This window comes from Salmo salar, chromosome 17 (assembly GCF_965601325.2).
Source record: "Salmo salar chromosome 17, fSalSal1, whole genome shotgun sequence".
Lineage (NCBI taxonomy): Eukaryota > Metazoa > Chordata > Actinopteri > Salmoniformes > Salmonidae > Salmo > Salmo salar.
In genome coordinates, this window is record NC_138307.1 from 85281634 (window position 1) to 85342581 (window position 60948).

The 60948-nt window shown below is 45.6% G+C and overlaps 3 protein-coding genes and 1 non-coding gene across 6 annotated transcripts; 2 read left to right on the forward strand and 2 right to left on the reverse strand.

Annotated features, from left to right (window-relative positions):
* Positions 1-507: 507 nt before the first annotated feature.
* LOC106594646 (interleukin-17 receptor A) lies at positions 508-15324 on the forward strand. Its single transcript, XM_082964297.1, has 14 exons — positions 508-892; positions 1608-1632; positions 2613-2759; positions 3661-3782; positions 3872-3998; positions 4183-4230; positions 4836-4990; positions 8223-8297; positions 8440-8506; positions 8579-8713; positions 9464-9705; positions 10374-10703; positions 13166-13796; positions 13916-15324. The coding sequence occupies exons 1-14, from the start codon at positions 794-796 to the stop codon at positions 14650-14652; spliced, it is 2940 nt and encodes a 979-aa protein (XP_082820423.1). The 5' UTR covers positions 508-793; the 3' UTR covers positions 14653-15324.
* Positions 15325-20447: 5123 nt separating this feature from the next.
* Positions 20448-23066, reverse strand: LOC106576660 (transmembrane protein 121B-like). Its single transcript, XM_014153905.3, has one exon. The coding sequence runs from the start codon at positions 22899-22901 to the stop codon at positions 21672-21674; it is 1230 nt and encodes a 409-aa protein (XP_014009380.1). The 5' UTR covers positions 22902-23066; the 3' UTR covers positions 20448-21671.
* Positions 23067-27150: 4084 nt separating this feature from the next.
* Positions 27151-59420, reverse strand: LOC106593627 (makorin, ring finger protein, 1). Of its 3 annotated transcripts, XR_014381253.1 has the most exons (9): positions 59283-59420; positions 58226-58360; positions 43360-43583; positions 39931-40160; positions 34059-34273; positions 31677-31787; positions 28146-28290; positions 27505-27926; positions 27151-27285 (listed from the first exon to the last, which is right to left on the reverse strand). XR_014381253.1 is itself a non-coding variant. In XM_082964298.1 (8 exons), the coding sequence occupies exons 1-8, from the start codon at positions 59348-59350 to the stop codon at positions 27711-27713; spliced, it is 1344 nt and encodes a 447-aa protein (XP_082820424.1). In that variant the 5' UTR covers positions 59351-59420; the 3' UTR covers positions 27356-27710. The 3 variants fall into 3 exon arrangements, 2 of the variants coding, with proteins under 2 accessions (XP_082820424.1, XP_082820425.1); XM_082964298.1 differs by lacking the exon at positions 27151-27285 and having other exon boundaries at positions 27356-27926; XM_082964299.1 differs by lacking the exons at positions 27151-27285; positions 27505-27926; positions 28146-28290; positions 31677-31787 and having other exon boundaries at positions 34055-34273.
* On the forward strand, positions 41981-42056 carry trnag-ucc (transfer RNA glycine (anticodon UCC)). The gene has a single exon. It is a non-coding gene; the product is annotated as a tRNA-Gly (tRNA).
* Positions 59421-60948: the final 1528 nt, after the last annotated feature.

Here is a 60948-nt window from a genome sequence, read left to right on the forward strand (position 1 = left end):
GAAATATAAATATGATAACTTGGAGTGAAGCATGCCAACTGGAAATATAAATATGATAACTTGGAGTGAAACATGCCGAACTGGAAATATAAATATGATAACTTGGAGTGAAACATGTCTAACTGGAAATATAAATATGATAACTTGGAGTGAAACATGCCTTACTGGAAATATAAATATGATAACTTGGAGTGAAGCATGCCAACTGGAAATATAAATATGATAACTTGGAGTGAAACATGCCTTACTGGAAATACAAATATGCAATGACTATAATAATAGTGTACTCTATGTAATCTTCCCAAATGGCACCCTATTCCCTACATAGTGCACTACTTCTGGCCCGATCCCTATTGGACCTGGCTAAAAGTAGTGCACTACACAGGAAATAGGGTGCCATTTGGGAGAGTCCCTATATACCCACGCACCTGACACACAAAGAGGAAGGAGAAAAAACAATATTTCCAGTAGATCAGGTGTTCTTCACATTTGCATAACCACCAGGAAGTTACAGTAAGTTAGGCATTTAGACGTTGTACCGACCTTCCTTCACGGGGAATTCTGAGTATTTACCTTCATGAGACATTTCGTGGACTCCCCATGTGAACGGCATCTTATTTACTGTCTGTCTAGTATAGCTACTGTATTGTACAGTAAATGCGCGTTTACAGATTAGAGAGAGTTTTTCTTTGTTTCTATCGTGACGGGTGCGCTACATTTATGATTCCAATGACAATTAGAAATGTGAAAATGATTTGCGGGAGGAAAGCTACTCGCTTTTGACTAAACGAAAATGAAGTTACTTCTCCCGGTGGGATTGTTGTTGGCGTTTGTCTCTACTTCATCAAGTCTATGGATTTTGACATGGCCCACACTAAACTGTACTCAGGAGGTAAATGACGACTGACTTTTAAAAATGTATTCGGGTAAACAGTCAAACTCTCTCAGTGCATCAGTACATCCGGCAGGGATCGGGAGTCCCATAGTGCGGCGCACAGTTGGCCCTCCGTGGCCCGGGTTTGGCCGGGGTAGGGCGTTATTGGAAATGAGAATTTATTATTAACTGACTTGTCTAGTTAAATAAAAGTTACATTAAAAATATATATCTATAATCTGTCCATCAGGCTGACTTTCATTATGCCAAGGCTACTAATTTACTTTATCATAATAAGATAAATATCTTATCAAAAAAGATGACTACTCATTCTATCGTTCTTTGAAATTGTGATATTATCAAAAACACCACTAATCTCAGCAAGTACATTTATTTGTAATGCATTCAAAATAATTAAAGGACAAATACAGGTGTTTTTTTTCCCTTCTCATTTACAGTTTGTGATGTCACTATGACCAACATTTCCAGTGGTCTTTTCAAACAGCTTTTTACACTACAAGGGCATTATCATAATTTTCACAATTTCACAGTATTATTCCAACCTCATAGTGTGTAAATATATCTAAAACAGAGGAAAGTCCGTTTTTTTTTGGCAGTGCTAGACTTAACAGAAATACATGATTAGTTCATCATACATTCTCAGTTGTTGTTGTTTCTTGTTCTATGGTTTTCATTTGCTCATGTGCCTGTGTACGTTCCTGTTTTTGTGCAGGGTTTGAGATGTGAAGCCAACATCAGTGAGTAGTATCTCTGACGTTCCATAGACTCTTACTATTGGTCCACACAGTGTTTTACAGTGTGGGGTTGTTTTGTTCAAACAAACGGTTGCATTGACGTGATAGTTCATCACTTCCTTCATCAACAAGTGCTCCCCTCCCCCTCCCCCCTCTGCTCCCCCTCCCCTCCGCTCTGCTCCCCTCCCCCCCTCTGCTCCCCCTCCCCTCCCCCCTCTGCTCCCCTCCCCCCCTCTGCTCCCCTCCCCCTCCCCCCTCTGCTCCCCCTCCCCTCCGCTCTGCTCCCCTCCCCCCCTCTGCTCCCCCTCCCCTCCCCCCTCTGCTCCCCTCTGCTCCCCCCTCCCCTCCCCCCTCTGCTCCCCTCCCCTCCCCCCCTCTGCTCCCCCTCCGCTCTGCTCCCCTCCTCTCCTCACCTCTCCTCCCCTCCCATCTCCTCTCCTCTCCTCTCCTCTCCTCCTCTCCTCTGCTCCCCTCCCATCTCCTCCCCTCCCATCTCCTCCCCTCCCATCTCCTCTCCTCCCCTCCCATCTCATCTCCTCCCCTCCCCTCCCATCTCCTCTCCTCTCCTCCCCATCCCCTCCCATCTCCTCTCCCCTCCTCCCCTCCCATCTCCTCTCCTCTCCTCTCCTCCCCATCCCCTCCCATCTCCTCTCCTCCCCTCTCCTCCCCTCCCATCTCCTCTCCTCCCCTCCCATCTCCTCTCCTCCCATCTCCTCCCCTCCCATCTCCTCTCCTCCCCACCCCCTCCCATCTCCTCTCCTCCCCTCCCATCTCCTCTCCCCTCCTCCCCTCCCATCTCCTCTCCTCCCCTCCACTCCCATCTCCTCTCCTCTCCTCTGCTCCCTCCTCCCATCTCCTCTCCTCCCCTCCCATCTCCTCTCCCCTCCTCCCCTCCCATCTCCTCTCCTCCCCTCCTCCCCTCCCATCTCCTCTCCTCCCCATCCCCTCCCATCTCCTCTCCTCTCCTTCCCTCCCCTCCATAGATAACTGCCTGGATAAAGGGTGGTTGAGGCCTCGGCTCTACACTCCTAACAGCCCAGTGAACCTAGAGGTGGAGCTGGACACTAGAGAAGATGAGGAGGGACACCTGGTGCCTGTTTTAGTGGCCCGATGGAAAGCTCAGGATGAAGGTGGGTTGACTGGCCACTATCACAGTGTGACATGACCTTGCCTCCCTATTAAAGCGCACTAAGCCACAGGGTGCTATTTGTTAGATGTGGAATAAGTGGAGAGTAGCACTAAGCCACAGGTTGCTATTTGTTAGATGTGGAATAAGTGGAGAGTAGCACTAAGCCACAGGGTGCTATTTGTTAGATGTGTAATAAGTGGAGAGTAGCACTAAGCCACAGGGTGATATTTGTTAGATGTGGAATAAGTGGAGAGTAGCACTAAGCCACAGGTTGCTATTTGTTAGATGTGGAATAAGTGGAGAGTAGCACTAAGCCACAGGGTGCTATTTCTTAGATGTGTAATAAGTGGAGAGTAGCACTAAGCCACAGGGTGATATTTGTTAGATGTGGAATAAGTGGAGAGTAGCACTAAGCCACAGGTTGCTATTTGTTAGATGTGGAATAAGTGGAGAGTAGCACTAAGCCACAGGTTGCTATTTGTTAGATGTGGAATAAGTGGAGAGTAGCACTAAGCCACAGGGTGCTATTTGTTAGATGTGGAATAAGTGGAGAGTAGCACTAAGCCACAGGGTGCTATTTGTTAGATGTGGAATAAGTGGAGAGTAGCACTAAGCCACAGGTTGCTATTTGTTAGATGTGGAATAAGTGGAGAGTAGCACTAAGCCACAGGGTGATATTTGTTAGATGTGGAATAAGTGGAGAGTAGCACTAAGCCACAGGGTGCTATTTGTTAGATGTGGAATAAGTGGAGAGTAGCACTAGAAGTATATTAGCAGTTTGTGACTTTTACATGTCTTCTTCTTCTTCTTCACCTTCTTCTTCTTCACCTTCTTCTTCTTCACCTTCTTCTTCTTCACCTTATTCGTCTTCTTCTTCACCTTCTTCTTCTTCTTCTCATCAGGAAGTATTCGTTTCCTGAAAGGAACAGAGCTTCATATTCTGAAGGAAGCCACAAACCAGAATCTGTGTGTTCGATATGAATTCTTCGATAAGATACCCATGCTTAATCCAGCATATGAAAAGGTAGGGCGCATTACAAGTGATCAATTTAACGGTAAATATCCATTCTTACGTGACACACCGTAGTAAACAGACAATGTATTTTCTCTCAGTGGTCTTTCTCCCTGGATCGAGTGGTGGTTGAACCCGGCCTGTCATACGTTGTCTCCGTCTCCAACCTCCCCAAACCAAACCTGAAACACTCTGGTTATAACATCTATAAACATATCACTGTCCCAGGTGAGATGAGTAAAACACAGTGTAGAGACTTTGTACACTAGTCTACTGTCTATTCCTACTGCACATTGGATTGGCATCAACAGCTTTCCAGGTATTCAACATTCAATACCTGAAACATACTTGTTATAACGTTTAGTTCAAAATTCAATTCAATCGTGAGGTAATAGATGTCATTTAACCGTAGATTGTAAAGATCCCAAGATTCAGAGGAGCAAGGTGTGTCTGGAGACCGGTGAGTGACCAATCACATTACTGTTATATTATATGAAGTGGTGAGTGACCAATCACATTACTGTTATATTATATGAAGTGGTGAGTGACCAATCACATTACTGTTATATTATATGAAGTGGTGAGTGACCAATCACATTACTGTTATATTATATGAAGTGGTGAGTGACCAATCATATTACTGTTATATTGAAGTGGTGAGTGACCAATCACATTACTGTTATATTATATGAAGTGGTGAGTGACCAATCACATTACTGTTATATTGAAGTGGTGAGTGACCAATCACATTACTGTTATATTATATGAAGTGGTGAGTGGTTGTAATTAACATCTAGTTAAATAAATATCTTAAAATAAGTCATACAGGTATAATGTTCATAGTGTATTGTGACCAGTTCTTGACTTGGACTGAAATAGGTGCCAGTACTCATTTTGGGTGCCGGTACTGTTTATAGAAACTCCTCAATACTTTTATATAAATAAAATAAATAAATAAATAAATAATAAAATCTAATTCTATAAGAGGTGCATAAACACAAGTAGTAGAACATTCCAGGATGCTGCTACTCAGTTCTGACAGTGTTCCTTTGTTGCTGTGTGAAGGGAGTCTGTGGAGACCTAATACTACGCTGGAGCGGTCTACTGGACCACAAGGCAGAACCACGCTCACTGTCGGGTTTGGTACAGACCAGCACTCACACAACTACAGAGTCTCACTACTGTGCTCCAACAACAGACAATGGCAGGACACAGATATGGTATGGTTATTCATGTTATGAATGGCTTATGAATGCCTTATGAACGGCTTATGAATGGCTTATGAATGGCTTAAGAATGCCTTATGAATTTTTAAATTTCATTTCAGTCATTTAGCAGACGCTCTTATCCAGAGCGACTTACAGTAGTGAATGCATACATTTCATTTCACGCATTTTGAGTGATGAATGGATGGCTTATGAATGGCTTATGAATGCCTTATGAATGGCTTATGAATGCCTTATGAATCATTTATGAATGCCTTATAAATGATTTATGAATGGCTTATGAATGATTTATGAATGCCTTATAAATGATTTATGAATGCCTTATGAATGATTTATTAATGGCTTATGAATGCCTTATAAATTATTTATGAATGGCTTATGAATGCCTTATGAATGATTTATGAATGGCTTATAAATGACTTATGAATGTCTTATGAATGGCTTATGAATGCCTTATGAATGGCTTATGAAGTCAATAGACATATGTAGGTTCCCTTTAACAAATTAGGCTCCCGAGTGGTGCAGCGGTCTAAGGCATTGCATCTCAGTGCTAGAGGCGTCACTACAGACCATGGTTCGATCCCGGGCTGTATCACAATTGATCGTTGATCGAGAGTCCCATAGGGTGGCGCACAATTGGTCCAGTGTCGTCTGGGTTAGGGGTTAGGGTAGGCCGTCATTGTAAAATAACAATTTGTTCTTAACTGACATGCATAGTTAAATAAAAAAATACATAAATAACTAAGGGTGTGTCCCAAATGACACCCTACTTCCTATCAAGTAAACTACTTATAGGGTTCTGGTCAAAAGTAGTGCACTATATAGGGTGCTCTATTCTAAGTGATAAGGTAATCAAATGGCTACCCGGAGTATTTGCATTGTATACCCCCCCCAAACCCTCTTTTACGCTGCTGCTACTCTCTGTTTATCATATATGCATTGTCACTTTAACTATACATTCATGTACATACTACCTCAATTGTCCCGCCCAACCAGTGCCCCCGAACATTGGCTAACCGGGCTATCTGCATTGTGTCCCGCCACCCGCCAACCCCTCTTTTTACGCTGCTGCTACTCTCTGTTCATCATATATGCATAGTCACTTTAACCATGTCTACATGTACATACTACCTCAATCAGCCTGACTAACCGGTGTCTGTATGTAGCCTCGCTACTTTTATAGCCTCACTACTTTTATAGTCTCTCTACTGTATATAGCCTGTCTGTTTACTGTTGTTTTATTTCTTTACTTACCTATTGTTCACCTAATACCTTTTTTGCACTATGGGTTAGAGCCTGTAAGTAAGCATTTCACTGTAAGGTCTACACCTGTTGTACTCAGCGCATGTGGAAAATAAACTTTGATTTGAAGTGTTACCGTTTTTTTACATCCTTCTCATTGTGTAAAGAACTACATCATCAGCAGAATTGTGTCTGTAGCTCGCTACATGACGTTACAGACATCGGTACAGAAGACGTGTTGTTTTCCCTTCCAATGGTTTGACCTAGAACATTTAGGTTTGCAAAGCGAGACACTGCACATCCTGTGTCACACTTCATCGATGTGGTTCTGCCTCAGATTCTAATCTTCTTCACACATACAGAGCATTCAGAAAGGATTCAGACCCCTTGACTTTTTCCACATTATGTTATGTTACAGCCTTATTCTAAAATGGATTAAATTGTTTTTTTACTCATCAATCTACACACAATACCCCATAATGACATCACAATACCCCATAATGACATCACAATACCCCATAATGACAAAGCAAAAACAGTTTTTTAGAAATTGTTGCAAATGTATAAAAAAAAGCCAGGAAATATCACATTTACGTAAGTATTCAGGCCCTTTACTCAGTATTTTGTTGAAGCATCTTTGCTAGCGATTACAGCAGTGATTCTTCTTGGGTATGACACTACAAGCTTGGCACACCTGTATTTGGGGAGTTTCTCCCATTCTTCTCTGCAGATCCTCTCAAGCTCTGTCAGGATGGATGAGGAGCGTCACTGCACAGCTATTTTCAGGTCTCTCCAGAGATGTTCGATCGGGTTCAAGTCTAGGCTCTGGCTGGGCCACTCAAGGACATTCAGAGACTTGTCCCAAAGCCACTCCTGTGTTGTCTTGGCTGTGTGCTTAGGGTCGTTGTCCTGTTGGAAGGTAAACCTTCGCCCCAGTCTGAGATCCTGAGCGCTCTGGAGCAGGTTTTCATCAAGGATCTCTCTGTACTTTGCTCCGTTCATCTTTCCCTCGATCCTGACTAGTCTCCCACTCCCTGCCGCTGAAAAACATCCCCACAGCATAATGCTGCCACCACCATGCTTCACCATAGGGATGGTGTCAGGTTTCATCAGACCGGAGAATCTTGATTCTGATGGTCTGAGAGTCAGTTAGACCAAGCGGTCTGTCATGTGCCTTTTACTGAGGAGTGGCTTCCGTCTGGCTACTCTACCATAAAGGCCTGATTGGTGGAGTGCTGCAGAGATGATTGTCCTTCTGGAAGGTTCTCCCATCTCCACAGAGGAACTCTGAAGCTCTGTCAGAGTGACCATCGGGTTCTTGTTCATCTCCCTGACCAATGCCCTTCTCCCCCGATTGCTCAGTTTGGCTGGGCGGCCAGCTCTAGGAAGAGTCTTGGTGGTTCCAAACTTCTTCCATTTAAGAATGATGGAGGCCACTGTCTTCTTGGGACCTTCAATGCTGCAGAAATGTTTTGGTACCCTTCCCCAGATCTGTGCCTCGACACAATCCTGTCTCGGAGGTCTACGGACAATTCCTTCTACCTCATGGCCTGGTTTTTGCTCTGACATGCACTGTCAACTGTGGGACCTTATATAGACAAGTGTGTGCCTTTTCAAATCATGTCCAATCAAGTTGTAGAAATATCTGAAGGATGATCAATGGAAACAGGATGTACCTGAGCTCAATTTACAGTCTCATAGCAAAGGGTCTGAATACTTATATAAATAAAGTATTTCTGTTTTTTATTTGTAATACATTTGCCAAAACTTCTAAAACTCTGTTTTCACTTTGTCATTATGGTATTGTGTGTAGATTGATGAGGATTTCTTTTTAATGTCATCCATTTTAGAATAAGGCTGTAACATAACAAAATGTGGAAATGGGGAAGGGGTCTGAATACTTTCCCAAGGCACCGTACCTACGTCTATGATGTAGAGATCAAGCAGAAAGATAAACGAGTTCATATCTTATGTTTTTCTTTAGACCAACCAAACACTGCTGAATGTAGCGTTTGACCTGGAGAAGTGGCCCCGGACCTGTTGCCATTTTGATGTGGAGGTAAGTCCTCCTTAGAAGTTTACAACTTAGTTGTTTCCGTCAAATTGCCGGCAGTGTTCAGCAAGCTAGAGGTTTATGTTGTAGACCTGTTGTGTACCTGATAGTGGCCTAGTAAAGCACAGCTTCATTTTCCTCCTACTAGATCCAGCCGTTTTTTAGCCGTTGCAACAACGACTGTGTGCGAAGACGGAGAACGTTTAACATATGCGGTAGGTTCATCAACAAGTCTATTTATTACCTATTTTATGTTCTCCACTAACAGAATATTGGTGTGATTTCAGGGACCCCTCCAACTGTGTTACCTGGAGATTCTTCATCTCCTAAAATCTACACCGCCGTAGCAGCCGTGGTGCTGCTACTGGTCAGCGGACTGGTCTGTTGTCTTGTCTATCAACTACGGAGACGGAGAAAGAAAGGTTGGTTGAGGAGAGATGCCGTTATCGCTCACTTAATATCTCTCACTTAATCACTCAAAATGTATTGGAAATGGGTTATTCAGTGCTCCTTAGTGACAAACAAGTTATTTTGACAAGTCTCTATTTGACTTACTTTGGCTGTTCTGAAATACAGGCATGTATATGATATGCTTCGTTACTGCACGGCCATGTAGCCATAACTAAATGCATGACATTAATTAAGACATTAGCAGAATATGATGGTTAAGAAATGAGGATGGATTTTGGGAGTCAATGGTCCGTGAAATAGAGGAGCATCAATCTGACTTCCTGTTTCATAGTTTCATCTTTCTAGTTGGTACTTTTATTGCTATCTTCTTGTTCTCTTTTTTTTCATTTTCTCATTATTCTCTTTATCACTCTTCCTCCTCTCACTCCCCTCCCTTCCTCCCTTCCTCTTTCTCCCTCCCTCCCTCCCTCCCTCCCTCCCTCCCTCCCTGTCTCCCTCCCTCCCTCCCTCCCTCTCTGTCTCCCTCCCTCCCTCCCTCTCTGTCTCCCTCCCTCTCTGTCTCTCTCTCGGTCTCTCCCTCCCTTCCCTCTCTCTCTCCCTCCCTACCTCCATCTCTCTCTTTCCCTCCCCTCCTTCCCTCTGTCTCTCTCTGTCTCTCCCTCTCTCTCTCTGCTCTGTCTCTCCCTCCCTTCCCTCCCTCTTTCTCCCTACCTCCATCTCTCTCTTTCCCTCCCCTCCTTCCCTCTCTGTCTCTCCTTCAGTCCTACCAGGCCCCTATCCCCCAGCTGTAGAGCTAGAGGCCCAGATTCCTCATCTCCCCAGGGTTCCTCCCAGGGTGTTGGTGATCTACTCTCAGGACCATCCTCTCTACAGGAAGATAGTCCTGAAGCTCTGTGCCTTCCTCCAGGCCAAGTGTGGAACTGAGGTGGTGTTGGACCTTCTAGACACAGCCTGGCTGGGCACTGTGGGGAGACTACCCTGGCTGGAGTGGCAGAGACAACAGGTGGGTAGACACCAGGAGTGCTGATCTAGGATCAAGTGTCCCTTGTTCATGTAATATCCTTCAATATAATCTAAAAGGCTAGACTGCTCCTAGATCAGCAGTCCTGCTCTGAAACGCTTTATACATACAGGCCCGGTAGAGAAGAGGACTAGACGGTTAGGATGTAAAAGTGGGAATCTGAAGGTTGTTGTTTTCAGACCCTGTACCGTTGTTCCCTTTAGCAAGGCACTTGAACAAAACAGAAAAAAATTATGTTTCCACAGATGGACAGATTGACAAATCTGTCTCTCTCCCCCTCTCTCCTCGATCTCCTCTCATCTTCTCTTGTCCTCTCTTCTCTCCTCTTCTCTCCCCCTCTCTCCTCTCCTCTTCGCTTCTCGTCTCTCCCCCTCTCTCCTCTCCTCTTTTCTCCCCCTCTCTCCTCTCCGCTTCTCTCCCCCTCTCTCTTCTTCCTCTCTTTTCTCCTCTTCTGTCCCCCCTCTCTTCTCTCCTCTCCTCCTCTTTTCTCCGCTTCTCTCCCCCTCTCTCCTCTTCCTCTCTTTTCTCCTCTCCTCTCCTCCTCTTGTCTTCTCCTCTCCTGCCTCTTCTCTCCTCTTCTCTCCTCTTTTCTTTCCTTGTCAACTCCTCTCTTCTCCTCTCCTCCCCCTCTCTCCGCTTCTCTCCTACAGGTCAACAAATCATCAGACAAGATCCTGGTCCTCTGTTCTCGTGGCGTCCAGGCCAAGTGGAGGGCGATGTGTGGCCAGAGTCGTGTGACGTTAAGAGAGGACCTCCGGTCGCCCATCGACGACATGCTGACCCCGGCCCTCAACCTCTTCCTGCCCGACATGCAGCAGGCCGCCGCGCTGGGGAAGTACATGGTGGCCTACTTTGACGATGTCGGCAGCGAGCGTGACGTGCCGTCTGTCTTCGACATCGCTGTGAAGTACAAGCTAATGAAGCACTTTGAGGAGCTCTGCTTCAGGATCCTGGACCAGGAGAAGTACGCACCAGGACAGGTCAGTTTGTTGATGGGATCTCCCTATGCTTCCTGCCTGGTCTGTTGTTCTGTACCCTAGTGTATGGGACAGGGACGGCCAGTCTGGTCCTAGCTTTCTCAAGGTAATAGTTAGGGATGCACTATATATCGGTGAACACATCAGAATCTGTTGTGGAAAATACCAGAGCTTGTGAATTCAATTAGACTTTATCACAGAGAGCAACAAAGCCGAGTTAGTTCAGGAAACAACTGAATCTCCATTCTTAGTGCTTGGTTTTTATACAGTCTTACCTTTACATAACGTCATCACCCCATTTTCCCAATCTTGTTGTCTTACTTAGTTTCCATCCTCTTATTGGCTCAGACATTGGGGCATAGATTCTATTGGTGGCCTGACATGCCTTAGCTAATGTTCCTGTGCAAAGGTCTTCACAAGTTCAGACTGACGTTGTCTTATGTATGATTAACCCATGTGCGTGTCCCAGTATCCTTCACAAGATTAGATATGGCCCAGACCAGTCACGTCTTGTTAGTTTACCTTGCTTCGCCTCATCGACACAGATTCTGCTTACGTTCTGTTTTTTTACATGTCCAATGGTCAATTCGATGTTGGTCCAGCTTTGTACACTCACATGGGCTTAGCGTTCATTCTGCTTACACACGTCTAATATTTAAGCTTATATTAATTATTGTTTCTACTTCAAAGAGAACAGTATAGGTACTGAGAATCATCAGATGACTGGAAAATCTCCAACAAATCGGACGATATTAGCTAAAAATGGCAACATCGGTATCGGCCCGATGTCTAGTTTAACGCCGATGTTTAAAACCGATGTCAAAGCTGACGTGCATACCTATATAACGTAGGTACATGACGTAATGACGCCACGTAAAATCTTGCGCTACACGTGTAACACAGAATTCCTAACCTAGCCCACAATGTCTGCTGTGTGGATCGAGCAGTCGTCAAGTCGAGCAGTAATTTGAAAGAGAAAGAAAATTTCAGCGAGAGACAACTCAAAGTTGAAATCCATTAAAGCCAAGATAATGGAATTCATTGCCCTTGACAATCAACCGTTCTCTGTCGTGGGTGATGTTGGCTTCACGACTGGTCGAGCACCGGTACACACTAACGTTACCAAGTGCGCTATTGTTCAGATGTTGCCTTACCGGAGTTACACAGTAATAGCATCAGTGCTATTAGCTTCACGACATACTATGGAACGCCGTTTGGGTCTTTACATGTCAAAAAAGATACACGTCAAATAACACTATTTGACACGTTAAATAAGCTTTTATTTTGACACGTCGTATAACACAGTTGTATTATAGAATGCTGTGTGTTCTGAATTTGCACGTCCAAGCCAAGCGCCGCCAACACTATCAGTAGCACTGTCAAAGCTGTACAAAACAGTCTGCAAACAAGCAAACACCGTCCACGAACTATGTGTTTTCAATACCGCGTTGGTAGTAAAGCATAATTTGTTCACCGCAACTTCTGGGGTAGCTAGCTTTAGCTTGGTACCTAGCTAGCACCAATACAACCAGCCTGAAAACAATGACCAGTAGAAACTGCAGCCATTTTCATTTTTCTTAGCAATGATTTAGGAATCCTTGTGAGTAAGTATTAGCTAGGAAGCCACTTGTTGTTCGCCAATTGAAATTGAACTTCAGTTCATGAAAATAAATAGCTAGCCAGCTACTTAACCCTTTTGCCCAAAGCTAACGTTATAAGCAGCCAGCTAACTTAATCTGGCTAGTGATGCTCGAACCGGACTGGGTTATGTGTTGTGAAGCTAGCCACAATAAGGATTAGCCACAACAGTGGACTTTGCGGTTGGCCTTCAAAATAAAAGTATGTAATTAACAGTGATGCAAATGAATACAAATAGTAGAATTATGCCATACTTTTATTTTTAAGGCTAACCGCAAAGTCCACTATTGTGGCTAATCCTTATTGTGGCTAGCTTCACATAGATGGGTCCAACCAACATTAATCAAATAAGAACTGTCTTATAAATTAGGGTTATTTTAGATGATGACACCTAGCTATATAGTTAGCTGGCTAACGATAGCTACTGAAACAGATGATGTCGTTTTGCTACGTTTTTGGGGAAGAACATTGTCCGCATCCATGAGCTAGCTAGCTTTTTTTATGACCAGCACTGTAGGTGCGCTAGACAACTTTACCCGCATCATAGCAGACGTATCGATGAATCGTTGTGACATATGAAATACGAGTGGTAGTGTAATCAATGTGTAATAACATACGTAAAAAAATGAATGAATGCATTAAATTATTACTGCGCCCCTGGCCCAGTCATGTGAAATCCATAGATTAGGGCCTAATGAATTTATTTCAATTGACTGATTTCCTTATATGAACTGTAACTCAGTAAAATTTTCAAAGTTGTTGCGTTTATATTTTTGTTCAGTATATTTTGAACGTGTCAAATAAAATGAATTAATTAATTCAATCAGGTCAGCCACATCGAGGGGATCGGAGTGGAAGAGTACTTCAAATGTCCATCGGGGAGGGATCTGCGTGACGCCATCGAAGCCTTCCAGGTGTTCCAGCTAGAAAACCCAGACTGGTTTGAACAGGAGTGTGTTGACATCAACGCAGAGGAGGAAGTGGTCGCAGTAACAGAGTATGATGCTCTACTGGAAAATCCGGTCGCGCCTGTTCTAGAGTTTGTTCCAGAGTACAGGGAGGGGCCACCTGTTCTAGAGTTTGTTCCAGAATACAGGGAGGGGCCACCTGTTCTAGAGTTTGTTCCAGAATACAGGGAGGGGCCACCTGTTCTAGAGTTTGTTCCAGAATACAGGGAGGGGCCTCCTGTTCTAGAGTTTGTTCCAGAATACAGGAAGGGGTCTCCTGTTCTACAGTGTGTTCCAGAATACAGGAAGGGGCCTCCTGTTCTGGAGATTGTTCCAGAATACAGGAAGGGGCCTCCTGTTCTACAGTGTGTTCCAGAATACAGGAAGGGGCCTCCTGTTCTACAGTGTGTTCCAGAATACAGAAAGGGGCCTCCAATCTCCAGCTATGATGTAGAGATCGATGAAAACAGCCAGGGAGTCCAGGTCTTGACTCCTGAAGTGAGACTGGAAGGTAAGCTTATCAGAGGGGAGTGGAATGATAGCACAAACTGACTGGTGCCCAGGCTAGGGGTTTGGTACAACAGAACAAATGTCTGTCTAGTATGGATTAATAAAGTCTTCTTCTTCCAGGTAATGGGACGTCTGTGCTGGAGCTTCTTCCAAGGGTCAGCTCTGACAGCCACCAGGTGTACCCATCATACCCAGTCGTTGAGGCCCCACCTGGGGTACTTATCTCTGATCTGCACCCCCATGCCCTGGAGAGTCAACCCTGTGGGTTGTCAGATCTTCTCCTGAGTGAGCCACCTTTGGCCAGAGAGAACTGTCTCCACCTACAGGAGAGGTGGGGAACAGCAGACCGCTGCCCTCTAGAGAACGAGGAAGAGGAGGAGGCATACAGTCCTTCTTGTCAACCCTCTGTTGACACCCTGGAACAACTAATGTCTCTCCAGCTGTCACTCTGTGGTCTCAGTGCTATCCCAGAAATCACCTCTGTGTCCACAGAGAATGGCTACTTATCACAACAGCATGGAGAGATGGACCTATCACTTCCTGTCAAGATGAGCCAATCACAACTGTCCTTCAGCTCCATCCAGGTTACCCCACCTGTACCAATGGCTAGTCAGATTCAGTACCTCCCTCCCCTGCCAGAGATAACCCACTCCCAGCCGGTAGAGATGGAGGAAGGTGGGGAGGTGATGAAGCCTGCTGCCCAGGAGAAGAGACCCGTCAGTGGGTCAGACCTGGGCTATATCTCCAGGAGCTCCTTCCAGCAGGACTCTTCTGTACACTACCCTGTAGGAGAGGCCAGCGACAATCCACTGGTGGCGCTGGCCAGGTTACAACAGGCTCTCTACCTAAACAATTAAATACTCTGGCTTCTGCAATAAGATGCAGAGGGAACGTTGTTAATCATATATTCTGGATCATAAACACTTTAGTTGTTCAGCATTGTCTTTCATATTGTTATAACACTTTTGTCTATAAAGTTTTTCTGATTTCCTGTTTGAAATGATACACAACCTGGGGAGTCAATGAATCAGCCAATGGGTTTGTACAGCATAATCCATACATTTAGTTCTGACATCACTTCCTTATATCTGGTTGTACAGGTTCTACAGGACAATAAAACTGATCATGTCCATATTTCAGATATACACAATACACAACATTCTACATGTAGAATTTGCTTTCTGTAAACAATAACCAGTTTCTGTTTTCCTGTACACTATTTGGGAATCAAGATTTTTGTCCCAAATGGCACACCAATTCCCTATATAGCGCACTACTTTTGACCAGAGCCCTGTGGACACAGCCCCAAATATAAATCCCATTTCAACAAGTTGTTCAACAAGACATAGAAAACATGCATGCTGGGAACAGAACCGTAGTATCTGTTAAATATAAATCAAATGTAGTCAGTCAGAGTTAGTCTTGGACTCTGTAAACCAGTATTCTAGATCCAAGAATGAAAGCCCTTGGTGGTTCAGTGCTTCTTCTATTGGCCTATTACTGTACAGTAAACATATTTTTTGTCAGTACATACATTGTTACAACCTGTCTTATCTAGCCTGGGTACCTGTCTGATTGTGCTGTTATGACAACTCATGACAATGAGCAATGGAGTTGGTGAGAGCACAAACAGATCCGGGGGCCAGGCTCTCTCGTATCATCTCTAAACAGATCCGGGGGCCAGGCTATCTTGTATCATCTCTAAACCCCAAGTACAATTGCGCAAACCTTTTCAATATCTCAATATGCAGCAGTGTCATTGGCACGTAAATAATATCTAAAGAGTATAAAAACATTGTAAATACTTTGGCTTGATTGAGTAGGAACAAACAGAAGCAAGAAAGAGCCATTCCATTTTTATTTGAGTTCAATCAGCCAACGTAAGGCTAGGTAGAAGGACACCTCAGTTCAATCAGCCAACAGAAAGGTAGGTAGAAGGACACCTCAGTTCAATCAGCCAACAGAAAGGTAGGTAGAAGGACACCTCAGTTCAATCAGCCAACGTAAGGCTAGGTAGAAGGACACCTCAGTTCAATCAGCCAACGTAAGGCTAGGTAGAAGGACACCTCAGTTCAATCAGCCAACAGAAAGGTAGGTAGAAGGACACCTCAGTTCAATCAGCCAACAGAAAGGTAGGTAGAAGGACACCTCAGTTCAATCAGCCAACGTAAGGCTAGGTAGAAGGACACCTCAGTTCAATCAGCCAACGTAAGGCTAGGTAGAAGGACACCTCAGTTCAATCAGCCAACAGAAAGGTAGGTAGAAGGACACCTCAGTTCAATCAGCCAACAGAAAGGTAGGTAGAAGGACACCTCAGTTCAATCAGCCAACAGAAAGGCTAGGTAGAAGGACACCTCAGTTCAATCAGCCAACAGAAAGGCTAGGTAGAAGGACACCTCAGTTCAATCAGCCAACGTAAGGCTAGGTAGAAGGACACCTCAGTTCAATCAGCCAACATAAAGGTAGGTAGAAGGACACCTCAGTTCAATCAGCCAACGTAAGGCTAGGTAGAAGGACACCTCAGTTCAATCAGCCAACAGAAAGGCTAGGTAGAAGGACACCTCAGTTCAATCAGCCAACGTAAGGCTAGGTAGAAGGACACCTCAGTTCAATCAGCCAACGTAAGGCTAGGTAGAAGGACACCTCAGTTCAATCAGCCAACAGAAAGGTAGGTAGAAGGACACCTCAGTTCAATCAGCCAACAGAAAGGTAGGTAGAAGGACACCTCAGTTCAATCAGCCAACAGAAAGGTAGGTAGAAGGACACCTCAGTTCAATCAGCCAACAGAAAGGCTAGGTAGAAGGACACCTCAGTTCAATCAGCCAACGTAAGGCTAGGTAGAAGGACACCTCAGTTCAATCAGCCAACATAAAGGTAGGTAGAAGGACACCTCAGTTCAATCAGCCAACGTAAGGCTAGGTAGAAGGACACCTCAGTTCAATCAGCCAACAGAAAGGCTAGGTAGAAGGACACCTCAGTTCAATCAGCCAACGTAAGGCTAGGTAAAAGGACACCTCAGTTCAATCAGCCAACAGAAAGGCTAGGTAGAAGGACACCTCAGTTCAATCAGCCAACAGAAATGTAGGTAGAAGGACACCTCAGTTCAATCAGCCAACAGAAAGGCTAGGTAGAAGGACACCTCAGTTCAATCAGCCAACAGAAAGGTAGGTAGAAGGACACCTCAGTTCAATCAGCCAACAGAAAGGCTAGGTAGAAGGACACCTCAGTTCAATCAGCCAACAGAAAGGCTAGGTAGAAGGACACCTCAGTTCAATCAGCCAACAGAAAGGCTAGGTAGAAGGACACCTCAGTTCAATCAGCCAACAGAAATGTAGGTAGAAGGACACCTCAGTTCAATCAGCCAACAGAAAGGTAGGTAGAAGGACACCTCAGTTCAATCAGCCAACAGAAAGGTAGGTAGAAGGACACCTCAGTTCAATCAGCCAACAGAAAGGTAGGTAGAAGGACACCTCAGTTCAATCAGCCAACAGAAAGGCTAGGTAGAAGGACACCTCAGTTCAATCAGCCAACAGAAAGGCTAGGTAGAAGGACACCTCAGTTCAATCAGCCAACAGAAAGGCTAGGTAGAAGGACACCTCAGTTCAATCAGCCAACAGAAAGGCTAGGTAGAAGGACACCTCAGTTCAATCAGCCAACAGAAAGGTAGGTAGAAGGACACCTCAGTTCAATCAGCCAACAGAAAGGTAGGTAGAAGGACACCTCAGTTCAATCAGCCAACAGAAAGGTAGGTAGAAGGACACCTCAGTTCAATCAGCCAACAGAAAGGTAGGTAGAAGGACACCTCAGTTCAATCAGCCAACAGAAAGGTAGGTAGAAGGACACCTCAGTTCAATCAGCCAACATAAAGGTAGGTAGAAGGACACCTCAGTTCAATCAGCCAACAGAAAGGTAGGTAGAAGGACACCTCATTTCAATCAGCCAACGTAAGGCTAGGTAGAAGGACACCTCAGTTCAATCAGCCAACAGAAAGGTAGGTAGAAGGACACCTCAGTTCAATCAGCCAACAGAAAGGTAGGTAGAAGGACACCTCAGTTCAATCAGCCAACAGAAAGGCTAGGTAGAAGGACACCTCAGTTCAATCAGCCAACAGAAAGGTAGGTAGAAGGACACCTCAGTTTAATCAGCCAACATAAAGGTAGGTAGAAGGACACCTCAGTTCAATCAGCCAACAGAAATGTAGGTAGAAGGACACCTCATTTCAATCAGCCAACGTAAGGCTAGGTAGAAGGACACCTCAGTTCAATCAGCCAACAGAAAGGCTAGGTAGAAGGACACCTCAGTTCAATCAGCCAACAGAAAGGCTAGGTAGAAGGACACCTCAGTTCAATCAGCCAACGTAAGGCTAGGTAGAAGGACACCTCAGTTCAATCAGCCAACAGAAAGGCTAGGTAGAAGGACACCTCAGTTCAATCAGCCAACAGAAAGGTAGGTAGAAGGACACCTCAGTTCAATCAGCCAACAGAAAGGTAGGTAGAAGGACACCTCAGTTCAATCAGCCAACGTAAGGCTAGGTAGAAAGACACCTCAGTTCAATCAGCCAATGGAAAGGTAGGTAGAAGGACACCTCAGTTCAATCAGCCAACAGAAAGGTAGGTAGAAGGACACCTCATTTCAATCAGCCAACAGAAAGGTAGGTAGAAGGACACCTCAGTTCAATCAGCCAACAGAAAGGTAGGTAGAAGGACACCTCATTTCAATCAGCCAACAGAAAGGTAGGTAGAAGGACACCTCAGTTCAATCAGCCAACAGAAAGGCTAGGTAGAAGGACACCTCAGTTCAATCAGCCAACAGAAAGGTAGGTAGAAGGACACCTCAGTTCAATCAGCCAACAGAAAGGCTAGGTAGAAGGACACCTCAGTTCAATCAGCCAACGTAAGGCTAGGTAGAAGGACACCTCAGTTCAATCAGCCAACAGAAAGGCTAGGTAGAAGGACACCTCAGTTCAATCAGCCAACAGAAAGGTAGGTAGAAGGACACCTCAGTTCAATCAGCCAACAGAAAGGCTAGGTAGAAGGACACCTCAGTTCAATCAGCCAACAGAAAGGCTAGGTAGAAGGACACCTCAGTTCAATCAGCCAACATAGAAATGCCCTAATTTGATTTTATATTATAAAATATAATTTCCTTTTATTGCACAACTCGTGTTCACAACACTTCATGAAGAAACCCATCAACAATCCTCCACTGTTCACTTCACACTGCACTCAAAAAGGCACATTTCTTTTCTCAGTATTTTTTCATTACTATTCATCACCTAACTGCATATTCATCATAGCCTGGTCTCAGATCAGTTGGTGTTCTAGCCAACTCCATACAAGACATACAGTTTGGCATGCACTGAGGCTGAGTAACAAGAAGCTGGCATGACGGCACATACAGACTGGCACTCGGGATGTATTCAGCTCACTCTTTTCCCATCAGAAAAAAGTCAAGGACAAACAGGAACAGGAAATGACACATATCACCATAAGGTTGAATGAATTATATTACATCCAAGATCTATTTTAATAACCAGAGGCCGAGGCACTGGAAACTAAATGGACTACTTTTTGTAACACAGTAAATACAAGATGTCGGCTGATGTTATATACTGTACAATAGTGTCTGCTCTGCAGACTACGGTCATTACCAATATGGATTTGGCATTTTTTTTTATCAAACATAATTTTGGTGTTTTTCACTGTATGAGAAGATCAATAGGAGAAACAGAGACCTACATTTTGGGATGACGTGTGTACGACCGTGATTTATTCTCCAATCTGTCTGTAACCCTACATTCTCTCAACCCTGTTCTATTGGTTGCACAGTGACCTATTTCTCTCATATAAGGGCCTTCTGTTAGGTAATAGCAGTGGGGTTATTGTTATTTTTATCCAGAGTTTATCCAGCAATAGGATGTGAAACACCTCGCATACCAACGCCACACCCATCTGATTCCACAGCTCCACATTCCTTCATAGCACCTTGGAGCAGATGGTCTCATCATGTTTGTATCCAAATTATATCACACCCACTATTCATTTTTGAAGGTCCGTTCATTTCTTGTGAGAAATTGACAAGGCTGACACTGGATAAATTCCATCAGTCAAGACTGTCAGTACACATGTTGACAGACAGACAGACAGACAGACCAGATGATATTGACTGGATACAAAGAGGTAGTAGGCCTTGTCTTGAGGAGAGAGAGAGACAGAGAGTGAGAGAGAGACAGACAGACAGACAGACAGACAGACAGACAGACAGACAGACAGACAGACAGACAGACAGACAGCGAGAGACAGTCAGAGAGAGAGACAGACAGAGAGAGAAACAGACAGACAGACAGAGAGCGAGCGAGAGACAGAGAGAGAGACAGACAGAGAGACACAGACAGAGCGAGAGAGGGAGAGACAGAGCGAGAGAGAGAGATAGAGCGAGAGAGAGACAGAGCGAGAGAGAGAGAGTGAGAGAGTCAGAGAGAGACACAGACAGAGAGCGAGAGAGAGATAGAGCGAGAGAGAGAGATAGAGCGAGAGAGACAGAGAGCGAGAGAGACAGAGAGCAAGAGAGACAGAGAGAGACAGACAGACAAAGAGAGACAGACAGACAAAGAGACAGAGAGCGAGAGAGAGAGAGAGAGACGAGAGAGAGAGAGAGAGAGAGAGAGAGACAGAGAGCAAGAGAGACAGAGAGAGACAGAGAGCAAGAGAGACAGAGAGAGACAGACAGACAAAGAGAGACAGACAGACAAAGAGACAGAGAGAGAGAGCGAGAGAGAGAGAGAGAGACAGACAGACAGAGAGAGAGACAGAGTAATAGTAGAGGTCGCTCTATAGCTGTCTGCTCCGTGTCTCATCATCATGACATATTGTTGTGGTACTTCATATCATACAGTAAAATACACATAGTGATGTCAAATCCTTAAGAAATACCAACTGATTTATATTGATAACATGAAATATTCCCCCCAAATAGTTTAGGAAATGAGAGGACATGATTAAACATTGGAATCATTAAGTATATATCACAATTCCACAGTAATTAGGCATCTAAATGAGCACAAGGTTTCCATCTATTCATTGATCAGGAAACGCTATCTGGAAGGTTCACAGATTGGGAGACAAGAATTGACCAATGTAAAACATGACTTTACATCCACACCATATCCAAGATTCAGTTTCAAAACGACAATCTTTCTTGCACTTTTGTCAAACTCGTTCAAACAAATCAAATCAACGAGACGATTCTCACTCTTCTAAAAGTCCCCCCAACAATACAAGCACAAGTCAATGATTTCAATTCACAAACCCCCACTAATCAACCACCACTACTACTTCACAACCATACCCCCGACAACGCATTAGAGGAATCTGTCTGGCCAGTGCCCTGGTCGGCCAGGTCTGCCAGGTTGTCAGGTCTGCCAGGTCTTCCAGGTTGCCAGGTCTGCCAGGTTGTCAGGTCTACCAGGTTGGCCAGGTCTTCCAGGTTGCCAGGTCTGCCAGGTCGGCCAGGTCTTAAGCAGGTGTAGTTGATGCATAATGATTCTGTAGCACCTGTTGTAATCAAATGTTCTTCTGACATCTGAATAAATGACAAAATCGTCAATAAGGCTGTCGTTGATTGACACCTGTGGGGGTGCATCCTCATTGGCACCCTATTCCCTATATAGTGCACTCCTTTTGATCAGAACCCTATGAGCACTGGTCAAAAGTAGTGCACTATATAGGGCATAGGGTGCCGTTTTAGGGCGTATCCCTGTCCTGGCCCTCAAAATTCTTCAATCACTCATGTGCCTTCCACCCTCCAGGGGGATAAAATAAAATCCAGGCCGTTTTAGGTCTAGGTAGTGACGGCCAGGGTGAGATCCAAGCCGGGCCTATGACTGCGTGGTAACGGCCAGGGTGTTAACATATCCATGGGGACACATATCGTTCTCCGAGACACAGTGAGAGAACTGCGCCGGGTTACTTCCCTCACCGAACCTCCTGACTCCCCGCACTGTGAAGCACTGTTCCATCAGCTCTAGACACTTACAGACCAGGAAGAACATATTCTTCAACATGAACACTGGGACGGGCATCTTGTGAACATACACCTGGAAGCACCGGACCACCAGAAGAGGAGCGTTGACCAGCACACCGACCAGGAACCTAGCCCAGACCCAGCGACACCGCATCTCAGAGGCTGTCAACTCGTATAACCACACCACCGGGACGCCCAGGGCGATGAAATACACCGAGATGACCGTGTATTTTAAATAGACCGTCGGTATTTCGTTCCTCAGAAACAACTCCACCAGGGTAAAGCTGTCTACGAGGTCCAGACAGGTGGTCATGAAGCAGCTCTGGGACCGGTGGCGCGTAGCTCCGTTCTGGTCCTCGGTGATAGAATTGATGAGACAGTAGAGTAACGGGACCGAGAGCAACATGATAATCTTAAATCCAGTTACACCGAATGGAACTTTGAGCGCGATGAGATCTAATATCGAAGTCTCTAGAATGAGGACCATTTTAGGGGTGCAGGCGATCACGTAGATTAACCAGGCCAGGTAGGCGTAGGTAAACTCGCCGAGGTTACAGCCGAATATAGAGCTCTTTTGGTGGAACCCACACGCCCGCTCTCTCTTGCTCCTGGCGTTCTTCATGAAGAAGATCCCCCAGCCAGAAATCACCACCAGGTCGGTGGCGATCCACGAGCACCAGTACAGATCAGTGAAGATAATGAGGTAGAAATCTAGAATGCCTCCTTGGAATATCAGAATGAGAAAACACAGGATCTTGTAGAGAACGTTTCTCTTGGACCTCTGGCCGAACAGGGGAGCGGTCTGCATGAATTCCTCAGAGGTCATGATATAGGTGTCTGTAATAGCGGAGGATACTCCGGATACCAGCTGCTTGATGGAGCTCTCGTCTGGGTTGATACTCCCCGCGGACGTCTGTGTGTCCCTCCTGGACGAGGCGCTACGTATGAACAGCTGTCCGACGCCGTAGTCCGGGGCGGATGAAACCGGTGAGTCCGGGCAGATCACAGCTGCTTGGGGATGGGGATAGTTGGAGCTGGCCTTGGGATTGTCGGCGGCACCAATTTCTGCTATCATTGTATGCATGTATTTGCGCGTTCGCTTCCCTTTCTCTCCTCTCTTCTTTTTCTTCCCTGGTTCCGTAGTGTTAGATGCTTTTAGCACAGAGTTTCTAAACCCAGAGGCGCAACATCGCGATACTTCCGGGAACAGACCAGTGTTGAGAAGTCAATGAGAGACGTGAAGAATTCTTCCTTAGTTAACTTTCTCAAAATCTAAAAGGTACAACCTATATTCGAGCCAATGTCTTAAGTAGTTGAACGTGTTGTCACTCCAACTTCGTGAAAGTGACAAACTGTCCCGTTTTAATTTTCGTAATAAATGACTTTATATTGAAGAAGTGCCTTTGCTTTGCGTGTTTTTGCGCATGCGCCAACCTGCCAACATCGCCATGATATCGCCTACAAGCGTGATGGGGGATTTCTATTGGAGAAGCAGTTTCTACCTGTCTTCACACTGTACTGTCTTTGCTTTAGGTTGGAGAGCGATAGGGGCGCGGCGTAAACCAAGGCGTGGATTTTCTCTCCCACTGGAATGAAATGCGGTGGATGGAATTATTGCTGTGTGCAGATGTGTAGCCACAATCGTTCTGTTCATTTGAGCTTTCCAGGATTTAAAAAATTGAGAATCCTTTACCGATATTCGGCAACATTGGACATGAATCATACTGTTGATATAACGGTTGATCTATCCCTAGGATTTGTTAAGCAAAATAACTTGATATTATTGGAGTGTCTGGTAAATGATAGGCAAGGATATTTATAAAGTGAGTAGCCAGGAATAGAGTAGTTATAACGCCAAGGGCCCTTACGCCCCCTCTTCAGAGGTGTCATACAGGAAATAGAGGGTCTGCTATGTCTAGAGATGTCATACAGGAAATAGAAGCTCCATGTCTAGAGGTGACAGGAAATAGAAGCTCCATGTCTAGAGGTGGCAGGAAATAGAGGCTCCATGTCTAGAGGTGGCAGGAAATAGAGGCTCCATGTCTAGAGGTGGCAGGAAATAGAGGCTCCATGTCTAGAGGTGACAGGAAATAGAAGCTCCATGTCTAGAGGTGACAGGAAATAGAAGCTCCATGTCTAGAGGTGACAGGAAATAGAAGCTCCATGTCTAGAGGTGGCAGGAAATAGAAGCTCCATGTCTAGAGGTGGCAGGAAATAGAGGCTCCATGTCTAGAGGTGGCAGGAAATAGAAGCTCCATGTCTAGAGGTGGCAGGAAATAGAGGCTCCATGTCTAGAGGTGGCAGGAAATAGAAGCTCCATGTCTAGAGGTGGCAGGAAATAGAGGGTCTGCTATGTCTAGAGGTGGCAGGAAATAGAGGCTCCATGTCTAGAGGTGGCAGGAAATAGAGGCTGCATGTCTAGAGGTGGCAGGAAATAGAGGCTCCATGTCTAGAGATGTCATACAGGAAATAGAGGCTCCATGTCCAGAGACGTCATACAGGAAGTAGAGGCTCTGCCATGTCTAGAGATGTCATACAGGAAATAGAGGCGCCATGTCCAGAGACGTCATACAGGAAGTAGAGGCTCTGCCATGTCTAGCTCTATACCTCTGGTGCAGGGTGTCGTTGTGCTCTCACCATCCATCACTATCTATAGTGAGCGAGCAGCCTGGAGACACCCTGGACCAGAGCTAGTCTAGCCCTCTGGTCTGAAGCATTTCTAGCTGAATCCTCCAGCAGAGTTAAATGGACTACCAGTGTCTCCACGTATCCGGGCTTCATCCCACCCTGTTAAATGGACTACCAGTGTCTCCACGTATCCGGGCTTCATCCCACCCTGTTAAATGGACTACCAGTGTCTCCACGTATCCGGGCTTCATCCCACCCTGTTAAATGGACTACCAGTGTCTCCACGTATCCGGGCTTCATCCCACCCTGTTAAATGGACTACCAGTGTCTCCACGTATCCGGGCTTCATCCCACCCTGTTAAATGGACTACCAGTGTCTCCACGTATCCGGGCTTCATCCCACCCTGTTAAATGGACTACCAGTGTCTCCACGTATCCGGGCTTCATCCCACCCTGTTAAATGGACTACCAGTGTCTCCACGTATCCGGGCTTCATCCCACCCTGTTAAATGGACTACCAGTGTCTCCACGTATCCGGGCTTCATCCCACCCTGTTAAATGGACTACCAGTGTCTCCACGTATCCGGGCTTCATCCCACCCTGTTAAATGGACTACCAGTGTCTCCACGTATCCGGGCTTCATCCCACCCTGTTAAATGGACTACCAGTGTCTCCACGTATCCGGGCTTCATCCCACCCTGTTAAATGGACTACCAGTGTCTCCACGTATCCGGGCTTCATCCCACCCTGTTAAATGGACTACCAGTGTCTCCACGTATCCAGGCTTCATCCCACCCTGTTAAATGGACTACCAGTGTCTCCACGTATCCGGGCTTCATCCCACCCTGTTAAATGGACTACCAGTGTCTCCACGTATCCGGGCTTCATCCCACCCTGTTAAATGGACTACCAGTGTCTCCACGTATCCGGGCTTCATCCCACCCTGTTAAATGGACTACCAGTGTCTCCACGTATCCGGGCTTCATCCCACCCTGTTAAATGGACTACCAGTGTCTCCACGTATCCGGGCTTCATCCCACCCTGTTAAATGGACTACCAGTGTCTCCACGTATCCGGGCTTCATCCCACCCTGTTAAATGGACTACCAGTGTCTCCACGTATCCGGGCTTCATCCCACCCTGTTAAATGGACTACCAGTGTCTCCACGTATCCGGGCTTCATCCCACCCTGTTAAATGGACTACCAGTGTCTCCACGTATCCGGGCTTCATCCCACCCTGTTAAATGGACTACCAGTGTCTCCACGTATCCGGGCTTCATCCCACCCTGTTAAATGGACTACCAGTGTCTCCACGTATCCGGGCTTCATCCCACCCTGTTCCCTGTAGTGAACTAGGCTACTTTTGACCCAGGTAATAGATCGTTCACTATATGGAATAGGGGTGGATTCTGGGACATTAAGTCATTCAGATTGACAGCAGAGAGAAGACAGTAATATGGACCAACGTCCCCCGATGTCACATCAATTCCCCACAGGACACAGACACGTCATTAAATATGCCGAGGTTGACTGGCTGGGACGGCAACAGACCTTCAGAGTGAGGACAAAGCACGGCAGAGAACCACTGTTTTTCCTAGTAGGGACTTGAGTTAGTGGGGGTAACAAAATAATGCATTCTGGATGGAATAACAGATCACAGAACCACCACGTCAGAGCCCCACTTAAAATGTAGAAATGTGAAATTCTAAAATGTGTAGACTCACGTGTAGTACAATCCATAATATAATATAAATATATATATAAAATCAGAGCACAACTTAATGACACAGATCAATAATGAATTCCACTCAGTAAAACCCCTGGTAACTTTGATAATAAACTTTAATTTCAAGTCATGATGGATGGTTGTGGACCATAGAGAAACATCATATATATAGTGCATTCTAATGGGAGTTCAAAGAGAAGTAGTGACCAGACAGGTCTGTGTTCCAAATGGCACCCTATCTAGACCACTGGTAGTTCACTAGAGCCCTATGGTATAAGGCTCAGACCTGGTAGAGTCCACAACCCTGAAGAAATGAGGCTGTTCTGAGGGGGGGGGGGGGGGGAGGGGGTATTTGTAATGTTTTGTACACTCAGTCTATAGTCAATATGGTGCCATTAGGGACACAGTGTCATTGAGTGTCACTTTCAGCTTGGTTCTGAGGAAGGACTTGTCATGAGGTACCACAGGCGTTCCTGAATAATACCTGCGACTGGGACGGGGACGGGGGGGGTAAAAGTGGTCTTGGGGCCCATTTCAAAAAACAACTTTAGATAGTGTAAGTTGTTCCCCGAAGTTCACCCCCCCTCCTTGACAGAGAGGGAGTCGTCACCCCCCCCCCCCCTCCTTGACAGAGAGGGAGTCGTCACCCCCCCCCCCCTCCTTGACAGAGGGGAAGTTCCCCCCCCTCCTTGACAGAGGGGAAGTTCCCCCCCCTCCTTGACAGAGGGGAAGTTCCCCCCCCCTCCTTGACAGAGGGGAAGTTCCCCCCCCCTCCTTGACAGAGGGGAAGTTCCCCCCCCCTCCTTGACAGAGGGGAAGTTCCCCCCCCCTCCTTGACAGAGGGGAAGTTCCCCCCCCCTCCTTGACAGAGGGGAAGTTCCCCCCCCTCCTTGACAGAGGGGAAGTTCCCCCCCCTCCTTGACAGAGGGGAAGTTCCCACCACCCTCAGGAGAGGGAGGAGGGAAAGAGTGAATATAGGAAGTCGACAGGACTGCTGTCTCCCTCCACCCAATAACTCAGTGCATGACCAGAGGACTACGATACCCATGACCACCACAGACATGACATCATCACCAGGAAGTGTAGTTGTGGAGAGTTGGTTTGGTGCATCATCCTCAAAAAACAAACAAAAAAAAAACAAGTCTTAAAAACATCACCTGGGTAAAAATGGTCAAACCCACGTCCACAAATAAACACTGTTTATTAGCGATATTTTCAAAAATGTTTGTAATTCTTTTCCTTTTTTTAGTTTTGTTGTTATTTTTACATGAACCTGACACGGATAGATAAATTCACAAGGACAGGACGTTTCTAGAAAATGTTTTACACCCACCTGTTCTCATTTACATGTATTTTTTTTCCTCATGTGTTTTGTTTTTCTTCATGTAGTTGATTTCTGAATGAAAGGCCCAAAGGCACTGCCACAACAGAGGAAAGAAGCTACTGTCCAAACACACAAGACAGTCCATTCTACAGCGCAGTAAAGGTGAAGAGGGTAGTCAAAGGATAGGGGTTTTAACGTTAACGTTAGGAGTAGTGCTATAGGTAAATCTCGTAGATATCGTCCAGCTCTTCGTGAAACAAGTCCCATTCGTCCTCCGAGTCCGTGACGTCGTCGTCGGTTCCCGCGGCGAGGAGCATGAGGAGCATCTCGCTCAGTTCAAAGGTCACCATCTCCTCGTCCTCGTTGTCCAAAGAGTCGCTGCTGTTCTCCCGCTCTTCAAACAGGTCCCACAGGGGCGTCCTCCTCGAGTTCTGGAGGGGAGAACAGGAATATTAAAAACAGGAATTCCTTTCAGGTATTATGAAAGCAGAACAGGAAGCGTTACAATAAGGGCTGAGAACTTCTGGACCGTGAGACAAATTGTCCAAATGCCACATCATTGTCTGTTAACGTCCGAACCCCATAGGAAAACCGAAAATCGTCTCGATCCATCTCTGACGGAAAGGACATTTGTCAGAGCAGCGTCTCACCCTGTTCCTGCCGTTGGACCCTGCTTGTCTTCTCTGAGGCTGAGGCTCCTCCAGCCGTCCGTCAGGGAAGGCGTGTTTGTAGAAGCAGTTGGAGCCAAACGGGCAGGTGCCACGACCCTGGTCGAAGTATCGACAGGCTTTAGTCCTGAGGAACAGAGACAGACAGGACAGTCATGATAAGACCGGTCAACTTTTCTCTCTGCTAGCGCACGGCAAGCGGTACCGGGGCGCCAAGTCTAGGTCCTGTTTATTATCTATACATAGTAACTTTATCCCTACCTACATGTACATATTACCTCAACTAACCAGGACCCCCGCATTTGACCGGTACCCCTGTATATAGCCTCATTATTGTCATTTTATTGTGTTATTTTTTACTTTAGTTTATTTGGTAAATATTTTCTTAAAACTGCATTGTTGGTTAAAGGCTTGTAAGTAATTATTTCACTGTATGTTCTACACCTGTGGTACTCAGCGCATGTGACAAAATTTGATTTGAATTCATCACATGCCATGAAGCAGGCATGACACACATTAACTAGAGCCCTATGGTATATGTCGAACTGCTTTGCTTTATCTTGGCCAGATCGCAATTGTAAATGAGAACTTGTTCTCAACTTGCCTACCTGGTTAAATAAAGGACTTGTTCTCAACTTGCCTACCTGGTTAAATAAAGGACTTGTTCTCAACTTGCCTACCTGGTTAAATAAAGGACTTGTTCTCAACTTGCCTACCTGGTTAAATAAAGGACTTGTTCTCAACTTGCCTACCTGGTTAAATAAAGGACTTGTTCTCAACTTGCCTACCTGGTTAAATAAAGGACTTGTTCTCAACTTGCCTACCTGGTTAAATAAAGGACTTGTTCTCAACTAGCCTACCTGGTTAAATAAAGGACTTGTTCTCAACTTGCCTACCTGGTTAAATAAAGGTGAAATAAAAAAACAATTAAAAAAAACACTAAACCTCAAGACCAAACAAGGACAATACTGTGGAAGCTATGGGCCAAACAGTGATTGATACAATACTGTGGAATCTATGGGCCAAACAGTGATTGATACAATACTGTGGAAGCTATGGGCCAAACAGTGATTGATACAATACTGTGGAAGCTATGGGCCAAACAGTGATTGATACAATACTGTGGAAGCTATGGGCCAAACAGTGATTGATACAATACTGTGGAAGCTATGGGCCAAACAGTGATTGATACAATACTGTGGAAGCTATGGGCCAAACAGTGATTAATACAATACTGTGGAAGCTATGGGCCAAACAGTGATTAATACAATACTGTGGAATCTATGGGCCAAACAGTGATTGATACAATACTGTGGAAGCTATGGGCCAAACAGTGATTGATACAATACTGTGGAATCTATGGGCCAAACAGTGATTGATACAATACTGTGGAATCTATGGGCCAAACAGTGATTGATACAATACTGTGGAATCTATGGGCCAAACAGTGATTGATACAATACTGTGGAATCTATGGGCCAAACAGTGATTGATACAATACTGTGGAAGCTATGGGCCAAACAGTGATTGATACAATACTGTGGAAGCTATGGGCCAAACAGTGATTGATACAATACTGTGGAAGCTATGGGCCAAACAGTGATTGATACAATACTGTGGAAGCTATGGGCCAAACAGTGATTAATACAATACTGTGGAATCTATGGGCCAAACAGTGATTAATACAATAATGTGGAATCTATGGGCCAAACAGTGATTAATACAATACTGTGGAAGCTATGGGCCAAACAGTGATTAATACAATACTGTGGAAGCTATGGGCCAAACAGTGATTGATACAATACTGTGGAATCTATGGGCCAAACAGTGATTGATACAATACTGTGGAATCTATGGGCCAAACAGTGATTGATACAATACTGTGGAATCTATGGGCCAAACAGTGATTGATACAATACTGTGGAAGCTATGGGCCAAACAGTGATTGATACAATACTGTGGAATCTATGGGCCAAACAGTGATTGATACAATACTGTGGAATCTATGGGCCAAACAGTGATTGATAAAATACTGTGGAATCTATGGGCCAAACAGTGATTGATACAATACTGTTGATACAATACCTATTGATACAATACCTATCCTCAGTACATAGCTCACCCCCCCCCCCTCCTCCTATCCTCAGTACATAGCTCACCCCCCCCCCCTCCTCCTATCCTCAGTACATAGCTCACCCCCCCCCCCCTCCTCCTATCCTCAGTACATAGCTCACCCCCCCCCCTCCTCCTATCCTCAGTACATAGCTCACCCCCCCCCCTCCTCCTATCCTCAGTACATAGCTCACCCCCCCCCCCTCCTCCTATCCTCAGTACATAGCTCACCCCCCCTCCTCCTATCCTCAGTACATAGCTCACCCCCCCTCCTCCTATCCTCAGTACATAGCTCACCCCCCCTCCTCCTATCCTCAGTACATAGCTCACCCCCCCTCCTCCTATCCTCAGTACATAGCTCACCCCCCCTCCTCCTATCCTCAGTACATAGCTCACCCCCCCTCCTCCTATCCTCAGTACATAGCTCACCCCCCCTCCTCCTATCCTCAGTACATAGCTCACCCCCCCTCCTCCTATCCTCAGTACATAGCTCACCCCCCCTCCTCCTATCCTCAGTACATAGCTCACCCCCCCTCCTCCTATCCTCAGTACATAGCTCACCCCCCCTCCTCCTATCCTCAGTACATAGCTCACCCCCCCTCCTCCTATCCTCAGTACATAGCTCACCCCCCCTCCTCCTATCCTCAGTACATAGCTCACCCCCCCTCCTCCTATCCTCAGTACATAGCTCACCCCCCCTCCTCCTATCCTCAGTACATAGCTCACCCCCCCTCCTCCTATCCTCAGTACATAGCTCACCCCCCCTCCTCCTATCCTCAGTACATAGCTCACCCCCCCTCCTCCTATCCTCAGTACATAGCTCACCCCCCCTCCTCCTATCCTCAGTACATAGCTCACCCCCCCTCCTCCTATCCTCAGTACATAGCTCACCCCCCCTCCTATCCTCAGTACATAGCTCACCCCCCCTCCTCAGTACATAGCTCACCCCCCCTCCTCCTATCCTCAGTACATAGCTCACCCCCCCTCCTCCTATCCTCAGTACATAGCTCACCCCCCCTCCTCCTATCCTCAGTACATAGCTCACCCCCCCTCCTCCTATCCTCAGTACATAGCTCACCCCCCCTCCTCCTATCCTCAGTACATAGCTCACCCCCCCTCCTCCTATCCTCAGTACATAGCTCACCCCCCCTCCTCCTATCCTCAGTACATAGCTCACCCCCCCTCCTCCTATCCTCAGTACATAGCTCACCCCCCCTCCTATCCTCAGTACATAGCTCACCCCCCCCTTCCAATCCTCAGTACATAGCTCACCCCCCCTCCTCCTATCCTCAGTACATAGCTCACCCCCCCTCCTCCTATCCTCAGTACATAGCTCACCCCCCCTCCTCCTATCCTCAGTACATAGCTCACCCCCCCTCCTATCCTCAGTACATAGCTCACCCCATGCCATCCTTGTATTTCTGTATCAGTTTCTGCTTGTCTTCCTTGTCCTCCACCCAGTACTCACTGGGGATGACGAAGTTGGACGTGATCCGACACTCTGGACAGGACCTGGGAAGAGAGAGAAGTTTAGTTGGAATAGGGTTCTATTTCAGACAGTCTATTACTGTCCACTTCACATTCATCACAACATGCTCTGGAGTTCAAAGGGAACAGCTCTGATGAAGCCACCAGAGGAGAGGAAGTGCCGAGGTGATGTGTTCTACCAGAGGAGAGGAAGTGCCGAGGTGATGTGTTCTACCAGAGAGGAAGTCCCGAGGTGATGCGTTCCACCAGAGAGGAAGTGCCGAGGTGATGTGTTCCACCAGAGGAGAGGAAGTGCCGAGGTGATGTGTTCTACCAGAGAGGAAGTCCCGAGGTGATGTGTTCCACCAGAGAGGAAGTCCCGAGGTGATGTGTTCTACCAGAGAGGAAGTCCCGAGGTGATGTGTTCCACCAGAGAGGAAGTCCCGAGGTGATGTGTTCCACCAGAGAGGAAGTCCCGAGGTGATGTGTTCTACCAGAGAGGAAGTCCCGAGGTGATGTGTTCTACCAGAGAGGAAGTCCTGAGGTGATGTGTTCTACCAGAGAGGAAGTCCTGAGGTGATGCGTTCTACCAGAGAGGAAGTCCTGAGGTGATGCGTTCTACCAGAGGAAGTCCTGAGGTGATGTGTTCTACCAGAGAGGAAGTCCTGAGGTGATGTGTTCCACCAGAGGAAGTCCTGAGGTGATGTGTTCTCTACTTCAAAAGAAACCCACCCAGTGGAGGAGCAGCAACACCGCCCCTCCTTCCCTCCCCCCACTGGTCAGTCCAGCTTCATGTGTCTAGTTCCTTACTAAATCTAAATATCCAGTCCATCCACACTAAATTGGTCACCTCTACAGTGCTAATTTAATGTAAGCGGTCCCCGAAGCTGAAAAACCATAGCTCGTCTGTCTCTGCCACACCAGGGACCATAGCTCGTCTGTCTCTGCCACACGAGGGACCATAGCTCGTCTGTCTCTGCCACACGAGGGACCATAGCTCGTCTGTCTCTGTCCCAGGATTCAAAAAGGTTGAGAAACACAGCCTTACTTGAGCTTGCTCTCAAACTACTTGGCGCTCCTCCACATGCAGAAACAACCAAGAGCGCCCCCCCCCCCCCCTAAACTGTCTGTCTTAACAGACCCCTCACCTGTATCAGAGTCATACGTAAGGCTCTCTCCATTCTGAGGGACTCCCAGCATCCCTCATTTGAAGAATTTGTTGCTTCCCTCAAGGAGCCGGTATCTGCGCTCTAAGTTTCAAACTGGCAGGTGTAAACTCTACCTCAATAAGCTCTAGTCGTCTCGTCTACCTCAATAAGCTCTAGTCGTCTCGTCTACCTCAATAAGCTCTAGTCGTCTCGTCTACCTCAATAAGCTCTAGTCGTCTCGTCTACCTCAATAAGCTCTAGTCGTCTCGTCTACCTCAATAAGCTCTAGTCGTCTCGTCTACCTCAATAAGCTCTAGTCGTCTCGTCTACCTCAATAAGCTCTAGTCGTCTCGTCTACCTCAATAAGCTCTAGTCGTCTCGTCTACCTCAATAAGCTCTAGTCGTCTCGTCTACCTCAATAAGCTCTAGTCGTCTCGTCTACCTCAATAAGCTCTAGTCGTCTCGTCTACCTCAATAAGCTCTAGTCGTCTCGTCTACCTCAATAAGCTCTAGTCGTCTCGTCTACCTCAATAAGCTCTAGTCGTCTCGTCTACCTCAATAAGCTCTAGTCGTCTCGTCTACCTCAATAAGGTGTAGTAGTCTCGTCTACCTCAATAAGGTGTAGTAGTCTCGTCTACCTCAATAAGGTGTAGTAGTCTAGTCTACCTCAATAAGGTGTAGTAGTCTAGTCTACCTCAATAAGCTGTAGTAGTCTAGTCTACCTCAATAAGCTGTAGTAGTATTGTCTTCATATTGCAGCATACACTGCTTTGGTTTTAGGTCTACATTTGTCACGTGTTCATTGTATTTTTTACTACGTGCTGCAAAATGAATTGTCCCTCGGGATAATAAACACTACTTCCTTACTTGATGATCCTGTCCCTCGGGATAATAAACACTCCTTCCTTACTTGATGATCCTGTCCCTCGGGATAATAAAGGCTACTTCCTTACTTGATGATCCTGTCCCTCGGGATAATAAAGGCTACTTCCTTACTTGATGATCCTGTCCCTCGGGATAATAAACACTACTTCCTTACTTGATGATCCTGTCCCTCGGGATAATAAACACTACTTCCTTACTTGATGATCCTGTCCCTCGGGATAATAAAGGCTACTTCCTTACTTGATGATCCTGTCCCTCGGGATAATAAACACTACTTCCTTACTTGATGATCTTGCTCTCGAACGTCTTGGCGCTCCTCCACTTGCGGATGCACTTCAGGCAGTAACAGTGGCAGCAGTTGGACAGGATGCCGAAGCGTCTCTCACTGGGGTTGGGCTTGTCGAACACCACCTCCATACACACGCCACACTGCATGTCCTTACTGCGCTGGATGGCAAACGACAGCTCCATGTCCTTCTCATGGGCCTCAATGCAAGCCTGAAGGGAAAAATAAAGGTATAGCTAACCACTATAACGCATTATGAAGCCTGAAGGGAAAAATAAAGGTATAGCTAACCACTATAATGCATCATGAAGCCTGAAGGGGAAAAATAAAGGTATGGCTAACCACTATAACGCATTATGAAGCCTGAAGGGAAAAATAAAGGTATAGCTAACCACTATAACGCATTATGAAGCCTGAAGAGGAATAATAAAGGTCTAGCTAACCACTATAATGCATTATGAAGCCTGGGGGGGAATAATAAAGGTCTAGCTAACCACTATAACGCATTATGAAGCCTGAAGGGGAATAATAAAGGTATAGCTAACCACTATAACGCATTATGAAGCCTAAAGGGGAATAATAAAGGAATAGCTGACCGCTATAATGCATTATGAAGCCTGAAGAGGAATACTAAAGGTATATCTAACCACTATAATGCATTATGAAGCCTGAAGAGGAATACTAAAGGTATGGCTAACCACTATAACGCATTATGAAGCCTGAAGGGGAAAAATAAAGGTATAGCTAACCACTATAATGCATTATGAAGCCTGAAGGGGAATAATACACGTATAGCTAACCACTATAATGCATTATGAAGCCTGAAGAGGAATACTAAAGGTATATCTAACCACTATAATGCATTATGAAGCCTGAAGAGGAATAATAAAGGTCTAGCTAACCACTATAACGCATTATGAAGCCTGAAGGGGAATAATAAAGGTCTAGCTAACCACTATAACGCATTATGAAGCATAAAGGGGAATAATAAAGGAATAGCTGACCGCTATAATGCATTATGAAGCCTGAAGAGGAATACTAAAGGTATATCTAACCACTATAATGCATTATGAAGCCTGAAGAGGAATACTAAAAGTATATCTAACAAATATAATGCATTATGAAGCCTGAAGGGGAATAACAAAAGGTATGGCTAACCACTATAATGCATTATGAAGCCTGAAGAGGAATAATAAAGGTATAGCTAACCACTATAATGCATTATGAAGCCTAAAGGGGAATAATAAAGGTATAGCTGACCGCTACAATGCATTATGAAGCCTGGGGGGGAATAATAAAGGTATAGCTAACCGCTATAACGCATTATGAAGCCTGAAGGGGAAAAATAAAGGTATAGCTAACCACTATAATGCATTATGAAGCCTGAAGGGGAATAATACAGGTATATCTAACCACTATAATGCATTATGAAGCCTGAAGAGGAATACTAAAGGTATAGCTAACCACTATAATGCATTATGAAGCCTGGGGGGGGGGAGAGATACTAAAGGTATAGCTAACCACTATAATGCATTATGAAGCCTGGGGGGGAGAGAGATACTAAAGGTATAGCTAACCACTATAATGCATTATGAAGCCTGGGGGGGAGAGAGATACTAAAGGTATAGCTAACCACTATAATGCATTATGAAGCCTGGGGGGGAGAGAGATACTAAAGGTATAGCTAACCACTATAATGCATTATGAAGCCTGGGGGGGAGAGAGATACTAAAGGTATAGCTAACCACTATAATGCATTATGAAGCCTGGAGGGAGAGAGATACTAAAGGTATAGCTAACCACTATAATGCATTATGAAGCCTGGGGGGGGAAACCAAAACAAGTTAACCACCAGAAACCATCACAGGGCAGTTAACAAAACAATGATGAAGTCATTGGTAATGGTTAAGTGTCTCCATTCTAGACACGACTGATACGTTCTGCAGTCGGGACCGTAGTAATAAATACAGTATCTGACAGTAAAACAAGGAGACCGTAGTATATAAATACAGTATCTGACAGTAAAACAAGGAGACCGTAGTATATAAATACAGTATCTGACAGTAAAACAAGGCGCGAGACACGCTGCAGTCGGGACCGGTATAAATACAGTATCTGACAGTAAAACAAGGAGACCGTAGCTACAGTACGACAGTACGGGACCGTAGTCTCGACGCAGTAAAACAAGACGACTAAGTACCACAGAGCCGGGACCGTTACCTTGGGGTGTGTTGACGGGGCCGTTACCTTGGGGTGTGTTGACGGGACCGTTACCTTGGGGTGTGTTGACGGGACCGTTACCTTGGTGTGTTGACGGGACCGTTACCTTGGTGTGTTGACGGGACCGTTACCTTGGTGTGTTGACGGGACCGTTACCTTGGGGTGTGTTGACGGGACCGTTACCTTGGGGTGTGTTGACGGGACCGTTACCTTGGGGTGTGTTGACGGGACCGTTACCTTGGTGTGTTGACGGGACCGTTACCTTGGTGTGTTGACGGGACCGTTACCTTGGTGTGTTGACGGGACCGTTACCTTGGTGTGTGTTGACGGGACCGTTACCTTGGTGTGTTGACGGGACCGTTACCTTGGTGTGTGGACGGGACCGTTACCTTGGTGTGTGGACGGGACCGTTACCTTGGTGTGTGTTGACGGGGCCGTTACCTTGGTGTGTTGACGGGACCGTTACCTTGGTGTGTTGACGGGACCGTTACCTTGGTGTGTTGACGGGACCGTTACCTTGGTGTGTGTTGAAGGGACCGTTACCTTGGTGTGTTGACGGGACCGTTACCTTGGTGTGTGTTGACGGGACCGTTACCTTGGTGTGTGTTGACGGGACCGTTACCTTGGTGTGTGTTGACGGGACCGTTACCTTGGTGTGTGTTGACGGGACCGTTACCTTGGTGTGTGTTGACGGGACCGTTACCTTGGTGTGTGTTGACGGGACCGTTACCTTGGTGTGTGTTGACGGGACCGTTACCTTGGTGTGTTGACGGGACCGTTACCTTGGTGTGTTGACGGGACCGTTACCTTGGTGTGTTGACGGGACCGTTACCTTGGTGTGTTGACGGGACCGTTACCTTGGTGTGTGTTGACGGGACCGTTACCTTGGTGTGTGTTGACGGGACCGTTACCTTGGTGTGTGTTGACGGGACCGTTACCTTGGTGTGTGTTGACGGGACCGTTACCTTGGTGTGTGTTGACGGGGCCGTTACCTTGGTGTGTGTTGACGGGGCCGTTACCTTGGTGTGTGTTGACGGGGCCGTTACCTTGGTGTGTGTTGACGGGGCCGTTACCTTGGTGTGTGTTGACGGGGCCGTTACCTTGGTGTGTGTTGACGGGACCGTTACCTTGGGGTGTGTTGACGGGACCGTTACCTTGGTGTGTTGACGGGACCGTTACCTTGGTGTGTTGACGGGACCGTTACCTTGGGGTGTGTTGACGGGGCCGTTACCTTGGGGTGTGTTGACGGGGCCGTTACCTTGGTGTGTGTTGACGGGACCGTTACCTTGGTGTGTTGACGGGACCGTTACCTTGGTGTGTTGACGGGACCGTTACCTTGGTGTGTTGACGGGGCCGTTACCTTGGTGTGTTGACGGGGCCGTTACCTTGGGGTGTGTTGACGGGACCGTTACCTTGGCGTGTGTTGACGGGACCGTTACCTTGGCGTGTGTTGACGGGACCGTTACCTTGGCGTGTGTTGACGGGACCGTTACCTTGGCGTGTGTTGACGGGACCGTTACCTTGGCGTGTGTTGACGGGACCGTTACCTTGGCGTGTGTTGACGGGACCGTTACCTTGGCGTGTGTTGACGGGACCGTTACCTTGGCGTGTGTTGACGGGACCGTTACCTTGGCGTGTGTTGACGGGACCGTTACCTTGGCGTGTGTTGACGGGACCGTTACCTTGGCGTGTGTTGACGGGACCGTTACCTTGGCGTGTGTTGACGGGACCGTTACCTTGGCGTGTGTTGACGGGACCGTTACCTTGGCGTGTGTTGACGGGACCGTTACCTTGGCGTGTGTTGACGGGACCGTTACCTTGGCGTGTGTTGACGGGACCGTTACCTTGGCGTGTGTTGACGGGACCGTTACCTTGGCGTGTGTTGACGGGACCGTTACCTTGGCGTGTGTTGACGGGACCGTTACCTTGGCGTGTGTTGACGGGACCGTTACCTTGGCGTGTGTTGACGGGACCGTTACCTTGGCGTGTGTTGACGGGACCGTTACCTTGGCGTGTGTTGACGGGACCGTTACCTTGGCGTGTGTTGACGGGACCGTTACCTTGGCGTGTGTTGACGGGACCGTTACCTTGGCGTGTGTTGACGGGACCGTTACCTTGGCGTGTGTTGACGGGACCGTTACCTTGGCGTGTGTTGACGGGACCGTTACCTTGGCGTGTGTTGACGGGACCGTTACCTTGGCGTGTGTTGACGGGACCGTTACCTTGGCGTGTGTTGACGGGACCGTTACCTTGGCGTGTGTTGACGGGACCGTTACCTTGGCGTGTGTTGACGGGACCGTTACCTTGGCGTGTGTTGACGGGACCGTTACCTTGGCGTGTGTTGACGGGACCGTTACCTTGGTGTGTTGACGGGACCGTTACCTTGGTGTGTTGACGGGACCGTTACCTTGGTGTGTTGACGGGACCGTTACCTTGGTGTGTTGACGGGACCGTTACCTTGGTGTGTTGACGGGACCGTTACCTTGGTGTGTTGACGGGACCGTTACCTTGGTGTGTTGACGGGACCGTTACCTTGGTGTGTTGACGGGACCGTTACCTTGGTGTGTTGACGGGACCGTTACCTTGGTGTGTTGACGGGACCGTTACCTTGGCGTGTGTTGACGGGACCGTTACCTTGGCGTGTGTTGACGGGGCCGTTACCTTGGTGTGTTGACGGGGCCGTTACCTTGGTGTGTTGACGGGACCGTTACCTTGGCGTGTGTTGACGGGACCGTTACCTTGGTGTGTTGACGGGACCGTTACCTTGGTGTGTTGACGGGACCGTTACCTTGGCGTGTGTTGACGGGACCGTTACCTTGGCGTGTGTTGACGGGACCGTTACCTTGGTGTGTTGACGGGACCGTTACCTTGGTGTGTTGACGGGACCGTTACCTTGGTGTGTTGACGGGACCGTTACCTTGGTGTGTTGACGGGACCGTTACCTTGGTGTGTTGACGGGACCGTTACCTTGGCGTGTGTTGACGGGACCGTTACCTTGGCGTGTGTTGACGGGGCCGTTACCTTGGTGTGTTGACGGGACCGTTACCTTGGTGTGTGTTGACGGGACCGTTACCTTGGTGTGTTGACGGGACCGTTACCTTGGTGTGTGTTGACGGGACCGTTACCTTGGTGTGTGTTGACGGGACCGTTACCTTGGTGTGTTGACGGGACCGTTACCTTGGTGTGTTGACGGGACCGTTACCTTGGCGTGTTGACGGGACCGTTACCTTGGCGTGTTGACGGGACCGTTACCTTGGCGTGTGTTGACGGGACCGTTACCTTGGTGTGTGTTGACGGGACCGTTACCTTGGTGTGTGTTGACGGGGCCGTTACCTTGGTGTGTGTTGACGGGGCCGTTACCTTGGTGTGTGTTGACGGGACCGTTACCTTGGTGTGTGTTGACGGGACCGTTACCTTGGTGTGTGTTGACGGGACCGTTACCTTGGTGTGTGTTGACGGGACCGTTACCTTGGTGTGTGTTGACGGGACCGTTACCTTGGCGTGTTGACGGGACCGTTACCTTGGTGTGTTGACGGGACCGTTACCTTGGTGTGTTGACAGGACCGTTACCTTGGTGTGTGTTGACGGGACCGTTACCTTGGTGTGTGTTGACGGGACCGTTACCTTGGTGTGTTGACAGGACCGTTACCTTGGTGTGTTCCGATCGCTGGGCGTCGTTGGAGGGATGGAGCACCTGCAGTCCGCACATGTCACACACGTCGCCATGGAGATAGGCACAGTTAAGTCCGTAGCGACACTCCCCCATGGCGGCGTAGGGACACAGAGTCTTCCTCAACTCCTTATTGTCTACCGCAGGGTCTTTCTCTTGCTCCATCAGAGGACCCATCCTCATCCCCGACCCTTCAGACTTCACTGGGTCTAATGGGGGAGGGGAACGAGAAGAGAATGAAAAGGAGAGATAAGAGGTGAGAGAGCCAGACACACAAAGATACACCCTTATTAGGCGACATGGAAACATTCATTGACTTGGCTCCAACAAAATGTCATCATTTATTTACCTCTTGGGTCTGGTGGTCTATAAACCAACTTGTAAATAAAAGATGCTAAAATGTCCCAAAAGGAAACACTCTCCATCAATAAACCATCCTACAGGGAGAGAGGAGGGACAGACTGAACGTGTCTTATTGAGTCACTGACAATACATCATGTCCCCCCCTACAGGGAGAGAGGAGGGACAAACTGAACGTGTCTTATTGAGTCACTGACAATACATCATGTCCATCCTACAGGGAGACAGGAGGGACAAACTGAACGTGTCTTATTGAGTCACTGACAATACATCATGTCCCCCCCTACAGGGAGACAGGAGGGACAAACTGAACGTGTCTTATTGAGTCACTGACAATACATCATGTCCCCCCCTACAGGGAGACAGGAGGGACAAACTGAAAGTGTCTTATTGAGTCACTGACAATACATCATGTCCATCCTACAGGGAGAGAGGAGGGACAGACTGAACGTGTCTTATTGAGTCACTGACAATACATCATGTCCCCCCCTACAGGGAGAGAGGAGGGACAAACTGAACGTGTCTTATTGAGTCACTGACAATACATCATGTCCATCCTACAGGGAGACAGGAGGGACAAACTGAAAGATCGCTACATTCAAATCATCCATAAAGGCTTTTCTTTCACACCGTGTCCGGCCACATGGCAGAAGTTGGCAGCAACGGGCACTGTTGGCATATCAGTGGCTCTGGACACACACCCTTACAGCAAGCTAAGGACATCCTGGCAGACTGGTACAAACTAACCCTGTCAACAAGCTAAGGACATCCTGGCAGACTGGCACAAACTAACCCTGTCAACAAGCTAAGGACATCCTGGCAGACTGGCACAAACTCACCCTGTCAACAAGCTAAGGACATCCTGGCAGACTGGTACAAACTAACCCTGTCAACAAGCTAAGGACATCCTGGCAGACTGGTACAAACTAACCCTGTCAACAAGCTAAGGACATCCTGGCAGACTGGCACAAACTCACCCTGTCAACAAGCTAAGGACATCCTGGCAGACTGGCACAAACTAACCCTGTCAACAAGCTAAGGACATCCTGGCAGACTGGTACAAACTCACCCTGTCAGCAAGCTAAGGACATCCTGGCAGACTGGCACAAACTCACCCTGTCAACAAGCTAAGGACATCCTGGCAGACTGGCACAAACTAACCCTGTCAGCAAGCTAAGGACATCCTGGCAGACTGGCACAAACTAACCCTGTCAGCAAGCTAAGGACATACTGGCAGACTGGCACAAACTCACCCTGTCAACAAGCTAAGGATACATCTGGGTCCCAAATGGCACCCTATTCCCTACACACACTGAGTGTACAAAACATTAGGAACACCTGATCTTTCCATAACAGACCGACAAGGTGAATCCAGGATGAAAGCTATGATCCCTTATTGATGTCACTTGTTAAATCCACTTCAATCAGTGTAGATGAATGGGAGGAATCAGATTAAATAAGGATCTTTAAGCCTTGAGACAACTGAGACATGGATTGTGTCTGTGTGCCATTCAGAGGGTGAACGGGCAAGACAAAATATTTATGTGCCTTTGAACGAGGTATGGTAGTAGGCGCCAGGCGCACCAGTTTGTGTCAAGAACTGCAACGCTGCTGGGTTTTTCACACTCAACAGTTTCCCGTGTGTATCAAGAATGGTTCACCACCCAAAGGTCCCGTGTGGCTCAGTTGGTAGAGCATGGTGTTTCCAACGCCAGGGTTGTGGGTTCGATTCCCACGGGGGACCAGTACGGAGAAGGAAAAAAAATGTATGAAATGTATGCATTCACTACTGTAATTCGCTCTGGATAAGAGCGTCTGCTAAATGACTAAAATGTAAATGTAAAATGCAAAGGACATCCAGCCATCTTGACAACTGACTGTGGGAAGCATTGGAGTCAACATGGGCCAGCATCCCTGTGGAACGCTTTCAACACCTTGTAGAACCCAGTAGGGCCCCAGTAGGGTGCCTCGTTGGTACCTGGGTTACTCCAGGAACAGGGTCGTCTACCCCTGGTGTGGTACCTGGGGCACTCCAGGTACAGGGTTGTGTGGTACCTGGGGTACTCCAGGAACAGGGTCGTCTACCCCTGGTGTGGTGCCTGGGGTACTCCAGGAACAGGGTCGTCTACCCCTGGTGTGGTGCCTGGGTTACTCCAGGAACAGGGTCGTCTACCCCTGATGTGGTGCCTGGGTTACTCCAGGAACAGGGTCGTCTACCCCTGGTGTGGTACCTGGGGTACTCCAGGAACAGGGTCGTCTACCCCTGGTGTGGTGCCTGGGTTACTCCAGGAACAGGGTCGTCTACCCCTGGTGTGGTACCTGGGTTACTCCAGGAACAGGGTCGTCTACCGCTACACTAGCTGAACAACTGAGCCCTACATTAGTATGACAGTACACTTTATTGATAAGGAGTTTCAACTGAAAAGGTTGGTGCTCGCAAACCTCAGACTTCCCCAGAAATCACAGGGAGACAACATGGCTCTGGGGTTGAGAGAAGCTTTAGTCACCTGGGGCCTGAATGAGGACCAACCAGTGTGACAGGGTTGAGAAAAGATTTAGTCACCTGGGTCCTGAATGAGGACCAACCAGTGTGACAGGGTTGAGAGAAGCTTTAGTCACTTGGGGCCTGAATGAGGAGCAACCAGTGTGACAGGGTTGAGAGAAGCTTTAGTCACCTGGGTCCTGAATGAGGACCAACCAGTGTGACAGGGTTGAGAGAAGATTTAGTCACCTGGGTCCTGAATGAGGACCAACCAGTGTGACAGGGTTGAGAGAAGCTTTAGTCACCTGGGTCCTGAATGAGGAGCAACCAGTGTGACAGGGTTGAGAGAAGCTTTAGTCACCTGGGGCCTGAATGAGGACCAACCAGTGTGATAACAATCCCGATGTGGTAAAGACTACCTCGTTGAATGACTGGACCAGACAGGCTGCACCTTGCTATCGGGACGCGTTACACATGTTTTTAAGGCACTTTAACTTACAATTATAATAATCATTGTGTAATTATGTACAAGGAGGCTCAATCACAAGCTTCCTAGACACACTCACCCCTTCCACAATAGTACGGCTGGCCTGGTACAAACTCTGCCGCCATAACCCAGTCCCCTGCCCCTGATCCATGAGGGTTCTCTGGGCCGTCTGCCGACTCACCACCCGCTGATCCACTGGGAACGGGGGCTGGGGCGCTGGCGGTGAGGGACGTAGGAGGGAGAAGGGCGCAGGCGGAGGGCGGCAGCGACGGCTTGGGCACGTCTTCTTTAGAGTGTTCAAACCTGGAGGGAGAGAGAGGAAGGGAGAAGGGGGTGGGGGGGGTCAGAGAAAGACAAGAGAAAGAATCATTTAAACGATTCAATGGTAAGGTTTATCTAGGCCATCAACATAATGTCATCCAGGGAACTGAACTCATCTTACAACCTACTTTTTTATTCAAGACAAAGCTTCAAACCCACAACCCTGGCGTTGCAAGCACTATGCTTTACCAACTGAGTTACACGGGACCTCCTCCTCCTCCTCCTACGTTGGGATCCTATATAGATGTGTGTAGACTAGCACTCAGTTGGGATTCTACACACAGGTGTATAGACTACTACTGAGCAGCAGCAGCAGCAGCAGTCTACACAGGTATACAGAATCCCAACGTAGTAGTAGTTATAACATTGGAGTCCCACAAGGGTCAATATTAGGCCACCTTCTGTTGACCATCTATATAAAATGATCTCCCACTTGCTTGCCCACAAGTTAACATGCTGATGATACAGTTCTGTATGTACACTCAAAAACAAAACTAGTTGTTAACAAGTTAACTAAAGCTATGGTACATGTTTCTAAAAACTAATTCTTAACCGCCATTTTAATAAAATCGACAAGATTGTACTTCTCTAAGAAATCCATTGATTGTTCCCAACCAGCTGTTCTTGTTAAAACGGGGGAGAATCTGAAAGTTGTGGTTAACTTCTCTCTGCATCATTTTGGACTCCAACTTGACATGTAAGGATCATGTGAAGAAGGTGGTGGTGGTGGTGGTCAACACGGTTAAGTTTGGATTAACCAACTTTAGGTTTTTATATAAAAAAGGCCTTTCCTTCCTCTGGAGGTCTGCTGTGATCTTCTCACATCTGAGATAATGCCTCACATGCTGGTCACAAGCAGGAACTACTATTCTGAAACCAACTGAAATCACTCCACAATAAACAAACACTTCAGATTGTTGATAACAAACCAAACAGTTTCCCTCATGTCATATAACTTACAAACATAATTGATTTAAGTCTGGATAACTTCAAGCAGTATGTAGATGAATGCCTTGTCTTTAAGATCCTGCATGGTCTTGCCCCTCCACCCCTATGGCGGCATATCATGCTCAAGGAAAGCACCTTCAGGATAACAAGGGCAGTAACTAGAAGGGATTGCATTGTCCCTTTTCGACACAGTATTAAAAAAAAATGAAAAATTCAAATAAATTAATACAAATATTTAAAAATTAATAAAAATATTTTTACAATTTAAAATTTTTAAAAAATTTAATAATTTAAAAAAATAAACAATTAAAACATTCGTTATTCTCCGTTAGAGCTACAATATACTGGAATGCAATGCCCATGGACTTGAGAAGCTGCATTGATTATTGTATTTTGTTTTAGTTATATTGAAAACATAGCTCAAATCTATCCAAACCTGTACACACGAGTACTGTGGTTCCTCATACGTAAGATGACTGTTGTTGTTGATGTCGTTAGAATGATATATTATTGGATGTAATGATATGTTGTATTGTTTTAGTCAGTATGTGTTTAGTGGCTGTATAAAGGCCCTTACCTGCCCAGGGACTACGGCTGCTAATTAGCTTTTGGCTAATCCCGGTAAATTCACATAGCTGTTATATTGATTTATGTACATTGTCCCCTATAAATATAGTAACAGTCCACACAGATGTATATAGAATCCCAGCTGAGTAGTGTAGTACTAGTCTACACACTATATTACTCAGTTGGGATTCTATATACACATCTGTGTAGACTACAAATAACATTTACATAACAGGTTTCTTCTCAGCTGTCACCATTAAAACAGAGTGTACAGACCACTGCTATGAAGGAAGTGTCAAGCTGGCAACATGAACAGCAAAGAATAATTCATTTAACAGATTTAAGGCATTTCTGTAGGCTGAATTTTACAGACGTCTTATCGAGTAATGAACTCTGACCTCTGGGGACTGGGTCTAGGTTTAGACTACAGATGAATCCCTCTGGGGACTGGGTCTAGGTTTAGACTACAGATGAATCCCTCTGGGGACTGGGTCTAGGTTTAGACTACAGCTGAATCCCTCTGGGGACTGGGTCTAGGTTTAGACTCCTCTGGGGACTGGGTCTAGGTTTAGACTACAGCTGAATCCCTCTGGGGACTGGGTCTAGGTTTAGACTACAGCTGAATCCCTCTGGGGACTGGGTCTAGGTTTAGACTACAGCTGAATCCCTCTGGGGACTGGGTCTAGGTTTAGACTACAGCTGAATACCTCTGGGGACTGGGTCTAGGTTTCTACTAGTCTACTTAGAGAACCAGACAGAACGTTTGCATTGGGCAAACAAGAGGTGCTGATGGGGGGGGAGAAAGGACCGGGGGGGGACGGCTGGAGAGACAGGTGGGGATGAAGAACACATTAATAAAATGACTGAAGAGCCGTGGAATCACACCAACCAACAAGGGAGGTGGGCAGTCAAAGAGAACAGCGAAGAGAGACACTTATGCAATTGCCATGCAGGCCGCAGTTCTCTACATCCTGCCCTGGGGCTGCAGAAAGACCGACTGCATCCCAATTGGCACCCTATTCCCTTTATAGAGCAGTACTTTTGATCAGACCTATAGGCCTAGTAGTGCACTATATAGGGAATAGGGCTCTGGTCTAAAGTAGTGCACTATATAGGGAATAGGGTGCCATTTGGGACCCAGAGAGAGAACGCCACAATAGCTCCAGGACCCGGTAGTTCATCTACAATAAAGAGCCCACAGAAGAGCCCTTTCTCTGGCTGCCCCTTCTCCTGTCTAACCCCCTCGCTCCTCCTCTCCACCTCCTTCCTCCACCCTTCTCCTGTCTAACCCCCTCGCTCCTCCTCTCCACCTCCCCTCCTTCCTCCACCCTTCTCCTGTCTAACCCCCTCGCTCCTCCTCCTGTCTAACCCCCTCGCTCCTCCTCTCCACCTCCCCTCCTTCCTCCACCCTTCTCCTGTCTAACCCCCTCGCTCCTCCTCTCCACCTCCCCTCCTTCCTCCACCCTTCTCCTGTCTAACCCCCTCGCTCCTCCTCTCCACCTCCCCTCCTTCCTCCACCCTTCTCCTGTCTAACCCCCTCGCTCCTCCTCTCCACCTCCCCTCCTTCCTCCACCCTTCTCCTGTCTAACCCCCTCGCTCCTCCTCTCCACCTCCCCTCCTTCCTCCACCCTTCTCCTGTCTAACCCCCTCGCTCCTCCTCTCCACCTCCCCTCCTTCCTCCACCCTTCTTCTTCTTCCTCCCTCCTCCACCTTCTTCCACCTCCCCCCTCTTCTTCCACCCTTCTTCCTCCCTCCTCTACCTCATCCTACTCCTCTAGCCCCCCTATGGAATAATGAGGGCTGATACATCATCATATGGACTGACCGGAGGAATGTCCCTTTACATACCAGCAGCAGCAGCACAACGCTACACATGTTCAAGTCCTCTCAGTGGGCAGGCTAGTAGTCAAATAAATACTCTGTATGGGAAAAGTACAAGTTATTACCATATCCATCCAGACAGCTAAACAAAACACATTCCCTTTAAGTCTAGTTACATAACAACAACAGCTCAATGCTACACCGGTTCAGGTCTAAGCCATCTCAGTGGGTAGGCTAGAAGGCAAATGCTCACAGAGTCAGCAGCCTATGGATGGACTATGTAAATCCTTGTTATTACCATACATCTAGGCTAGACAGCTAACAAAAGCAAATCGTGTGCCATCCCAAATAGCACCCCTTATTCCCGATATAGTGCACTACATTTGATCAGGGCCCTGGTCAAATGTAGTGCACTAAATAGGGAAAAGGGTGCCTTTTGGGACTAAACAGACAGTTGACCTGGGGGTATGCTAGCAGCGGTAACTATGGGATGGTAACTATGGGGATGCTGCTAAAAGCAGATAAATAGGGGAGACGCTGTCTGAACGAACTGGTTGAACTCATGTCTGGTTTAAAACTCAATGAGAAGTCCACAAACAACTGTGGTGAGAATGAGTTCAGTGAGATTTCTTAGGATGTGATGTAGGCTAGGACTCCCACGCTGACGGCATAGCCTGCACTGTGCTTCCTGGGTCTCATTGATTTAGCCTATTGTTTAAAAAAAAACGCAAATAGTAGTCCATTTAAAAATGTTCACTAGTACCCGTTAGCCCATACAACTCTCACTTCACATAACAATACATACGATTACTCAAGTGAGTATCTCAACTCGGCACAATTAAAATGTTCTCTCAGTGTGCCATTTCAGGGCGACCCGCATTTTTCCTTCTCACAACAAAGTCTCACATTTCAGTCTCAATCCCATTTCCCAGCCTGTCATTTTCTTTTTAAAAACGGATAACACCATGAAAGGCCTTGCTTGGGCAAACTTTCCTAGGAGTAACAACATCACAGCATAGAAATGCAACCCAAGATTATTTACACAGTAAGAGACATTGTAGGGAAGTTTGACTTTCTCAGAACACAATGTAAATATGGGTGTTTGATTTGATGGAGTGTTTGAGTTGTTGGGTAATTGTCATGTTGACCTAATCTAGCCTAGGTCAGTTTGGGTACTCTTACCCACTCCTAACGGTCATTGTAACGCCAAACCATAGGAGTTGGCAAGACCACACAAACATCTGGGACCAGGCTAATGTTTTACCTTTTAGTCATTTAGCAGAAGCTCTTATCTAGAGAGAGACTTACAGTTAAGAGCATTCATCTCCAGATAGCTAGGTGGGACAACCACATATCATAGTCAGGACATTCATCTCCAGATAGCTAGGTGGGACAACCACATATCAGTCAGTACATTCATTAGAGGTCCACCGATTATGATTTTTCAACGCCGATACCGATTATTGTAGAGAGAGAGAGAGAAAAGGCGATAACGATTCAATCGGCCGATTTATTTATTTATATATAATGACAATTACAACAACACTGAATTAACACTTATTTTAACTTAATATAATACATAAATAAAATCTATTCAGTCTCAAATAATGAAACATGGTCAATTGGTTTAAATAATGCAAAAACACAGTGTTGGAGAAGACAGTAAAAGTGCAATATGTGCCATGTAAAAAAGCTAAACGTTTAAGTTCCTTGCTCAGAACATATGAAAGCTGGTGGTTCAATATTCCCAGTTAAGACGTTTTAGGTTGTAGTTATTATAGGAATTATGACGCGTCGACTATTTCCCTCTATACCGTTTGTATTTCATATACCTTTGACTATTGGACGTTCTAATAGGCACTTTAGTATTGCCAGCCTAATCTCAGGAGTTGATAGGCTTGAAGTCATAAACAGCACTGTGATTCAAGCATTGCTAAGAGCTGCTGGCAAACGCAGTAAAGTTTAAATGAATGCTTACGAGTCTGCTGCTGCCTTCCACCACTCAGACTGCTCTATCAAATCATAGACTTCATTATAATATAACAAAAAACGAAATACGAGCCTTTGGTCATTAATATGGTCAGAACCGGAAACCATCATTTCGAAAACAAAACGTTTATTCTTTCAGTGAAATACGGAACCGTTTCGTATTTTATCGAACGGGTAACAACCCTAAGTCTAAATATTGCTGTTACATTGCACAACCTTCAATGCTATGTCATAATTACGTAAAATTCGGGCAAATTAGTTCGCAACGAGCCAGGCGGCCCAAACTGTTGCATAAACCCTGACTCTGCGTGCAATGAACGCAAGAGAAGTGACAATTTTTCCCCTAGTTAATATTGCCTGCTAACATGAATTTCGTTTAACTAAATATGCAGGTTTAAAAAATAAATACTTCTGTGTATTGATTTTAAGAAAGGCATTGATGTTTATGGTTAGGTTCATTCGTGCAACGATTGTGCTTTTTTCACAAAAGCGCTTTTGTTAAATCCTCACCCATTTGGCGAAGTAGGCTGTGATTCGATGATAAATTAACTGGCACCGCATTGATTATATGCAACGCAGGACAAGCTAGTAAACCTAGTAATATCAACCATGTGTAGTTAACTAGTGATTATGTTAAAGATTGATTATTTTTTATAAGATAAGTTTAATGCTAGCTAGCAACTTACCTTGGCTCCTTGCTGCACTCGTGTAACAGGTAGTCAGTGTGGTGGCTAATTTCCGCATTACCAAATGAGGAGTTACAAACGCACCAGTCCGAGTTAAACTACATCTTTAATACTTAAGATACTTTTGCAAAAGTTCTTGACCCCACTAATGCATTCTCTCGAATGAACCAGGAAGGTGATTACAGAATGGCTACAGGGATCTTTTATAGCAACGATACCCCCTTCAACGTACATTGACAAACCACAGATACTTAGTAACAGTTCACAAAGGTTAAGTTTTGTATGACAGATATCAATAAAACACATCAGACAGTAACTGCTATGTCAACAGGATTAATGGTATAGCCCAGTATCTGGTCTCCTTAGAACCGTCCCTCCCTGGTACGGTATTGAACAGAACTATTTCATCCAGTGGCATATATCAATTGTCAACTCTAGATACTCCCATCTCAAGCAAACCCCCTCTTGACCCTACTCCTGGACAGGCTCACTGGAGGGAGTGAGCATCTAGGCCATATATTATCACAGGATAAGTGTGAGATCTAAGAGAGAACATACAAGGGTCCATTTACTGCCATAATCCTCCCCACAATAAAGAAAAGGAGGGAGTGACTTGCTCACAGACATTGTGGAGACAAGTCATTGGTTCCCCAGTAATCACGCCATCCCTTCACATGGTTTAAGAAATAGGTAAAGACACATTCCCATGACGACAAGTCTGACCTCTCCCCTCTCTGGGCCCCAAGTGTCTGAGACCCAGCTAAGGTAGACGTGCAACTGACAAGACACCAGAGTCCAATGGACAATTTCTAATGATAAGTACCTCAAATAAGCATATTATACTAATAAAACATCTTAATTATCTATGTTACCCAACTAATTCTGATTCGTCCACGACGTCAGCCTGCCACGCAGTCTCCTCGTGAATTGCAATGTAATCGGCCATAATCGGTATCCAAAAATGCTGATTACCGATTGTTATGAAAACTTGATACTTGATACACTTCTAAAAGCCTGCATCACACCATAGCCTGCTGAATTCACAAGAACTTTCCTTTAATTTTGGGCACAAATGAAAAACGTGGCACTGACTCACCCATGGATTGATGTTTCAGCATCGTTTGGCGTTCGACGAGCCACATGGACGTGCAGTTACAAGCCTGCTGGAGAGTTAGTGGCAGGTGGACGAGCAATGTCCACCGTCATAGTACGGATGAAGCCTGACCTGGAATGTGAAGCTAACTGAAGCTGGTAAGGTTTTCTAAGCAGATCTATATTGCTTCATGGGATACAGGCTGATATGATATCCCATTGCTAGGGCCCTTAATGACCTCTAGCCTGGTTGATCCCGGTATAGGCGCGTGCGTGCAAGCAAATTGAACATGTTGATATTAGGAAACCGCTGTGGCGTTCTTAAGTGTCAGAAGATTCCCCGGAAGAGAATTCCACTATACAGCCTGCTAACTGTTTTCAGAAGCAAAGCTGACTTACCAGTCACTGACTGCACTAAACATACTGTATCCTACTGCCGTCTCCGTCAATACTAAACATACCGTATCCTACTGCCGTCTCCGTCAATACTAAACATACCGTATCCTACTGCCGTCTCCGTCAATACTAAACATACCGTATCCTACTGCCGTCAATACTAAACATACCGTATCCTACTGCCGTCTCCGTCAATACTAAACATACCGTATCCTACTGCCGTCAATACTAAACATACCGTATCCTACTGCCGTCAATACTAAACATACCGTATCCTACTGCCGTCTCCGTCAATACTAAACATACCGTATCCTACTGCCGTCTCCGTCAATACTAAACATACCGTATCCTACTGCCGTCTCCGTCAATACTAAACATACCGTATCCTACTGCCGTCTCCGTCAATACTAAACATACCGTATCCTACTGCCGTCTCCGTCAATACTAAACATACCGTATCCTACTGCCGTCTCCGTCAATACTAAACATACCGTATCCTACTGCCGTCTCCGTCAATACTAAACATACCGTATCCTACTGCCGTCTCCGTCAATACTAAACATACCGTATCCTACTGCCGTCTCCGTCAATACTAAACATACCGTATCCTACTGCCGTCTCCGTCAATACTAAACATACTGTATCCTACTGCCGTCTCCGTCAATACTAAACATACTGTATCCTACTGCCGTCTCCGTCAATACTAAACATACCGTATCCTACTGCCGTCTCCGTCAATACTAAACATACTGTATCCTACTGCTGTCTCCGTCAATACTAAACAAACTGTATCCTACTGCTGTCTCCGTCAATACTAAACATACTGTATCCTACTGCCGTCTCCGTCAATACTAAACATACTGTATCCTACTGCCGTCTCCGTCAATACTAAACATACTGTATCCTACTGCTGTCTCCGTCAATACTAAACATACTGTATCCTGCTGCCAATGGCCTGCATCTAAGATGTAAACACAGCCTTTTGATCGGCTGTCAGCGTGTTAACTAAAGTTAGCTCCCAAAGACTGAAATAAGATATCTGTTTTTAGTGCACTTGAAATATGCAGAATGCAATACGAATGGTCTATATCATTCTTGGCATCTGACCGCAAGGCGCTACAGAGGGTAGTGCGTACGGCCCAGTACATCACTGGGGCCGAGCTCCCTGCCATCCAGGACCTCGATACCAGGCGGTGTCAGAGGAAGGCCCTAAAAGACTCAGCCACCCAAAGCATTACTGATGCAGGATCCTGAACAGCTTCTCCCCCTCAAGCCATAAGACTGATAAATAGTTAGTTTAAGATGCACTATGCAGACATCGCTCAGTCATTTCCTGGTTACAAAAAATTCCAATAGTTCACTTAATTTCAGTTTGACACAAAACAAGCAAGCATAGTGTAGAGAATCATTGTTCCATCTAAACTACTGAAATATATTTTCCATTATCAAAAATATATCTTTCTTTTTTCAGCTATTTCGAAGCTAGTGTACAAAACCGAAAGGAAAAAAAACTTAAAATTTAACAGGAAGCATAGAAATAGCACACATAGAACAGCTCTACCACTTTAGACTTGCTTTCAATGAGCATTACAGAGCTATAACACACATTTCTATGTGAATTTGGGTTGGGTCGCCTAAAGTGACACATTGCAGCTTTAAATATTTAACCAAATAGCTGGACGATCTGCACTGACCCTGTTCACACAAATTTTGTGTATATAGTCAAGTTGCTATTACCCATTGACTCTACTGTTACCCCCCCCCAATGTGTATATAGTCAAGTTATCATTTCCTATATTATTTTATGAGTTATACTTTTGGCTATTTTTCTTTCTCTCTACATTGTTGGGAAGGAACCGTAAGCAAGCATTTCACTTAGTCTACACCTGTTTGTATTTATTATGGATCCAGACTTCCCGGGGACCAGCTAAATGAAGGCAGTTAGACTGTTTTCTTTTAGTTTGTTTTTTTAACATTACATTCACAGATTTCACTACACACTGACAAAGCATGAAGCATGTGACGAATAAAAATGTGATTTATATGAAGAGGTAACTCCGTTTATCATTTAGAACTAATGCATTGAACGCCGTTTACAGTTGACAAGCTTGGTCAACGTGACCGGCTCGGGATGCTAGCGTTTCATTAGCTAGCTCTGTCAGTGAATTCAATGTTTTAAAAAGCTTTGGTACGACTGTCTGCATTCCAGTAACTAGCAGCAGGCTTGAAAGAAACATTCAAATCATATCATTTGAAACCCAAATAAAACAACGTAGATTAGAAAGATGGGTATCATGTAGGCTACAAATGGGAGGTTTAAAGACAGGTGCATATGCATATTAGCCAATACATACGCCATAGCCTACACATACAGCATACCATGCAATACAATCTCCTCTAAAAGAAAAACAGCTGTACAATGTGCTCTGAAATAAGATGACCAGAGATTGATTTCTAAAACCAGATGAGTTCTCCAATAGCAGCTGCCCAATACCATGGTGGTCATGTATAATGCTGGATGTATTGGACTATAAGGTATAGAGAATGATAAACCAATACCATAGTGGTGATGTATAATGTATTGGACTATAAGGTATAGAGAATGATGAACCAATACCATAGTGGTCAGGTATAATGCTGAATGTATTGGACTATAAGGTATAGAGAATGATAAACCAATACCATAGTGGTCAGGTATAATGCTGGATGTATTGGACTATAAGGTATAGAGAATGATAAACCAATACCATGGTGGTCAGGTATAATGCTGGATGTATTGGACTATAAGGTATAGAGAATGATGAACCAATACCATAGTGGTCATGTATAATGTATTGGACTATAAGGTATAGAGAATGATGAACCAATACCATAGTGGTCATGTATAATGTATTGGACTATAAGGTATAGAGAATGATAAACCAATACCATGGTGGTGATGTATAATGTATTGGACTATATAGAGAATGATGAACCAATACCAAAGTGGTGATGTATAATGTATTGGACTATAAGGTATAGAGAATGATAAACCAATACCATGGTGGTGATGTATAATGTATTGGACTATAAGGTATAGAGAATGATGAACCAATACCATGGTGGTGATGTATAATGTATTGGACTATAAGGTATAGAGAATGATGAACCAATACCATAGTGGTCATGTATAATGTATTGGACTATAAGGTATAGAGAATGATGAACCAATACCATAGTGGTGATGTATAATGTATTGGACTATAAGGTATAGAGAATGATGAACCAATACCATAGTGGTCATGTATAATGTATTGGACTATAAGGTATAGAGAATGATAAACCAATACCATGGTGGTGATGTATAATGTATTGGACTATAAGGTATAGAGAATGATGAACCAATACCATAGTGGTGATGTATAATGTATTGGACTATAAGGTATAGAGAATGATAGAGACTGTAGGATTATAGAAAAAGCTGTTGGCGTATTAATGTTGGGAGTTTGAAATAATGTTCAGTGAATGTGAGTATATTTAGGTGGTTTAAATTATTATTAACTTTCCTACTTAATGTTTTAAAAAAGTGGACTGTGCTAAAATCTTGCTAATCCAGTCATTATTGTACCGACTACGACGGTGAGAGACATGTTTTAGATAACGTACGTGTCATGTATCTACCATCTTGTCGGCAGGGTAGCCTAGTGGTTAGAGCGTTGGGCTAGTAACCGAAAGGTTGCAAGTTCGAATCCCCGAGCTGACAATGTACAAATCTGTTGTTCTGCCCCTGAACAAGGCAGTTAACCCACTGTTCCTAGGCCGTCATTGAAAATAAGAATTTGTTCTTAACCGACTTGCCTAGTTAAATAAAAGGTCAAATATGTATATACATTCCAACACCATCACAAATAGTGATTCACCATGTATGAGTACAGAGACAAAATAGAAAATGTCTCAGGCAGTATTTGACGTATCTAAATAAAGTGTAACCTACTAATCCATGTCTAGATAGAGAAGTGGCGTGTTGGGGAACAATCTTACAGTCCAGAAATGACAGCTATACCATCTATGGCAAAAGCATTGGTCTCTGCTGGAGACAGTAGAACTGTCAACACAGGCTTTCAGTATTCCCCCGACCTCTCTGTAGGAACATTCATGTACCCAGGCACCAATGGTGTATGGAAAGGATCCCACCCTGGTCACTGATGTAGATGACCGATTTTAGAGAGAGAGACAAGTGGCTTAGCAGAATGCAATCTAAAGCTTGTGTGGTCTAGACACAAGAATTCTACCATCTAGGGCTAAAGTTCCTGACGGGGACAATACAACTCTACCATCTAGGGCTAAAGTTCCTGACGGGGACAATACAACTCTACCATCTAGGGCTAAAGTTCCTAACGGGGACAATACAACTCTACCATCTAGGGCTAAAGTTCCTGACGGGGACAATACAACTCTACCATCTAGGGCTAAAGTTCCTGACGGGGACAATACAACTCTACCATCTAGGGCTAAAGTTCCTGACGGGGACAATACAACTCTACCATCTAGGGCTAAAGTTCCTGACGGGGACAATACAACTCTACCATCTAGGGCTAAAGTTCCTGACGGGGACAATACAACTCTACCATCTAGGGCTAAAGTTCCTGACGGGGACAATACAACTCTACCATCTAGGGCTAAAGTTCCTGACGGGGACAATACAACTCTACCATCTAGGGCTAAAGTTCCTAACGGGGACAATACAACTCTACCATCTAGGGCTAAAGTTCCTAACGGGGACAATACAACTCTACCATCTAGGGCTAAAGTTCCTGACGGGGACAATACAACTCTACCATCTAGGGCTAAAGTTCCTGACGGGGACAATACAACTCTACCATCTAGGGCTAAAGTTCCTGACGGGGACAATACAACTCTACCATCTAGGGCTAAAGTTCCTGACGGGGACAATACAACTCTACCATCTAGGGCTAAAGTTCCTGACGGGGACAATACAACTCTACCATCTAGGGCTAAAGTTCCTGACGGGGACAATATAATTCTCATCATGACATGTTACAGTAAGTAGTACAATGATCCGTTTGTCACCTGTTAAACTGATTTTATATTGAATTTAATCTTTGATATGCTCAAACAAGCATGTGTAAATGTTGTTGGTGCTCTTCAACTCTAAAATGCACTAGATTGTATAAGACAAAACCTACAAATAAAAAGACAACAGGCAAATGCATTTGTGGTTTCTCCTCAGAGGTGAGTGAATAAGCCCATGCTTGGTGAATAGCAGTTGGTTGATCTCTGAGAGAAGGACACAGGAGAGCTGAATAGATCATGAGAGACAAAAGTGAAAGAAAATCATCACCACAAAGGAATGTAGTTTGTGAGCTATAAAACGAACATCCTGACAGTCTGAGGCAGGGTGCTCTGCAATCATCTTACTATTGACAGGGATAATGTGGCATTTCTTATTTGTTAGTATGAATGAAATGAGTTAGTCCTGCCTTGATGACTGTATAAGATTTACACTACTTGTCCTATAGATTTTTGAAGTCTTAAATTACTTGGAATAAGTGATAACTAAAAGGCTCCTTGTCCCAGATTTACCTGCTAGCTAGCGGTAAAGCTATCTGTTCCTGCTAGCTAGCAACATATCGACTTGTTGTAACTAGCAAGCTAGCTACATTACTACAGTTGATGCAATCTAAGTTGGGAGTCATTTTACAACTTGCATAGATGGTATCACATTCCTATAACTAAATAGATGACAAATAATTTAAAAAAGTATTTACCTGATAGCAGTTTGTCAGACGGTGGTCTCGCGAGCGGTCTCCAGCTGTACTACCTTAAGTACGGATTACGTGATTGGCAGACGTAGTACCATGGATAGTACACAAGTTCTGATTGGTTTACAGTTTAGTACTCCGTGGCATTTAGCTGTCCAGCTAGCGAACGTAAGTACTTTGAAATAATGTGCAAGAATTGACTTTGCCAAACAGAAATGTGTTCAGAATAAATAAATATACACAAAAGGTAAACCCAAGCTCCTCCCTCCACAGTAGTGCTGAGTGGTTAACCAACATTAAGGTTGATTATTATTCTTTTTTTTTAAACTAATTGACCGACATTGATTCAATTACTTGAATTCCATTTCGTTCTGGTATTTGTGAGCCCAACACAGTTTCTCTAGAGAAATCAAATAATTTGAGAGAAATCAAGTTAGGAACGATGTAGGATGCTGGAAGTGGTAGTTTTCATTAAGCAAATATTCAACCTAGTTCAGAGCAGAAACGTGGTAATAAACTACAATGACCATAATTCATTGTGCCATTTTTTTCCAGCTCAGAGAGTGATCAGAGAGGAAGAGGCGAAGCGAGAGGTTTTACTCTTGGCAAAATAAGCACAATGACTTTCTATGGGCTTATTTTGGACCTAAGCTTGTCACCTGCCTTCCTGCTTTTGTGACAGTGACTGCCATTGTTAGGGTCTGAGACATGAGCATCTCATCATTGTTTACAGATCTCTGGACGGATACACTTTTTACACCTGCTACGTTGGGTTAGATACACTCAGACCACATGAGAGAGAAACTTACACAACGACAAGAGGGACAGAGACAGTTTGTGAAAGTATACCTCATCTACTATGAAGAACTAGTAAAATGATTGTATGGCTGCAGAGCTGTCTGACATAGGCAGGCTGACTACAGACAGTACAGTATGGGCAGGACAGAAAGTTAGATGGCCTGGCTGGCTGGCTGCTACTGCCTGAACAGAGATGATCAGGCTACTTTAAGGAATGAAAAGTAAATCACCAAATTAAACCCAAGTAAAATACAAAACTGAAATATTCATAATTTCATTGTTGTCTACTAAATGTGGAACTTAGAGACAATGGAATGTTTTTAATGTTTTGGCAATTGAATGTTCACTATTTTTGGCTTTGGAATTTCCATTAAAAAGCTTTAAAATAATTGTAACACCATTATTTCATAATGTATTTACTGTAAATAGCTGAACCGACCTCAAAAAGCACCAAATCGCTCAGCACGACTTGGCAGAGCTCTATTAATCTCAAAAAGTAAAGCAGATAGCTTGCTATTGCCCACCACTTACAAGACACATATTAAACACTTGAAATAAGCTTTACCTGCACCGGTCCCCAAACACACAGTTTCCTTTCTGAAAGAACTTGCAAATCATAGCTGCAGCTGGTTGGCTGGTGTTAAGATCATGGGAATATCGACAGTTGGTGCCTTCTTTGCAAAGCCCATGCATGAAATACCTGCGAATAACCAAAAAACTAAAGTCACACAGATGATTTGAAATCTGCTCTGTTGAAATACCTGCAAATGGAAAGACAAAATGAAAAATGTCTGCTAAAGTTATTCCACATCGATTACAACAAACAAACAGCCTGAATTTAGCTTTTGAACCAAACAATGATGCTCGTTGTAAAACGTTATTGTGGGAATATGAAGGGTAGCAACAATTCTTCCTGTTATCAACATTTTATTTTTTATCACTTGCGACAAATAAGACCTAATGATACAAATATCTCAGGAGCTTTGACTCAATATTCCACTACAACTAATATCCAGCGGAATTCACAGACCAGTGGATAGCTAGTAAACAGACTAGCAATATTACCAAACTGGTGTTGACGTTTATGACCAATTTCAGAGTGTAATTAACTAGCTAACATTAACTAACAGAGTAAACACTCCCTGGTTTATATCATTCTAGCTAGTTAGCTGGATGTCTCTACCGCATTTAAGCTTTGGTCGAGGAATGAGAGCTCTGCGAAATATCCAACCATATTACAACCCCCCCGGAATCATTTCAGTGTTTAGCTGATGAATATTACCCAACCATATTTAACAATTTGATGATGTTAATGATATGAATTCAGTGTGTGTTTGCCGCTGGTTGTCCGTGCGTTTTCCTTTCGTGTTGCCATTGCGGATGTTACTGTCTTTACTTTGAATCGTATGGAGAATAGCTCTCTAGCTAATGGCTCAACTGCAGGACGAATCCGTTTACCATCGGCTGGCTGGATCACAACAAACACAGCTGGGCTTGCTACGGGAGCACAAAAGACGGCGTTGGAAGTCTCTTAACAAACGGCCAAACCCCGGCGTTTTGGTTACAAACCATGGACAACATCAATATAGTTGTGCTAAATTGATCCCCGGGTCTTGTCCTACCTGCAGGTGACGTGTTTGGTCCAGGCTCCTGTTATTGCTGGAGCCGCTGTAGCTGCTGCCTCCGCCATTGCTGTTATGTTGAGGTTGAAGCCCAGTACCCGGATCTTCCGGAAAGTCGAGCTCCGAATCGGGAATCTTCGGAAAAATCGACGCTGCTGCTGTTTCTGTGCTTGTGACCTGTAATGAAGCCCATGCACCGACCTACCGCCAGAGGGCACGCCAGAGCAGCAGGATATTTCAGACAAATCAATCAAATAATCTGAACACAGATAGAACAATGAGACATATTTTACCCGATGTATAAATGTGAAGCATCCGGTTGGGTCAAATATGGTGATGAGAGGAAGCCCAGTGGACGGCAGTGGAGAAGATCGAGGGTGAGATTATGCAAATGTTCTCATCTATGAATAATTTGATCTCAATACAGTTTTCTGTTACCAAAACTAGAATTTGTTACGAACAGAGTGGACCAAATTTTGTTGATTTTACCCTTTGCCAAAGTTGTAAAAAATGTTGTTGTTTAGGAGCGCGCTTCACAGAGTAGGCGGTCCCTAACGGAAATATGCAAATAATGTTAAAATGCACCAATAGGATCGAGCTTGCTTGGATCTGCTCCCTGCTTGCTTGTTCCGCCCACTATGACTAATTTATTCCCATCGGAAACGACAGTCTGGTATATCTTGGGTCAGTTGTAAAAATCTTTGATTCACATTATGAGGTCATAATAAACTGACAGAACAGATATGCTGTTATGCAAATGCAACATCACATCCTGAGGTGTGCAGCGGTCTAAGGCACTGCATCGCAGTGCTAGAGGCGCCACTACAGACCTTGGTTCGATTCCGGGCTGTATCACAACCAGCTGTGATCGTGAGTCCCAGAGGGTAACGCCAATTGGCCTAGCGTCGTCCGGGTAAGTGGAGGGTTTGGCCGGGGTAGGCCGTCATTGTAAATAAGAATTTGTTCTTAACTGACTTGTCTAGTTAAATAAAAACATTTTTTTTTTACATCAATTGCGTAATCACCCATCGTTATCAGAATTTATACAAAGTCATTTAAGAAGTAGACAATTCATTATGATGTAGTTGTAACACTATCTATGTGTTCAGAGAACTAAACGGAGCTCAAATCAACTACTCTGAATGAAAGAACAGGCACAAATGCATAGATTCTCATAGCTACAGATTCCAACACCAGATAATGTGAGTTAACCACATTTCTTTGGTATCCATTATTATTTACCTTTATTTAACGAGGCAAGTCAGTTAAGAACAAATTATTATTTTCAATGACGGCCTACCAGGGAACAGTGGGTTAACTGCCTTGTTCAGGGGCAGAACGACAGATTTTTACCTTGTCAGCTCAGGGGATTCGATCTTGCAACCTTTCGGTTACTAGTCCGACGCTCTAACCGCCAGGCTACCTGCCGCCAGGCTACCTGCCGCCAGGCTACCTGCCGCCAGGCTACCTGCCGCCAGGCTACCTGCCCTACCTGCCACCAGGCTACCTGCCGCTAGGCTACCTGCCGCCAGGCTACCTGCCCTACCTGCCACCAGGCTACTTGCCGCAAGGCTACCTGCCGCTAGGCTACCCGCCCTACCTGCCGCCAGGCTACCTGCCGCTAGGCTACCTGCCCTACCTGCCACCAGGCTACCTGCTGATAGGC

Coding starts and splice junctions, on each gene's coding strand:
- LOC106593627 (XM_082964298.1), bottom strand. CDS start 59,350: ATGGCGGAGGCAGCAGCTACAGCGGCTCCAGCAATAACAGGAGCCTGG. Junction 58,361..59,282: donor ACCAAACACGTCACCTGCAG/GTAGGACAAGAC, acceptor GGTTATTCGCAG/GTATTTCATGCATGGGCTTT. Junction 31,788..34,058: donor TTCGAGAGCAAGATCATCAA/GTAAGGAAGTAG, acceptor CTCTCTTCCCAG/GTCCTGTCCAGAGTGTCGGA.
- LOC106594646 (XM_082964297.1), top strand. CDS start 794: ATGAAGTTACTTCTCCCGGTGGGATTGTTGTTGGCGTTTGTCTCTACT. Junction 3,783..3,871: donor TTAATCCAGCATATGAAAAG/GTAGGGCGCATT, acceptor ATTTTCTCTCAG/TGGTCTTTCTCCCTGGATCG. Junction 4,991..8,222: donor AATGGCAGGACACAGATATG/GTATGGTTATTC, acceptor GTTTTTCTTTAG/ACCAACCAAACACTGCTGAA.
- LOC106576660 (XM_014153905.3), bottom strand. CDS start 22,901: ATGCATACAATGATAGCAGAAATTGGTGCCGCCGACAATCCCAAGGCC.